General features: G+C 46.6%; 1 protein-coding gene across 1 annotated transcript; it reads right to left on the bottom strand.

Annotated features, from left to right (window-relative positions):
• Window positions 1-27,496: 27,496 nt before the first annotated feature.
• LOC148162117 (putative phospholipid-transporting ATPase IIB) lies at window positions 27,497-50,037 on the bottom strand. The gene is made up of 3 exons (XM_088020284.1): window positions 49,907-50,037; window positions 31,022-31,134; window positions 27,497-27,865 (listed from the first exon to the last, which is right to left on the bottom strand). The coding sequence occupies exons 1-3, from the start codon at window positions 50,028-50,030 to the stop codon at window positions 27,539-27,541; spliced, it is 564 nt and encodes a 187-aa protein (XP_087876410.1). The 5' UTR covers window positions 50,031-50,037; the 3' UTR covers window positions 27,497-27,538.
• Window positions 50,038-72,089: the final 22,052 nt, after the last annotated feature.

The raw sequence follows: 72,089 nt of genomic DNA, 5'->3' as shown, positions 1-72,089 counted from the left end.
ACAAATGGGCTTCAAGCAAACTTGTCTGTGCTTTGCTCTGTATGAAACAGACCTGCTTCAGAGAGACAGCGTCTCTATTTTCCAAGGCTGTTTGCTATCCAGACATCCTTAATAAGATAGTCCAGGGGCTCCTGGGTGGCTCAGTTGGTTAAGCATCCAATTTGATTTCGGCTCAGGTCATGATCTCAGGGTCATGGGATTGAGCCACTTGTTGGGCTCCACTTTCAGTGGTTTGTCAGCTTGGGATTCTCTTTCCCTCACCCTCTCCCCCTCCCCCCTGCATGCATGCATGCTCTCTCTCCAAAATAAATAAATCTTAAAAAAAAAAAAGTCCAGAACAAGGTCTATCCCTGCCTCTGAGATGCACAGAAATGAGAGAGGCCCATGGAGCATTAGCTCCCGAAGCAGAATAACATATTTGAAGAAATATACATTTAATTGCCAACAGATATTTCTTACCAAAATAACAGAGGAAGTGTGTAAATCTTATGGTAGATTGATTCCCCAACACTTAATATCATCGTAATGGTTATATACTTATTACGTTATTACAATTGTTTAATAATTATATTATTAAAACACTTTTTTGGGACAGTGGGTCTCAGATGGTTCCAAGGATCACTACTGTTTTGTATCAAACATGGTTGCAGTGTTTAGCTCATATGTCATAACACTTAAGACACATGTGTTAGGTGTTTTGGGAGCCCTTAGTATTCCTAAGTTCTGGTTGGAGGCAGGCAGGATTTGGGCTCCAGTCAGAGATAGGAAGAGACAAGCTGAAAGGGTGTTACACATTCTCATCAAAGCACCTGTTCTTTTTATCTGTTACAAGCTTTCCACATAATATTTGATGTGTAATAAGAAGATTCTTGCTTACAAAAAAAGACTATTGCTCAGAAAGAGAGAAGGAAGGAAAAAGAAATTACCATTAAAAGGTGGCTGTCTGGGCCACCTGGCTGGCTCACTTGGTAGAGCCTGTGACTCTTCATCTCAGGGTTGTGAGTTCAAGCCCCACACTGGGCGTGGAGCCTACTTAAAAAAGAAAAAAGGGGGGTGGTGGTCATGTTTTGGTATCCTAAGTGGTTTGAAAGTTGTGAAGTGCGGGTTTGGAGAGTTCTTTAGGAAAGCTGGAGTGTGTTTTTTAGTAGTATGTTTGGGGACTGTTCATATTTCATCTTACTTGAGTCATAACTACTGTTAGATCTGATGCGTTAAATAAAATACAAGCGTCATTTACTCTGGTCCACCGACCTCCCTACTGGAAACACTTAAGGTGTGCTGACTCCACACCTGGGGACATCTTTTAACCGGCCGAGGGCAGTCCTGTGTAAGACTGGGCTATAAGAGCAGGCCCCTCCAACTCTTTTATCGAGAGACATGGATTTACTTCTAATTTTGTTTGTTGTATTCCATGTACATTATAGTATAAAACAACAATGTGAATCTTTGAATTTAGGTATGGATTCAATCATTTGGTGACTTTTCAGGAATATAAGAAAGTTGTTTTTATTCGTTTGTTTGTTTGGCTTGTCCAATAGGTTTCAAGTTTAGGAGCCTGGCCTCTGGTTTGGCCCTGAGGTCAGAATGGTCAGAATTTGTTTTATATTTAAAACAAAATTGTGCAGAAAGATGGTTTATTATATTCCAGGCACATGAAGTAATGGCGGTTTTATCTAATGTGAAGAAAGAAGTGTAGTACATAATCGATAACCGTGCACTGCGCCTGGCCTTGGTTTCTGCTGCGGGCTTTGCTCAGGGAGTCCCTGGGCTGCTGGCGGGAGCAGGGGGGACACGGGCTTCGGGAGCCGGAGGTGGTCGCTGGCAGAAGTCGGGGAGGGGGCACTGGCCGCTGCAGGGCGGGGGGAGAGGGGAGGGGGGCGCTGGCGGGAGCGGGGGAGGGGGCGCTGGCCCTGTGGGCGTGGGGGAAGGGGGTGGGGACGCTGGCGGCTGCACCCGCGGCTGCGGGAGCGGTGCAGGTGGCTGGCGCCCGGGGACTGGGGGCTGTGTGTGCTCGCGGGGTCCGTCGCTCCCATGGCTGCTTGGCCCCGGACCGTGGTCGTCCTCGAGGCCCTTGCTTAGAGCCACAGACAAAAATTCATCAGTCTGTGTTTTAAAACCCGTTTTTGTTTTTTCTTTAAGATTTTATTTATCTGAGAGAGAGAGAGGCGGTGACAGAGATAGCAAGAGAGAGTACAAGCGGGAGGGAGAGGGAGAAGCAGGTCCCCACTGAGCAGGGAGCCCCGCGTGGGGCTGGATCCATGACCTGAGCGGCAGGCAGGCACTTGACGGGCTGAGCCTCCCAGGCGCCCCTTAAAACACTGCTCTGAAAAATGCTTTCGTGACGAATTTTTTTGGTTTTTTAAAGCTTGATGGTATTCTACATAATTTGGTAAAACAAAGGTAGTCTAAACATGACACTGTAAAGCTAGTGTTTTCTGTCTTCCTTATAAATAGAAATTTCTTCCCTTTCCAAAGAATTTTTGTGCTTTCTTACAGATAGAAGCCTAATTAATCATGAGATGAAATGAAATACAGTTAGATCTCCATTATCTTTTTCAGGGAATCCGAGCCCGAATTTTAGAAACTCTGGTCATGCTTGTCCTGCTTGCGCTCCTCATCCTGGGGATGGTGTGGGTGGCCTCCGCGCTCGTTGACAAGGACGCCGCGAGCATGGAGTCTTTGTACGGTCAGTCGGCTTCTCTCCGGGACCTCGAACCGGCCTATGACTACACGTTCGCTGTCGTGAACGTTGTATTGATTCTTTGTGTGGTCAGCCCTTGTTGTTAATTTACAGAGTTCACAAGTCTTTAGACAGGTTTAAGAACATAAATGAGTGTTCCTGTGTTTGCTGTATTCAGAACGAGCAAGCAGCTTTTTAAGATTTTTCTTTGTTTCTTAGTTGGTTTCTGTTCTTAAAATTCCATGGAGACTTTTTTTCTCCCTCCAAACAAGTTTTGCAAAAGGGGTATTTCCTTTTCTGTTTTAGATCTTTTTATTGTACAATTTAGAAATTATATGGTTTAGTAGACTCAAATAGACAATTATGATGTTTATCAAACATTATAGTCAACCTATATCTTAATGTACAATATTTTGGATTTACTAAAATATATTTGTGTTTCTTTACAGATCTCTGGGAGTTCTACCTACCCTATTTATATTCCTGTATATCTCGGACGGGATGTTTGTTACTTCTCTGTAAGTATTTTTCTGGCTTAATGTTGATGGGAAAATGGAGTTCTTTGTTCTAGAAAATTATACTAAGGTTTCCTGATGAAATTACTTAACAGCTTGGAGATGTTTTTAAAATTGGCCCTTAACTTTTTTTATGTTAAGATAAATTTTGATAAACTGAAGCCATGAAATAATACTCATGTGCTGTTCTGTAAGGAAAGCCTCTCTTGTGGAGAGACACACACACAGGCCCACACTCACTGAAGCATTAGATTCTACTTTTGAGTAGTAACATAGACCCTGTGTGGTGAATTTGTGGTTTAATTTAGTTAAAATGTACTCAGTTTTACCTGAGGCATTACAGCATATCTCAGGGATATTATAAGCAGATAAATGTAGTTAAAAGGAGTTAAGATAATAGTTGTTTGGTTCTCAACTCCTTCAGTACTTGAAATTTTAATCTGTTCTTTAGTTTTTTTTTTTAATTTCTTAAGTGAAAATACTATTATTCAATGCTAGAGTCTTGCACGTGCTAAGCCTTCTTCAGTCTTTGGGTATCTTTCATCTTTCACCTGTCATCCTCTCTAGCTTCTTTATTGATGAAGACTCCTCTGATAAAACACTGAGAGAATCTAAATTTGAGGCAAGACTTTTCTTACAACGATCGTCTTGGAGTCTGTTCTGTATTTTGCACTAGCCATTTATCAGCCTCCTCTCTGTGACCTCTCCTGCAGTGTGTACCCCTGTTGGCCTTTCCCGCATGTTCACAGTGATGGGTCAGTTGCTGGTGAAGCGAACAGTAAGGGTGTCATCTTGTTTGTTAAATGTGTTTACATTTGAACATCTTTTAGGTTGTGAATTAGCAATCAGAAACATTAGTGTATTTCTGTGGGCTTGTGACCTCCTTGTTATTGTTGCTTTTATTTTAATCTTTTTCATCTCTGGAAACAAATTTGTTTTTGCTTTTAAAATACTAACTATAGACACTCAGGTAGAAATTCTTCTAGCAAATTTTAAGACAAAATTTACAAATACTTACAGGTATTTTAGGTGTCTGTTGTATCAGTAGTAACTCTGTTATGTTTCAAAATTTACCACATACATTCCTTGATTTACAGAGCAGTTATGTCTCTGAGAAGTTGTCTGCATGTTACATTTTGATTATACTTTTCACTTGAATCTCAGAGTTGCCATATATTCATTTTTGATTTTCAGTTGGTAGTAATTCTTAGCTGCATTTAAGGAACTTGCCATTTACATTCTTTTCATGGGTCCTCACTGCCTACAGACTCAGGTCTGAATGACTCACAGCCTCTTCCCTCGTCCGCTGACCTCCAGCCTGTGCTCCTGCCCCCGCGGCTCGGACTGCACGGTCGCTGCTAATGGGCTGTGCTCCCAACGGGCCGCGTGCTTTCACTTAGCAGGCGTGTCCGGGGCTTTCTCCTATCAGTGCCCCCTGACTGCTCCAGCCGCCTGACCGCCTCCTCAAGGCCTGGCTCTGATGTTGCTGCACCCACTGCCTACTCTTGAACCTTGCCTCACCTCTTCTTTAAGTTGAGATAATCAAGCTCCTTTCTCTGCACTTTTCATATTCCCCTTTGTTAGTACCTATTAAATTATTTTGGTTATATGTTTGTCTTTCCTATTGAGGTGATTAATCAGAAAAAATTTGAGGAAATATTGTAGTAGACATTCCTTTAGTAATGCTTGCTTAATTTTGAAAGATTTAAAAAAATAAGTGACAAATAATTTTTTCCTGTCTTTTAAAAAAATAAAATTGGATTATTTAACTTGCTACATAAATGTATACACACTCAAAACATGCTATCAAATCTTGAAATTCACTTCCCTCTTGAAGAGGTTTCATGACACTGCATTCTTAATTTTTTCCTGATTCTCTGGCAGAGCTTTTCTTTTTGTTTTTTGGTCTCCTTTTCCGTTTTTATTTCCTAGCCCCCTAAGATAGGCAGATGTTCCAAGTTCTGTCCTTGGTCTAAAGTTGCTCTGCTCTGTTCTCCTTACCACCTCTGCCACTTTCATGACACTTCTAAATGTGTAGCTCTAGGGAGCAAAAGGCACCGAAAACAAACTACACCACATTGTAAATGCTATACCCGAATACTCAACGGAGCTGAAAGCTCAGCTTATAGAAAACCAAACTACTTATTTAGTGCCCTTCCCAAAGCTGATTTTTGTCCTAAACTTGTCTCTTTATTAACATTATTCTCGAAACTTTAATTATCTTCACCTCTTTTCTTGTTCCTAACATCCAATATTAATGATACTCAATTCAGTGTAGGCTCTATGTTTGTGATAAGTACTATATTTTACACACATTTCATTTAATTGTGTTAACAAACCCATAAGTTAGGTGGTGGTCTTATTTTATGGCTGAATTAACTGTAGTTCAGGGAGATTAAGTCACTTGTATGAGATTACAGATCAGTCATGATGGGGTGGGATTTGAACCCAGAGACTGGTTACAGACCCTGGGCTCTGGACCACTGTTTTGTTCTGCCATAAGCTCCAGAATACTCGAACCGCTTTATTGCTGAGTGTACTTCATACCTCTTCATCTCTGTGTTTTGCTTACAGTGTTTTCTGATCCAAATGCCTTTCCCCTTTTTAGTAAGCTAAGCTATCAGCTAAGAGGCTACTATTATCAAAAACACTCGCCAAAACTTTTTTCTTCCCACCTAGAATTTGGGGGTCTTTCTTCCTCTGAACTTTTGTAACATTTTATTTTTGCTTCAGTTATGACAGTTATTTTCACCCTATAATTACTTTTTTGAGTTCATTCTGTTTTTCCTGGACACTAGAACGTAAGCTGTTTGAGGTCAGGGACTGTGTTTGACTCATATTTAGGTCCCCATCAGCTCAGAGTGTTTAAGAGTATAGGCTTTAAAAGGAAGATAACTTTTCTTTGCCAAACCCTTGTTTCTTGGCATAGTATAAGATGGGGGTGATAACAGTCTGTTTTTCATTGGATTGTTGTAGAATCAAGGGGATGAGGCACACAAGCATTTAACATAAATATCGGTGTGCCATTCATTGTCACTCACTCACATGAAGACAGACCCATGGTGGTAAGTCACTGATGGATAGTTTGCATCGTAAGAGGAAATCTTTTTGTATGGGCTAGACCTTAAGAAAAGTAAAAACTGGATTGTGATCCAAATGGTAGAAATGGTGAGAATATTGATGGGAAAGAAGCTTGATATCATGACCCACAAAGATAGGGCCCCTGCCTACTGTAGGCTCAGAGCCTGTCTTGGATTAATTTAGCCCAGTCCGCTGCCTGTACCGGTGCTGTCCATCTGCCCAGTCTTTCCCATTTAGGACTCAAGGGTCATCTCCTGGGGGAGGCCCTCAGTGGTGGCCTGCTGAAGTGGGTCACCCCACCCTTTTCTCCTAGGTCGGTCAGCTTTTGTACTTATTTATTTGTGTGTTGGTATTTATTCTTATTTTACTATTTTATTTTGCTGTGAGTGTTAAACCTGTTGATAATAAGGGATTATCAATATTTGTTGAAATACTGGGAATTATTGGATTGCTCTAAATAAATTTTATAGAAATTAGGCAGATTTGATACCTGATAGGAGTTACATGCTTTGAGACTGCTTTTTATGAATGTACCTCATCAGGGAGCTGAAAGGATATACATATATAGGGTTTCTACCCTTTTGCTTTGTCCATCAACTTCTCACAATTGATTGTTTTGTTGGGAATAAGTAGTTTGGGTTTGAATGACATTAAATATATCAGCTCTGGGCTTCTTTCAGATTTTCCCCAGAGCTAGGAAGATATTTAGGATCATTTCAAGAAGGATACCTATGTTAACAAAGCTAGAATTAAACATATTTTAGCCTTTATCAGTTCTGAAGATAGTGCAGATCATATCCTATGTAATTGGTGATTGATTAGTGGTTCTTGTTTTTTACTAGTGTTGTACGGTATGGTAGTGGGTGGGGTATATACAAGCATAATATTTCTCTCGGGTTCTGTCTACAGAATGATTTTGATAATACCAGTATTATCGGGTCGGAGCTGGACGGGCTCTAGTCTGTGGGGGCACTGGCTCAGGCTCTCGAGCTGCTTCCACGGCTGGCTCGAGTCAGCACTGGGGCAGGTTCTAGTGCGTCAGATGGTTCTAGATCTTAGCTGCCACCAGGGCGGGCCCAGCCCCATGCCTCCTGCAAGGTCTGGTGCTAGAGATGCTCTAGCTCTGTATCGCCCCCTTGCGGACTGTAGGTGAGATGCTGACCTACGGGTTGGGCTGGGAGCTCCGAGGGCAGGGAGGGTGTCTGGGGGTCCCCTCTGAATTCCAGCAAACAGACACAGGTGGGGATGCTGCACGAGTGGATGAAAGAGTGAACACAAGTCTGTGGCCCAGATCTCTCTTCTGTAAGCAACATCCCCCACATCAAGGGGCTGCTGGGGGATCCCTGTGATTCACTACAATGTGAACTGATACCACTACCAGGCACTGTTCTGGGGTTGGGGACCCAGCGGTGAGGAAGCACGGTCCCTGCTCGCGTGGGGCTGGCCGGAGCAGAGGTCAAACGACGACTTCACGTCCCTGGCGAGAGTCTCTGATCAGGTGGGATCAGGTGCCGGGAGCAGCGGTTCAGGCCCTTCCCCCTTTCGGGCAGCTCAGGACCGACCTGTATGAGGCACGAGGTGAAGGTCATGCAGGATCCTTGGGCTGAATCCCCCCGTAGCCATTACCCCCAGGTAGCCGGTCCCGTCACCGCCCCGAGTTTTGTCATCCATGAAATGGGCAGGGGAGGAAAGCCGTTCGTGGGTTCAAGAGCCTTATCCAAGTGCGGAACCGGATCTAGATCATCTCTGGAGGGGGATTCAGCTCTAGCACCTGCCCCAGAGCTCGAGGCAGGTCCAACAGCGATGCGAGCCGCAGCTCCCGAGACTGGGGCAGCTGCAGCTTCAGCTCTCGCGCCAGCTCTGGGATCAGAGCCCGGTGTGCAGCCTGAGCAGCTCCGACACCAGCTACGGAACTCGCCAGCCAAGGGCCAGCACCTTCATCATCACACCCTCGCCATCGTGCGCGAGGTCAGGAGAGGGGCTGGGGACCGAGAGGGTCCCTCCTGGGCAGGTCACCCCGTGTGCTTTGGTCACTCCATTCAGAGCTCCCCCTCCCCACCCCTCCCACAGGTCACAGCCCCGGGCGTCCCCACCCCTGCTTCCCAAACAAGGCTCAAGGTGGACAAGCAGACCATGGATGTTGGAATTCGAGACTTGTACCTTAAACACTGTATACGTGTTGACCCACAAACTCCCCTTTATGGATTCTGTTGCAAATAGGGGATTATGGACACGGGTCTTCCCTTCAACAAGCTGGGATTGAGCTGCCCGCAGTAGGTGATGGGTGCACCTGCAGGCTGGGATGGGTGCTGCGCACTGTCCTCCCAGACAGGGGTGCCGTCACCCTTTCCTCCAGGGGACCTCCGCTTCCTCACGTTCTCCCCAGGGCTGCTGGTCCCCAGACCAGACACCTGCCGGTCTGAGGGTGACCAGCGCTGCCTCCATAGAGTTTTTTTTTTTGCCAGAGTCCTTCCCTGGTAGCTCCGCTTCTCTGACTCCCCCCGTGCCTGTCCCCACTTGGACTTGCATGCGTGTGGTCTCTCCCTGTGGAACCCAGTGACTTGGAGCGTGGTTTGGACCAGAGTCCGCTGAAACCTTTCTCTGGCCTTGGGTTGTGAGCAATGCATTGCCCTTTGGGGTGTGTCTTCCAGCTTTCTGCATTTCCCTGGTTTCTGTGTGGGCCACAGGAGGAACCAGCCCTGTCCTGTCTGGGGTCAGGCTGAGGTGTCCCAGCAGGAACAGGGGTCTCGGCCCCAAGATTGTGCCCATAATTCCTAAAGTGGCCTCTCTGATTACGTCTGATCTGTAACCCCCAGGCATTTCAATATCGAATAAGGGAAATTCTGTGTCCAATAAATACAGAAGGAAACGAGTTCCCTTTGAAAATAGGGGGGCAGACGCAAAAGCCCCTATTGCGTGATTCCACGTACAGGAAACACCCAGGAAAGGAACAGAGAGAGAAAGCAGCTTAGGGGTCGCCAGGGGCTGGGCTCGGGGAGAAATGGGCAGGGAGGCCTTCTGGTTCAGGGTGTCCTTTGCGGAAGCAGATATTGTGCAGCAATGTTCTGGGGTGCGGTGGCACAGCATTGGGAATATAATTAATGCTCCAGACTTGTCCAACAGAAAACAATTAATTTTATTTAAAATAAATAATAAACAGCGTAGAGGATAAGGAAAGATAATATAACAGTTAATATGTACCAGAGAGAAAGAACACAGGGGGAGGGGATGAAACAATCTGGCGGGGCATCAGGGTCAGGTGATGGAAATAAGGGGAATTGTACAAGGGGCTCTCCCCACGAGGATGTGGGCTCTGGCTGTGGTTCTGGGAGCCCTGCAGGAACAGGAGGAGGGGCAGGGCCAGATGCAAGAGCAGGGACAGGGGCCGGATGCACAGTAGGAGCTGGGTCATGGGCAAGTACAGGAGCACAGGCAGGGCCAAGGGAAGGGCCCGCGGCCCTGGAAAGCAGGGGAAGGGGCATCGGCAGGAACAGGGACCCAGGCAGGGGAAGGGGCATCGGCTCTGGCAGGGGCAGGGGCAGGAGCAGGGACCCAGGCAGGGGAAAGGGCATTGGCTCTGGCAGGGGCACGGACAGGGACACAGGTAGAGGAACGGACAGGTGCAGGGGCAGGAGGTGGGTCATGGGCAGGAATGGGTGCACATGCAGGGGCAGGGAAACGGGTAGGGAAAGGGGAAGGAGCTGGGTCAGAGGCAAGCACCGGAGCAGAGGGAGGGGCAGGGCAATGGACAGTTGCAGGGGCAGAAGCCGGGACAGGGGCAAGAACAGGAATAGAGCCAGGGGCAGGGGAAGGGGCAGGATCCAGGCCAGGGGCTGGGTCAGGATCCGGAGCAGGGGCAAGAACAGGTGCACAGGCAGGTGCTGGGGAAGTGGCAGCTGCAGGGGCACGGGCAGGGGCAGGGACATGAGTGGGAGCAAGATTTGGGTCAGAGGCGAAAACAGGGACACAGGCATGGGCAGGGGAAGGGGCAGGACTTGGGTCAGGGGCCAGAACAGGAGCACAAGCAGGGGAAGGGGAAGGGGCAGGTGCAAGGGGAGGGACAGGGTCTGCAGCAATGGCACATAGAGGAACCAAGGCAGTATCTGGGTCAGGGGCAGGGACAGGGGCACTGGCAGGGGTAGGGACGGGTCAGGATCCAGGGCAGGAGCGGGGTCTGGGCAAGGAGCAGGGCCACAGTTCGGGGCAGGCACAGGGGCCCTGGCTCCGGCAGGATCAGTGGCAGGAACAGGGGCAGGCTCTCCGGGCACAGGTTCTCGAGCAGGCCCTTCCTGGTCGGTGTCAGGCTCTCCGTGGGCAGGTGCTGGGTCAACTGCCGGCTCCTGGGCTCCTGCTGAAGTCTCTGCAGGCACCACCCCTCCCTGCAGAGCTGCTGATGGAGTTGGAGCCGGCTCTAGCTCCTTAGGTCGTGGAACATCTGTGAGAGGAGGAAAGCTCACCCCCGTGCCTGCTCTCCGTGGGTATTTGCAAGACAGAGCCCAGCCCAGAGCCTCCCAGAGAAGCCGCAGCCAGGAAGGTGCCCTCCCCGGGACGTCTCCCCGACTGCAGTCCACCCGCTGGGTGCTCTGCACACAGTCTTTGCTCCTGGCCCCACACCAGCCTCTCGGGGCTCCTCCCTGTGGGGCCGGCCCCGACCCGTGCCCACACACCCACAGGCACCCCGCCCCAGGCTTCTCAGCCTCGAGCTCGGTCTCCGTGGGCTCCATTCCTGGAGCACAATCCAGTCAATGACCACCAGGGACAGTGGTCTGGGTGGTGTCGGAGGCCTTCCCCCGCAATCCCCAGCACCTGCTCCTGGGGACCCCTGTGGGGTCACGCCCCAGGTCGCGGAAACGTCACGGCTGTCCGCCAGCCTCCTCCCGATTTCATCCGTGGTCTGCAAAGACAGGGACGGGTAGCCGGCCCAGAGGCATCACAGCCCTGCCCAGCCAGCCTCCCTGTCCCCCTGCCCAGTCCCCCTCCTGCTCCCAGATCAGACACACCTGTGCGTGCCCAGCCCTGCACGCGGTACAGTGACCCCCGCTCCAGGGCAATTGGGATAAACCCAGGGCAGAAGCTCGCATCCGCACACAGCCCATCCCACCCAGCCACACTTGACCTTGAACAAGACCTGCCCACTGGGTATCTGACCCCTCATCAGCCTGCTCTTGAATGGGGTTGGCCCACCCTACATGACCCCTCTTCACACACACACACACACACACACACACACACACACACACACACACACACACACGGGTGGGGACCTGGGGCTGCACAGGTGGATTAGACCCTGTGGGGCTGGGTGGCCGGCTCTGGGGCTCCTGGTGTCACCTTGTGGTCTTTCCGACCAAACGGCCAGAGGCGGTGGGGAGCCCTGAAAGGACATCTTGAGACAGCATTTGCTGGGCGCGCTTTCTTCCGTCGGCAACCTCCGGATCTGGGAACACAGCACGCGAACATGTTGGTTTGACTATCTCTAAAGTAATGAGCTGGGCCGGGGGCTGTCTCTGGAATGTGGGTTCCTGGTTACCTGGGTTCCAAATTCTGATGGGCTCTGTTGTCAGGGAAGTGAGGTCACCATGGCCGGGGTCCCCTCACCCAACTTCCTCCTCAGGCAAGAGCCCCAGCCGCGAGGGCCCCTCCCCCAGCTGTTCAATGCTGACCCCCCCCATGACCCATCTATACAGTGACACCCTCCCACCCCACCCCACCCACACCCCACGCAAGGCCTGGGTGCAGCCCTTGTGTGAGGACACAGAGCTGGGTGCAGCCTGGGCTCCTGCGCGTGCCCAGGGCTGTGACCCTCGACAGACCCTGTGCAGGCCCTTCTGCACTTGGGGTTCGGCCCCTTGACATGCTTCACTTAGCCGCTGAGGCAGAAATGCAGTCCTGTGCTGAGCCCTTCCTCCCAGCCTGCTGTGTCCTCGCCTGCTGTGGCCTCGGCGTGGCCGTGAGACGAGCAGGACGTGGCCGCCCTCGGTGGGAGGGGGACAATGGCAGCAGAGCCGGCGCGAACCAGTCACGGACAGCCACCCCCCAAGGCGGGCGCAAGCTGCGGAGACCCCCGCCGCCCAGCAGGGCCGGCCTGCGCCACCTGACCCCACGCCGCCCAGACGGGAAAGCTAAGTACATTCGTGTCGGTTCATAGCACAGAGATCCTGTGGGTGGTCCTTACGTGGCAGTAGCTGACTGATGCCATTCTACTGGGTTCTCCTCAGGTGGCCCTAACCGCACCAGCGAATTGCATCGCCAACTACATACTGGTGACTCCACGAGTCCGGCTCCCACATCTCTCTGTCCTCTGAACTCCAGCCCCCCACGTGGCATCTCCGTTTGGGGGTCCTGGGCTCCAAGCTCAGGCCCCGAGCCTGCCCGGGGCTCCCTGTCCTCGGACTGAACCTCCCTCCACGGCCTGTGCTCTCCCCCCCTCACCCTTCCCTCTGCTTCCAGCACTCTGGGGTTTTTCACAAGTGGTCTCCTCTTCCGCGGAAGCCCACCCAACTTCCCTAACTACCTCTGTGCTTCAGCTCTCTTCCGAATGTCCCTTCCTCCGAGAAGCCCTCCCTGACCCCTCCTGCTCCACCCGGCGTGAGTCAGACCTGCCGTCGTTTTGCACTCTCTCCAGACACTCTTCCCCGATCTTGTGTGTTGTGTTCTGGGATCTCTCACCTGCTCAGGAAGGGCCAGACGGGCACACAGGGAGGATGGCCTGCAGAGATGGGGGCAGTTTTGGGGGACGCACCAGCCCTCGAGGAGCACCCATGGCCACCAGCAAACCCCCAGGTGCTGGGGCAGAGGAAGCGGCAGTCTCCATCCCAGCCTCAGAAGAACCAGCCCTGGCTCGTGAGCCTTCGGGTGGACGGGAGCGGCACTCCTGTGGCCGCCTCCGGCAGCCACTGGGCACCGCTGTTCAGCTCAGCACAATTCTGATGAAAACTCCATTGTTTATTCCTCGTGCAATGAGACTTTGGGGCCTTTTTTTCCAGGTCTGGGATCACTCTTGGGTGTCGTCCAGATATTTTAGCGTCTCGTCTAGGATCCCTCATTGTAGTGGACTCTTCTTAAATCCTCGTCGGAGACACGGGTGCGGAATGCCCTTTAATTCCCTCTGAGGTGTCCACGCTGAGCGAGCTCTTCAGCAGTCTTCTCGAGCCTGGGCTGGTGTGTGCAAGGCGGCCATCCGTCTTGGAGCACAGTGTCCTCAGCTTCTGCTTGCCACCACACCCTGCAGATGACCAGCGACCCTGTCCCACTGTGTCTGAGTCATGTTGGTGTCCCAGCTTCCCTCGTGAGCCCCCGCTGGAGGGCTGCATTTGTATTTCCCCTTCTCACCTCGGAGCCTGGGAAGGTGGGGTGGGGCTGAGGACACAGCGCAGATCAGCTGAGGCTGTGTGCAGGTGTCTCTACAGAATCTGAGCGCTTTAGTGATGTGCCACCCTGAGGTCAGCGGGGCCAAAGCCAGGGGAAATGTCATCATCTGCCTGGAGACGGGAAGGGGTGAGGGGCTGATGGAGGACCCTAAGAGTGAGCAAGAGGAGCATCGAGCCGAGGATACTGGGCTTCTGGGGGACACTGCTCCCTGATGGAGCGGAGGGGAGGTGACATTCTGAGCGGAAAGAACCTGGGTGAACTGAGTGGGGGGGGGGGGAGTAAGGAATAGGAATTCCAGGACTGAGCGAGGCAGGAGGGCAGGTGAGTCCACCCTCAGGGGTGCTTCCCTCCCTGAGTCTCAGCTTCCTCACCCGTGGAAGGAGGAGCACCCTAGCACCTACCGCAGGTGCCCTGACTAGAAAGAAACCTCTGCCACGTGGCCGGCCATGTACTAGCTGGAGAGGAGGGGGCGATCGCGGGCATCCCGCCGGCCCTCAGAATGTCCCTTCCAGCCGCCCTGGCGGGGACGCAGTGTGGCGGCCCAGCCATCCTAGGGCACAGCCCTGGTGGCACCAAGGAGCGCTCAGCCAGCTTCCAGCAGGGGGCGAAGGGACCCCGGGGCCAAGGCGGTGAATGAGGTGTTCCACCTTGGGCGGGATGGCCAGGCTGCCAGGGCCTCCTGCTGCTCCGGGCGGGGCGCGCGGATCTGTCCGGGCCCGGGTTCCGTCCGGACGTTGGGCTGGCCGAGCAGGGGACCCGGCTTGGGGCGCAGGACTGGGGACCCAGGCTGGTGCTCACAGGCAGGTCCTGGAAACCCCGTCTCTCCACCCGGCGGGGTCCTCAGGCACCCAGAGATTTCCTCTCTGGACCCTACATCATTCTGGGCCCTGCTGGCAAATACTATCACGGGACACCGGAAACGGTGTCTGGCCCGACTGCCCACGCCTGGCCCCCCGCCTGTTGCTGGGCACAAGTCTGCTTGGTGAGGTAGGAACAGCTATGTGCAGTGTGCCAATTTCTGCTCCCCAATTTTCCCTTTAAAGATACAAGTTTCATTTAAGTTAATAAAATCATACTATTAGCTAACTATAAATTCAAGACAGCAAAATGTTACATATTAGATTGCCAACCAGTAAGATCTAATGGTGCAGAATTCTCATTTTGCTGTGAGCAACGCCATGCAATCAGCTCTGGCATCTAGGAGAGTGCCGTCCACACGCGCTGGGCCAGGTCCGCCCACGAGGGCATCTGCACAGACACCCCCAGTCAGGGGGTGTTCCCACGGTCTCACTGAAGGGAAAATTCTGACATTGGGCCTTTTCTGCTGTGTCCACCTTGACCTTCTGTGTGCCTGGAGCAGCCTGGACACTACCAGGTGTCCTTAGATAGGAGGTACCTGCCTAGTACCCAAAACCACTGACCAGAGACAATGTGCTCAAAAGGCTGGAAGACTGAGTTTAAAGAGCTAAGGCAAAACTCGAAACAAGAATAAGCCCAAAGCCCTGAATCTGTACAATATTCGGGATGGTCAGACCATGTCTGACATGCTGGATTTCCTCTGCTGCATTTCGGGAGCCCGCTGTTCTAGGAACACCCAGCACCTTACCTTTATAAATGTGAAGCCCCACTCTCAATGTGTAATTGATGCCTCTCCCCTATTTCTGGGAAATAAAGGAAATGAGCAAACTTTTACTTTTATCTATTTTAATTAACTGTTTCAGTAAGATCTCTGTTCTCCTTTTTCCATTAGATAAATTAGACAACTAGTAACAACTTGAATGTTTATGTTTGTCAAATACTGTGAGAAACTGCTGTCTAGAAATGTTTTGCCGGAAAACAGTGAAGGCCCAAAGCTGCCTCAGATGGGGTCACAGAGTCAGGAGAGCACGCTGTGACCCCTGACCTCTGCCGGGGAGCGAATGCAAGGTCAGAACGCTCCCCTGCGTAGGGGTGACTGCCTGACTCTATGGCCTGCTGGGCCTGTGTTTCTGGGGGTGACCTCCACGCCGCGGGAACGAGCCCTGGGAACGGGGGGCCAGCTACACGTGGTCGGCACCATCCTTGTGCTTTATGGAGGGGCGCCAGTCTCGTGGTGTCCCCTTGACCTGCAGGGGCTGGAAACGAAGGTCAGCCATGTGGGGGTCACCCGCACCTACACGAATGACCCCCAGTGAAAACCCTGGACGCCAAGGCTCAGGTGGGCTTCCTGGGTGGGCAGCGCTCCGTGCATGGTGTCACGCATCGTTGCTTTGATGAGTGAGCGCTGTCCACAGGAGCCCCGGGGAGGGACCCCCGGCCTGGGCACCCCTTACACTGCTCCCACTCGTCCTCTTCTGGTCACCGCCAGGAAGTGAGTCTGACGGCTGCGCAGTCCTGCTGGGGAACCCAGGCCGGCAGAAGGTCTCGCGGACCCCAAACTGCAGCGCGTGTCTGACCACAAGCAGAATACGTGTGTACCGAGCACCAGCGACGCGCCCCCCCCACCCCCCCGCCAGCTGAGCCTCCCCAGGACCACCCGACCGGGTCAGGAGAGGGAACTCCCAGGTTGGGCAGAGAACTGAAAAGCCGCATGGAGATGCCAGGATTTTTCACTGCTTTTTAAAATTAAGGAAAGCCATCCAGAAAGGCAACATCTCTGGTCCTAGAAAGGATCTGCGTGTCTGAATCGGGGTGACCAGGGCCACAAGTGGAGACTGTGCGTTAGATGTGGCAGAACTGAAGGCAGGCAGGTCTTCCCACGGCAGTGAGGACGTAGGGGCCTGAGTGTTCACATGTTCTCAGGTCCCCACTCAGCACCAGACGATGGGACAGCCCCGCAGGGGTGGACACGCCCCCCGCAGGCTGCTGAGCGAAGGGTGGTCTCCGTGGCTGACTGTACTGCCTGGGGTGGGGCATCCGTGGCGGCCTCCCAGGGTGCACACGCTCCGCAGGCTGGGTGAGCCCCCGACTCCAGACCCACGCACCAGGAGTGCTCTCAAGTGGCTCTTTTCTACTCCTCCCCACCGGCCACCCCCCAGGATCCATGCTGGGTGGTTGGTTTGCAGGAACAGTAACACGTGGGGGCTGTCTTGCTCCTGAGCTGAGCGGCTGGGTCAGATATGAGTCCAGCATCCCTAGTCCAGCCTGGGGGGGCTCCTGTCCTGGCCCCCTCCCACTCTCCCCTTCATCCACCTGTTCCCTCCGCTGTGGCACTCACTACAACACACACACGTCGACGGGTCTGCTTGCGTGTCACCTTCCACACCCAAACCCGCAGTGGTTTGAGGACCTCCATGCCTGAGGCCCCCGAGCTCTACCGGGCTCACTCTCCCCCAGCTCACTGGTCGGGGCCAGCACAAACATTCCTTCAATAAGAGAGAACTAACAACCTCTTATCTGGAATGGAGGGCTGACGGGCGCCTATGACACACGCCTAAGCGTAAACGGGACAGTCCTGAGCACCTGCTCGTGAGCGGCATGCCCCCGGGTGCCCAGTGTCACTGGCCTGGGGTCTAAGCAATGTCTCTCTTCCCCTCAAGTTGCCAGTCTACCTTTCAGCCAATTCTTGCCCACAAAACGCCAGTCACTTGACAGATGCACGAAGCCTCACTATTCCTATGGTTTTATATGGTCAATATCTCTTTTTGGCGGTGCCGTTCGATCTCTTGCCAACGCTTGAATTGTGTGGGGGGAGTTCTCTCATTAGCGGGTTCTGAGAAGTCTTCATGTATCTTGGTTTCCACTCATTGATCAGGTATGTATTTCACAAACATATTCTGCAGATCTGTGGCTTGTCCTTGTCTTAATGGTGTCTCTGAACAATGTGATGTTTACCATCAAGTCCAATTCATCAACTTCTTTTACAAACTGTGCTGTTTGTGTCCCGTGAAATCACTGTCTGACTCAAGCCTATAGACTTTTTTTCGAGAAATTTTATACTTTTAGGTTTTTCATATGTCTGTGACCAATTTGAGTTAATTCTTTTAAAGATTTTATTTGAGAGAGAGTGACAGAGAGAGTGAGCACGAGCGGGAGGAGAGGGAGAAGCAGGCTCCCCTCTGAGCAGGGAGCCTGACTCGGGGTTCGATCCCAGGACCCCAGGATGATGACCTGAGCCGAAGGCAGACGCTCAACTGACTGCGCCAGCCAGGTGCCCCTTGACTTAATTTTTGTACATGGGGAGAGATACTAGTTGAGGCTTTGCGTATGACAGTCCCGTTGTTCTGGGCACCACTTCTTCAAGCATCACCCCCTCTGCACTGCACCTCCTTGGCAGGAAATCAGTCGGCACCTCGGCAACAGGTCTTCCGGTCCGTGAGCACGATGCGCCCTCACACACAGGCCCTCTTCAACTCTCCACTGTCTCGGTGCTGACAGTACACAGATCTATGCATGTTTGGTTAGATCCATCCTTAAGTATTTCATGTGCTTTTGGTGCATTTTAAATGGTACATTAAAAAAATCTCAATTTGTAATTGCTCACTGCTAGTATATAAAAATACAAGTAATTTTTGTATATGGGCGTTATGATGTGCTATCTTGGTAAATTCACTTCTTAAACATTACTATTTTTTTTTTTTAGTAGAGCCTTTGGGATTTTCTATGAAGATACTCATATCCTCCACCAAAAAAGACAGTTTTATTTCTTCTTCTCCAGCTTGTATGCCTTTTATTTCTCTTTTCTTGTGTTAGTGCCCTGGCTAGTTCTGCGTGGAAAGAGAGGACACCTCCTCTGCCTGCTCCAAACATTAGAAGGAACTTACTCATTGTTTCCTATGAAGTATCATGTTAACAGCAGGATTTTTCAAAGATGTCCTTACTAGGCTGCACAAACTCTTTTACTCCTAGTTTACTGAGAGATTTTATCAGAAACAGACGCTGGATTTTTGCCAAGTGTTTTTCCCCATGAAGCTCCTGCAATGATCATAGGGATTTCCCCCTATAGTCTGCAGGAAATTACATCGATCGATTTACAACTGTCAAACCAACCTTCCATTCCTGGGGTAAGCGTCACTTAATCGGGATGTGTTATCTTTTTCACCTCCTGTTGGGCTTTACCTGCCCCCACTCTGTGGGATTTCTGCACCTATGCTCATAGTGATTTGGTTTGTAGCTCTCCCGTGATGCCTTTGTCTGATACTGGTGTCAGTTTAGCACAGACAAGTGTTTCTTCCCTACTGTATTTGGGAAGAGTTTCTATAGAATTGGTATTATTTCCCCTTAAATGTTTGGTTGAATTCACCTGAAGCCACTTGGGCCTGGATGTGGGAAGGTATGCAATTGCAATCACATTCAATTAGATATAAGGCCCGAGACTGCTTTGGGTATTCCAGTAACTGTGAGGGAGCTGGGGGGAGGGAGAGGTGGGGTATCACCGGTACAGGCATAAATAGACAGCCCTGCTCTCCTTTGATGGGTAACGGAGGCCTAACAGGGGTGAGGGGTTTCTAGGACTCAAGACTACAGACTCCCGGCACAGTGCTTTTCACAGGAGGTTCTTCCATGCTGGTAAAACGTAGATTTGCGGAACAGTCTAATATGAACATGTGTACCTACTTAACTAATTAAGCAACGTACACCGCAACCCTCACATTTACTGAAATTAACTGTTTTTAAAACACATCAATCAGGAATAATATAAGGAACTGCTGAAGAATGTTTCATTCTGCAGATTTAGTTTCAGTAGGTTTGGAAGAAATCTAGACATTGGAGGGTTTAAAACTCCTCAGGTGTTTCTGAACGGGAGCCAGGGCTGACAATTACCTGAACAATCAATGAGGACACCTCTTTCAGAATCTGTTAGAAGACTGATGTAGGTAAAGCATTAATAACAGTGCTTTGAAGCACAGCTTTAAAATTAGCTGGTTTTTTTTCCCCATAGGACGTATTTCTACTTAAGTTCATGATTAAATATTTTTATTGTTGTAGCTTTGTGAATGGGCCATCATCTTCAATGCAGCAGGTGGTTGTTGATATATAAGAAACTATGAGTTTGTGTATTTTTATTGGGGTCTCCTGAATGATGATTCTTCGGTTGCCTAGATATACAGTCATGTCATGTCTAAGCGGTAATTTTATTTCCTTGTAATAACGATAATGATTTTTTTCTGACACACTGTCTGGATAGAACATCCGGGACAGTATGAAATGGTACTGCAGTTAGCAGACATCCTTGTTTTATTCTTCACTTGGGACGGTTGTAGAGTTTATCTGGTGTGATGGTGAGTATTGATTTAAGACTGGTATCATGAATCATGCTAGGAAAGGACCTCTCTATTTTGCATTGACTATTACTAGATGTGGAGAGGGGCCTAGTTTGTTTGTTTTGATCCAGGAATGGGTACTGAATTTTAACTTAAATGCCTTTTTTAAGGCACTCACTAATGGAAGTGAGATTATCAAGTGATTTCTGACTCCGACAGAGCCATGCTAATGTATGTCCTGTATCATTCTCATATTCCTAGGAAAAATGCTCCTGGGTCATGGTCTTTCAACATACTGTAGGTTTGTGGGTACTACAGGATTTCTGTCTCTATGGTCATAAGATTCATCTGTAAATCTCTTTCTTACTGTGTGTATATTTATGTTATCTTGATCAGATTTTAGAATTTAGAATTAAGTTGGCTTCATGAAATGATTTCGAAACCTTTGGAATATCCTTCCTTGTTCCAGAAAAGTTTTGTGTTGGGTTAATTTTGCACTTAGTTTGCACTCACTGGTTTGTATTAGTTTTGTTTTGATTTTTGCCAACAATTTCTGAATTTATTGGCTTCTCAATCATGACTTTTTGTTCTCCTTACCTTTTCTTTCTCCTACTTTCCTCTGGTTTTGTTTTATCCTTCTGAATGTTTTAGTTGATGCGACTTCACTTACTGTTCTTCTTATTGGGGAGCATTCTCGTCTGGTCTGCAAGGTGCTCCCGGGTACGTCCTCCAAGGGGAACGCAGGTCCGTCTGCCGTGCCCCCCACCATGCTGCTGGCCGTGCCCTGGGAGCTGGAGCGCGAGCGGGAGTTGTTCAGTGTTTGCACGGACGTCGCTTTGGATCTCTGGCCTCTCCTGACCAGGGCTTCTCTTTGGTTGTCTTCTCTGTACTAACAGGACATACATACAAAGCTGCTGAGGGCTGGGTAGAAACGGTCAGGTCTTTGGCTCAGAATTATCTCAGGAGCAGGGAACACACAGCCACCTGCCTTCTCCATCAGTGAGGCCCTCTAACTCAGGCAGAGGGCAGAGGTGGGGTGCACGTCTTTTCTTGCTCCCGGGGGATGCTCTCTGTGATGGTGGGCCATCTAGCACCCCTCGCCCTGTATCCGTGGCCCACAGAACACAAAATTGTCCTGGTGCTCAGGTATGGGTTCTTTAGTAAGGAAGTTTCCAGTGCTACTGCTTGATTTGATCTGTTTTGGCAGTTTTGTCAGTACTGGAATAAAACGTGGGGAAAGTGGTTTATCAAATCCTCCTTGTGTGCTGCCATGTTCCTCCGGAAGCTGCTGCCTGACGTTCTAACAGCATGTAATGCTGAGAGATCATTCTCTGAAATGTAAAGATAACTCTAAACTTAAAGGCTTAATACATTTCAAAATGACTATTTCCATGACTACTGAGCTTTTAGAAATTTCTAACAATGTAACTACTGACAATAACACAGAGGTAAAATTAGTTAAAATGTGAATATGAAAAATATATGTAAGAGGGAGCCTGGGCTAAATCTCATCCACAGGCCACTTAGTAACACACAATCTTTGTCACAGGCAACTTATGTACACATCACACTTTTCCACGCTAAGTAACCAGTATAGGAAGGTGTTCCCAAGGGTCCTTCCGTAGGAGAGAAAATATGAGGCAAGATCTTAACGTTAGTCTTTCTCTACAATTCCATTATTCAGAAGCTTCTGTGCCATTACTGAAAAGCTTGGGAGAACTTTCTTTGATCATATTAGCAATGACATACACATACCTGCCAGGTATAAGCCAGGGATGCCTGTCTCACCAGGCATTTGATAGATCATAACCTGATCACAGACTTGTCTTCATTCTTGAGTGTGGTATTACCATCATTGTTATAACTTGGCAGATTATGAACATGAAATGCAGTCTGATCACCTGGAAAACTTTCCGATCAGCAGTCACGGTCGGCTGTGCACACACTGTCCGCTGCTCCTGGGAGGGGGCATCCGTCAGCCGGGGGCCCGCCCCCACATGCACTAATGCAACACCACAGTTAGCCCCACGCCACTGAGTGTGCACAATACAGCGAGTATACAACGGGACACACCCCACGCACGACAGCTTGCTTTGGGAAACCCCAAAGCAAGGCCATTAAGGACGGTATAGACTTCCATACTTAAATAATCCACTTGCGGTTTGGCATAAATTTTAGCTGATTCTTGCAAATAAATGTCCAAGTGAGGAGCTGATATCTATACCTGAAAATAACATGTAAACACAGAATGTTCTTGCCACAGTGCGGAGAAGAATATTACCAGTAAACAGCTAGTTTTCAGAAGGAAGCGGTCATTAAAAATCATGGCCAATCAGTCTTTTTGGGCCCAAAGAGGCCAGAGGCCTTTAGGGTTTGTGTCACCGTGTGCCCTGATCCCTGGAGCTAGGGACTGTGAGCACCAAGGCTCTGCCCACGGAGCGCATATCCGCTCTGACGGCTCACAACATTCGGGGTCTCGCACGGGACACACCACAACTGAAGGAGGATGGGTCTTAATTCTGTCTAGGAATTTCCAGGGAACATCTAATGTTTACTAAGCTGCAGTTTGCTATGCTCAGGCTCTAGAGATAAAGCGACAGGCAAGTGAAACTTTCTACTCTCTCAGAGAAAATGAAATATTGATCACTTATCATAAGAAACAGGGACAGGGCATCAGTGGGCTCCACGTGGTGAATACAAGATGAGTTACTGACACTCGACTATTACCACCGCTTGCTACACCTTAAAGTATCACCGCTGTTCCCCGATGACACGTCCCAGCAAGTATTTCATGACTGTACCTCACAGAGCCTTTAAGGATTTAACATTAACTCCCCCAGAATTTCATTATTTGTATAAAACATTCCTTTGTGCACATCTGTAGGTAAGGTAAGAGATCCTTTCTGTTTTCAGGAAAATGAAAATGAAGGCCACTTATGTTGTGAAGAATTGCAACTGTGATACCAGGGACTCAGAAACAAGAACATTCTACTTAAATTACATTCTTTCTAAAGACGAAGAGAACACAAGAGCCATAAACACGTAGGGATTGTAAGAGCAGAGTGTTGATGCAGAATGGACAAAACCAGTGACATCTCTGAAATGATAATGTTGCTTATTAACCATCCATGTTGTGATAGGTCAAAGCTGAGGTCAAACAGAAAACATCAACTGAGCCATTTCCCTGAATAAAGCTCCAGGGTGCAATATTCTAAACACTTTATTCAATAAAAAATGCTTTTAAAACGGTGCTTTGGTGATGGGGAAGCATTGCCATCATCCGTCAACCTAACTGCAGCAAAGTTCAATAAGCTAAATAATGAACCATTTAGATTATTTTCCTTGGGCCTTAGGGATTTGCAAACGTTGCATCAATAGAGCTCTTTAAAAATTATGATGAACTCTATTTTCTTCATTTTCAGATTTAGACTATGTGTTAGGGATTTTTTTTAAGGTTATTTAAAAGGGCTGCTACTTTTAATCATTGTCCAATCTCCAAAGTAGAAAGAATTTTTAAACAAGGAACAAATTCAATTATAAGATTGGCAGTTTCTATTTGATTCCGGTAATCTTGGAATTGATGAGACCCCTCTCTATTGTGCATACCTAAGATTTAAAAAGTGTTATCAATTATATAAAAACCTAAAGATGAAAAATTCCATGTATTTTCAATAAAATTTATATTTACTTTTGGCAGGTAACAAGGTAAACATGGAATATAGTATTTTTACAACTTCTAATAAGATTTTTCTTGAGAAACATCTGTGGTCTCAGTTTCCTATGCTTAAGACTGGGAAATAGTCCTTTTTCAATATATAATCACATGCAATTTTTGAGAATTTCTAGACTGTTATATAATACAGAAAAAAATGTGTTCAATCCTTTCTTTGTATGAAAAGGAACATGGCCCCTTTCCTTTAAAGGGCCGTGACCAGGGGCCCACATCTGTTTCAAAGCATATAATGGAATGCTAAGATGGCAATTTATACATCATCTGAATCTTAGCTCTTCCTCTTAGCAGTTTCTCCTAGATTTCCTATTACCAAATAAACATATGTGCTATATACACGATTCCCAAAGCCGCATGCAGTTTGGCCACAACAGATGTCTCCATATTTAGTGGTCAACACAATCTACAGAGTGTACCAGTGGTGCTAATGAAGTCCCATCCCCTGACCAGCAGACTCCAGACCAAGCACACCGAGGAGGAGAGCGGGAGAGATGGCGGAACTGGGCCTCCCCACGTGCCCCAAGCCCGCCTCCCCGTGATGAGCCGGCTGCGCTGCGCAGTTCCTCAACCACCTGCCACACCGCGGCCAGTCCCCGTGTTCACAGGCCGTGCCGGTGATCCTGAGAAGAGCTGGGTGACGCTGGCACTCCACAGTGATGGGGGTTCGCCATCACAAGGTCATCAGGCAGCAGAACGGGGAAAGACCTTTTACTGCGAGACTTGAGACTCGGCCTGGCTATGGACTCCAGGGCTCTGGCTCCTGCTTGAACATCAAGGCCTGATACTCCCAGGAAACTGGTTTCTAGATAAATACCACGGACAGCTCCCTCCTTTCTACCCTAGGCAGGGCAATCCCAGCACCTCCCTGCAGCCTGGGCCTCAAGGGTCCCGCTGAGACCTGCACACACGCGCCGGGGGGTGGGGGGGTGGGGTGGCGGAGGGCGGTGGCTGAGACCCGGACACCCGTGTGGGGGGTGGTCCGGGTGAGACCAGCTCACCTGCGGGGAGGGGGGGGCGGTGGCTGAGACCTGCACACCGTGTGGGGGGCGGTCCGGGTGAGACCCTCACAGGGCACAAAAGAAGACAAGAGTCTGAGGAGGTTGAGAAAGAGCACTACCCCTCCCCTCAAACACCTGTGGCACCACACCACACCCAAAACGTGCCAGGTCGACCCACACAAGCTGCTATGAAGGTGATGGTTCAGGATCAAACAGGCTTTGAGATCCTTCTTTGTCTTCAGCCTCTTTCATTCTTTTCAGTTTAATTTAAAAACTAATTATAGGAATAATAAAGTTACTGTAAAAATGTCTAATAGGAATACAACAGTGTTTAAGAGTGGAAGTTCCCTTTACCCCAGCCCTGACGAGCCCACTGTCAGCTGGTTGTGAACCAACAAGAGCATCCTGGGTGGGGTGCAGGCAGAGGCATGGGGAGAAGTTGGGGTGCATGGGAATGATTTGAGCACAGCTCCCTGAACGCTTCATGTCTGGGAGGCACTCTGAGCCCCACGCAAGCTGTGTGACCCGCAGTGTGCCTGGGACACTGGGGGTGCATCAGCAGGTCTGCTCCAGCTAAATCACCCCTGAGCTGACCCTCCGCAGTGGAGGGGGCCCAGGGCCGCAGGGGTGTGGCAGGCAGCTGCGGGGGCTGGGGGGGGGGAGACAGGGAGGTGTCTCCATGTGAGCGAGCACTGAGGGGAGGCTGGAGCTAGTGAAACCGGTCTCAGCTTTCCACGTTTAAAGAAAAACTGAACTTTCATCTTTTTGGCTGTTTTTCCCCTGAGTAATGACATGTCATAATTTCTAAAGTAGCTTGTTTTGGTTACCGTGGGATAATTTCCTGACTAAATAAATAAGGCAGTGCCTATGTAACTACCTCTTCAAAAATAAATTTGGTTTTCAAATCATACAGCGGTGCATAAAGCTTAGTAAAACACCAAGCGTTTGCTGGTGCACTTCGGGTTTCTTGCTACTGTTCTTCGTCATTATGAAGTCAGAACAAGGTAAAGGGGTCCCAAGTGTCTGTCTCCACCGTGCGGCCTGTGGGGGGCACTGTGGAGGGACCACGCACACCGGCACTCCCCACCTGCTCCGCCGAGGTGCTTCCCGCACACCATAGGGAGCGCCCAGGAAGACTCACGAGACTCAGTGGTTCTCAGCTATGGGGGCCACTTAGTGCGTCCCTAGAATGGAGAAGCACTGGCTCCACACCAGGCCCAGCAATCAGCACTTCTGGAACCATGCACAGGTACAGAAAAAGGCAGATACACAAAAAAGACTGAAGAAAACAAAATTGTCAGTCCCCGTGCCACGCAGACAGGATGAAGGGTGCCGGTGTGTCCCCTGTGGCTCCCAGGAGACGGCAGACATGGACTGAGGGCGCCTCTGGGAACGAAACCCATCAGGATGGTCGCAAGCAGCTTTCGAGGAATAAACAGGCAGGACTGGCTGCTCCCAGCTGCAGGGAAGCAGGACACGAGCCCCTGCAAGCCGGCACCCACAACACACAACTACACAGTCCTCTCTGGCCCAGGTCCCAAGCCGGCTCTAGCTATGACTCACAGAACGCCTTTCCTAACACGGGAAACTCACAGATTTATCTTCTGACCTCTTAATTAATTTTATTCAGCACAACAGGGACGCTCTTGTCAGCGCTGCAAACTCTGCAGTACACGTTACACCCCAGCACCTTGGCGCTCTTGGTTTCATGCTGTGGTTCCCAGCGGCAGCCTAAGGCCCCAGCCCTTCAGCCTCCCCAACACAGATATCTCAGGGGAAAGCGGCGCGCAAGTTCCTTGCTGTGATGTCATTACAGAAGGACCTCGCTCTTCTGAAATACTCGTTTACGAGAATCACTGGGCTCCTCTCTTTAAAACATTAGATCAGGGGCGCCTGGGTGGCTCAGTTGGTTAAGTGACTGCCTTCGGCTCAGGTCATGATCCTGGAGTCCCGGGATCGAGTCCCGCATCGGGCTCCCTGCTCAGCAGGGAGTCTGCTTCTCCCTCTGACCCTCCCTCCTCTCATATGCTCTCTCTCTCTCTCATTCTCTCAAATAAATAAATAAAATCTTTAAAAAAAAAAAAACATTAGATCAGATTTTTCTTTTTTAAACTGTGATGGATGGTACTTTTTGGGAGTTATTACACGATCCAATTTCCTACAGTATTTAAAAAAAAAAAAAAGAAGGTTGTTTGCTTATATTGCTTCCATGGTTGGTTTGATTACAGAATCATCTCAAGAACCTTGACTAAAAGGGAGGGCATAAGAAAACGTTATTTAAAATATACTGGCTGAACAGGAATTGGGCAAATTAATTTAACAATGACTTTTATCAATCTAAAAATAAAAAAAATGGGGGCGTCTGGGTGGCTCAGTCGGTTAAGTGTCTGACTTTGGCTCAGATCATGATCCCAGGGTCCTGGGATCGAGCTCTCCGCTCAGCAGGGAGTCTGCTTCTCCTCTCTGCTGCTCCCCCTGCTTGTGCTCTGTCTCTCTCTGACAAAAACAAATAAATAAAATCTTTAAAAAAAAAAAGTAAAAAAATGATGTAAGGTCAGAAATGACTAATTTGCCACATTGAAGATTTTACTGTTTCTGTCTTCTGAAGATTTTTGAAATGATTTATAGCCCAATTCTCTTTTGAAATAGATATGCTATAGCTAAATTCTGCCCAAACAAACGAACAAACCTGGAAATTTAACACGTAAGCCTGACAATTCATGTGGAAGTAAGAAGATGGGATGATGAGGGAGGAACAGTCTAGGCGCCAGCAGCTTTATTAAGATCTGACTCGGTCACAAATCAGTTTACAAATCAGTAAAACTCTGATTTTTCTCATGTGTTTTCCAGTAACTCAACTCTTAGGCTTTCTGGGGTAAGTGGACACACCAGGACCAAATGCACGAATCCCAGAGAGCCATGTGGCCTTCAGGCCTGGAGCTAAGGCACCATTAGACACGATAATAAAGCTCCCCTTGCATTCATGCCCCTGGAAGAACGAATTCTTGTGCCTCTGAGGCAGGTTTGTATCTGAGATCCTCTAAGAGGCCCCAACTGACCTTGTCAGGGCTGGCGGCCTGGTAGGTGCGGTTCCCGTCGCTGAAGTCCTGGTCCGCCTCTGCGTACTCGGCCTCCGCGATCACGCCGGCTCGAGGCTCATACACGGGGGTCACGTTGTGGCACAGCGCAATGGCCTTCACAGCTTCGTGGACTCGACTGCTAACACTTTTTCTCACTTTGGGAGCTGAGGACTGGGCCTTTCTTGGTGGTGTTGAACTGGTAGCATTCCCGCTAGCTTGAGACTGCATCTGATAAAATACGAACGTCACAAAATTAAAGAGACAACGTAGTTGATACTGGAGTTACCAGCACGTGTGATTTTTATGAGTGCATCAGTGAGGGATGAGACAAGCAGCTCTTAGGGAACGGGCTCGCTCACGTGACGTGTCCGTGCTAGCGCCGTAAGCACTCGCGTCTCCTGGTCGGCACGGCTACCAAACTGTTGCAGTACTTAGAGTCGGAGGGTTTTCCTTTTCTACATTCACTTGATCCATAGCATTGGCTTGCTAAGTCCGTAATAAGTCATGTTTGTTCTCCTTGTAAAGATGGGGTGAGTTAAAGAGCAAACCAGAGCCATATGCTCCTAACTGCTTTCATGTTTCGTTAAAAAGTGCTGTACCTGAAGTGGACTAAAGCTAAAAGCAGGAAAAAATACTTACGAATCTTCCTTTAATACAATAAAGGAATCCAGCCTGTCACAGCCTCTGTATTAAGAGCTAGTTTTGTGCATGACAGTAACCCCGGCATCTGACGAAAACTGATCCTCACCTCCTATTTCAGACTCTTGCGCTCCAGACGTGACTCCCCGCTCCCTCCATTTGGCTCCCCCTGCACCAGGCTGCATTCGAGGGCGCTCGCCTCCGTCAGTGGAGTGGCCATTCCCCCCCGCTCCAGGGGGAGGTGGAGCAGGACCACAGAGGCTCCTCGGTTACCTTCATGGCCACTTGTGACGGCCCTCCTGAGAAAGCCAGGCTCTCGCTTTTGGACGGGGCATGCAGAGCCACCGAGCCGTGACTTCTCTGCCCGTGAAGTCACAGTGCTGTCTAATGAAGGGTTTGCTCGTGCAGCTCAGCAGCTGGCACTGCCTCTCCCCTGCGCTCGCCTCCCACCCGCCTGCTGCTTGCACGGCAAAGGGAGAGCGGCACGCAACACGGCTGACTCCCCTTAGGACTCTGTTTATCGATGGCTGTAGAATTTCATTTCACACAAATGCCATTAAAGATTATGCCCTCCATCACCAAATGCTTCCAGAGGGGAAATATAATCAGATTATGAAAGATTCATGTTACATTGCAGTGGACCTGGTAGACTATTATCATCTTAATAAAAAGACAGAATCTCAGTAATAAAATCAATTTTACAAAAGAGTACTATCTAACCAGCCAACCAACAGACAGCTTCGAAAAAAGATTTTTAAAAGACCTCCTCCGTGGAAATAAGTATTAAATATCTGCTATTTTTATACACTGACTCATCCTTTCTGTTTCTAAATTTTCTAGAAAACAGCTTATTTGGAGCTATTAAAATCATATTCATGCATAATGTAAATTTATTTTTTAAAAACAGATTTTACCTGGTACTGTTTCGACCTAGACCTAGATTACCAGGAGAAGGGAAGACCTATTCCTTCTCCTTTTTAGATTTTCCTTCTGTTAATAAATGTTCTAGGTTACAAAATGCTCTGTATTGCACTGAGTGACATCCAACTGAAGAAAGGGCTTGGTTTTAAGTATATGTGTGCTTGTGTAAGTGATCATTACATCCAATAAACACATATGCATTAGATACTTTTCTTTTGACAGCGTCTTGAAAAGTAAAGTATACGCCGTTCTGGTAAACATTACAGAAGAAAGAGGTTTTCACAAACTGAATGTAAGGCAGACAGTACACCTGAATTCGGTCAGAGCAGAAACTGTTCAGGGCGTGTGTGGCTCAGCCCCGTCTGTGGAAGTCAAGTCAGAAGTATGACCATCAATACACAGGGCCTACAGCCTCTGGGGGCGCCGCTGCCAGACGGCCCGTGGGAGCCTCGAGGCGGCAGTGGTCTGTGTACATGCGAGGCCCCGCTTCCCTGGGGGGCGGGTGATGGCACGTTTGCACCTGATATATGCTGGCCTGTTACAACGGGGGTGCCCGAACCTCACAATAGGCCAGCAGAGAGGCAGAAAAGCAGCCTAGGGAAGTGATGGCTGGCACTGGGTTCAAACCACAGCCTTGTGTGTGCAGCATCTTAGACACCCTGGGCTTGCAAGGTTTGGTTACCCAGAATCAGTGAATTCAAATGAGTGCAACACGAACGCTACCTGAGAACAGGCTAGGGGACCTCTGCGGCCTAAACTGACCTTTGCAGAGTGGCCTGTGTCTGCCTGCCCCACACCCTGTCATCTGTGGGAACACGTGGCCCTGTGGGCCCCATGTCAGGATCTGGCGTGTCAGGACCTTCCCGGGCCACAGACGCACTTGCAGAGCGCACGGCCTACCAAGTCTCTGGCAAACACTGTGGCTACTAGGCTGTGTATTTCCTGTCCCTGCAACTTCAGAGAGCTCCTGAAGCTCCAGGGAAAGGCCAAGACTTAGGATATACGCCCCCTGCCTCCACCCAAGGAGTCCTTATCTGATCCAGACACAGACGATGTATTTGCAGATGAAATAACATGACATTTGAGTTTCACTTCACAGTGATATGGTGAAGGAGGAGAGGGCTACGGAGGGAACCAGGTCTGCGGTGCATGGACAGCTGCTGAGGCCGAATGACAGGGACACGGGGCTCACGATCCCGTGTGTCTACTTCTGTTTATGGAAAAGGCAAGAAAATATGAGAAAGTCTTACTAATTATGAAGAAACCCAGAGGAACTGGTAAGAAACACCTGTGATGCAGTATTCTACTTAATAGTCTTAAAAATACTACCTATCCTGAGTAATCTTTTGGAATATTTCACTAAGAAAATTATTTAATATGAATAAATGGTTTAAGGTCATTATATCCTTTCTATTATTTTACAATATAGAAATGCTTATTCAAAATTGTTCAGTGGCTCAGTCGGTTAAGTGGCTGCCTTTGGCTCAGGTCATGATCCCAGGGTCCTGGGAGCGAGCCCTACATCGGGCTCCTTCCTCGGCGGGGAGCCTGCTTCTCCCTCCCCCTGCTTGTGCTCTCCCTCTATCTCTATCAAATAAATAAATAAATAAATAAATAAATAAATAAAATCTTTATAAAAAATAAAAAAAATAAAATAAAATTGGTTCAAAAACTGCCTCTTGATTTATAAATTAGAACTGAGTGTTTTAGGACATTCAAAGATGTTTGCCGATTTCCAGATCAGCGGATACAGTGGGTTCAGGCTGGTTCGACAGAGCCAGGCACTTTTGCAGGCAGCTCCCGTGCGGATGCCAATGAGCTTACCTGTGAGTATGGATTCCTGAGGTGGCTCTGGATCTCCTCCATCGTGTCTGCTCCATAAGACACAGTCCCCAGGTGCAGCCTCTTAAACACCATCTCGTTCTGGGTGAGGGTTCCTGCAACAAAGACCAGGTCACAGAGGAAAGCTCATCAACGGGACCAGGACTCCCCATCCCGTACGTGGACCTCCACGGGCCGAGCTCTCATAGCGGGGCGCCCCTCGGCAGTGAGAATGCTCTGCTCTGTAATTCCAGCAGCTAGGAATGTCCTTCCCCACTGAGGACAAGTGTCCCTCCCAGATCCCTCCGGAAGAGCGCGATAACGTGAAGGGCTCTAACTACCTGAAGAAAGTGTGGCCTCTGTCTTTCAGTTCAGATGCATTGTTTGGTACAAATATAACTTCTGCCTGTTCTGAAAGAGACAGGCGTGAAACTGGAAAACAGAGTCACTACCTTTGTAATTATACTCTAGAACACTGCCTGAGAAAGACATCAACTAGTCCCAAATAAGCGTGCCTACCAGTTTTTTAAAAAAAACACCCAATTTTGAAAAATTAAGTATTTTTAATTGAACAGAAACAGATGCATTTAACCCTTAGCACCACTTGCATCATGTGGAGCAACAGAAAGGTCAGTAAGCAGGGAGGCACGTTCTCTTTAGCTGGGCTTCTGCCCGGTGAGCTGCCTGGAGGTGCTCACGTCCCTCCAGATGGCCAGGGCTCACTCCTGGGGACAGCCAGTCCATGTAGGCCAGGCACTCACGTGTGCTTGAGCATGAGGAAGTGCTTCACCCCTGGTGTGTAAGGAAGTCAGTTAAGAGAGGAGCACGCACAGGTCAATTTTATGAGATGTCTTGGGTCTGCCAAATACAGTGAAGTAACATCACGAAAGGCAGCAAGACGTTAACATTATTTCAAAAACGGTGAATTTTCATTAAAAGTGACACATAAATTCACAATGTTACACATCTTCATGACTCTGAAAACCCTAAACATTGTGTATGTGTATCACTTAATATAAAAATGCACACACAATACGCACATAGGATTTTTGCTTACTGGGTTTTCTAGAAGTAAAGCAACCTGGGGAAGTGTGAACACCTGTGAGCATGGGCGTCAGGTACGGTAACGAAAAGTGCGGTCATGTAGGCCCCCGGGCTTTTCTGCACTTACCTCACAGCTCACAGAAGGATCACCCACTGACTGATGTAATTATCAATGTGGGTATGAACAATCCTATCCCCAGTCAGTTAGAAGCTGGGCTTTCCACACGGTTACAAGGCACCCATAAAATATTAACTAACTTCTGTTTTCTTTGGCACATGTGATGTGGAAGATATAATAAAAAGTGTTTTCACATCTATCCATGACTCCATACACATTGGTGTTCAAAACAAAATAGCTCAGAACTCCCACTACAGGACAGGAAGGCTACGTTAACATAAAGGAAAATCCGTATTTCATAACACTGTTTCAGAGACTGTTTTGAATAACCTTCTTACAAGAATGGATAGAATACATACATTAGGGTCTCATAAATTTCAAAGAGCAGCTCTTCTCAGGGATGCTGATCAGTTTTAGAAATTTTGCTTTTTCAAAATTCTATTTAGCCCGTTTAGTACCTCAATTAAATGGCACCTAAGTTTCCTGAAATCAAAATTATGTGAGAAGTACAGTTTAAAAGGGTTTCCTGGTTATGTCATCCTCATTAAGTAAAGCAGAATTAATTAAAATAGTTTAAAGAATGTAATTAAAAACAATTCAGCTTCCAAATGAAATAAGGAAGTTCTAGAAATTATTTACATCAAAGATTTGAGATGAAGACGATAGTTACCTATCATCAAAAGCTAATGAAATTGTACATTAATTCCTGTTAGAATAAGCACCAAGCTCACCTCTGTTACGTGTGCCCAAATGAGCAGTTCCCTGAAAATTTATTATTTAAAAAAAAATATCTTACTTATCAGATTGACATCATTAAAGAATTTCCTGTAGACACTTTTTCCTCTGACATACACTGAATGTGAGGCTTCTAATCTATGGTGGGCTGTGGTATGAGGCAGTTTATAAATACGATGACAATAAATAATGCTTTTCAACCTTTTTATTACTAACAATTTTACACGTATGGCAAAAATAAGAATACTACGCCTGCACAGTTCCTACCAAGAATAAACTACTATTTCTTTAGGTTTGTAAACCACTGAACGCAAGTGGCAAAAGACCCTAAGCGAAGGGTGCTCTGCCCTGCTCACTGGCTCACACCGCGGGATCCGCGGGGATGGAACGGGGATGCGCCCAGTTCACCCAGTGCGAAGACCCACCGTCTCACAGTGCTGTTGCTGGAACTGGGTGGATCACTTCCGTGTTTCTTTTTTGTGAAAACTGAAGGCTGACATACACTATCTGTTTCAGGTGTACACGGCAGCGGTTCGCTATTTTTATACAAAATGCTCCCCGTCTGAGTGCGGTCGCCATCGGTCACCGCACGGCCCTAGTACAGTATCACCAGCCACACTCCCCATGCGGTACTGTACATCCCCGGGACTCATTTGATAACCGGAGGTTTGCGGCTCTCCCCCCTCCTCCGCCCCCTCCCCTCTGGCAACCACCCATTTGTCTCCATGTCTTTGAGTCTGTTTCTCTTGTGTTTGGTTATTTGGATTCTGCAACTTTGGCTTTCTCGGACTCATTTCACTGAGCATCATACCCTCTAGGTCCATTCTTTTTGTCAAAAATGGCAAGATTTCATTTTTATGGCTGAGTAACATAGGTCTCTACCACCTCTCCCGTATCCATTCATCTACGGATGGATGCTTGGGATGTTTCCAGATCTCAGATGTTGTAAATAATGCTGCAAACATAGGGGTGGTGTGTATCTTTGTGAATTAGTGTTCATTTTGTTTGGATAAACACCCAGAAGTGCGATTGCTGGATCACATGGTGATTCCTTTTAATGTCTTGAGGAACCTCCACACCGTTTTCCAGAGGGGCTGCGCCCGCTTGCGTTCCCACCAGCCGTGCACGGCGGTTCCCCTTTCTCTGCATCCTTGCCGACACCTGTTGATTTTAGCCACTGTGACCTGTGTGAAGGAGATGTATCATCGTAGTTTTGATTTGTATTTCTCCCACGATTAGTGATGTTGTGCATCTTTTCATGTGTCTACAGGTATTCTTTGAAAAAATGTCCTTTCAGATACTCTGCCTATTTTTAAACTGGGGCGTTTTAATTGTTTGATACTAAGTTGTCTAAGTTCTTCATATGTTTTTGGATATTAACCCCTTACAGGATGGATGACTTGAAAATATCTGCTCCCATTCAATAGGTTCCTTTTTCATTTTGTTGATGGGTTTCCTTGGCTCTGAAGAGGCTTTGTAGTCTGATGAAATCCCATTTGATGGAATCCTGTCTGTTTATTTTAGCTTTTGTTGCCCTTCCCTGGAGAGACAGTTCCAAATAAATGTTGATAAGGCCGATGTCAAAGAGATTACTGCCCGTGTTCTCCTCTGGAACCTCTGGTTTCTGGTCTTCAGTCCTGGGTTCATCTTGTGTGGTGCGGGACAAAGGGCCGGTTTCCTTCTTCCGCACGCTGCTGTCCAGCTCTTGTGGCACCACGTGCGAGGACACTGTCCGCTCTTGCCCTCCTCGTCCTGCCTTAGTTGCCCATTTACGGGTGCGGTTTTTTCTGTTCCCCTGGTCTGTGTGTGTGTCGTGCTGGGGCCACACTGTTAGGATTCTCTGGCTTTGCAGACATTCTAGGGTCTAAGGTGTCACCATTCCCAGATCTCATGGTGCCCAGCTCCACCCACTCTTCCTCTAGGATGGTTGTTCTACCCTGTGGACGCACAGCCTTGGCCTCCCCTTCCGCCACCTGGCCCGCACGCCCCCTGACCAGCAGCACCCGCCCCTGCCGGAGCGCCCCCTGAGCGCCTGACTGCGGGCACTGCCGCCCCCCTGCCGCCCACCCCCTCACCGTGAAACACCGGCTGAGGCTGGCGAGGGGGTCCACAGGCACGCAGGCGGAGGCGGGTGACGGAGCTGCCCCACACGCCGCCCTCATCATGCTCCGTCCTTTCTGCCAACCCTCAGACCTCCTCACACCAGCCGCACAGGTGTGGTGCGGGGGCTCTGCCGCGGCTACATGTACTCTGGGGCCCTCACCGCTCATCCCGACTTGCGAGACTCGGGAATGGCTTCTGACCTCCTGACTGGTGCCACCTTCCTAGAATAAGGACCCTTCATTCTCCTCCCTCCCTCAAACACAACCAGCAATGTCCACCGTCTACATGAAATGTCAGCTGGGCAGCGCACTTCACGGCTGCTGGGACCTGCCAGGCCCCTGAAATGCTAGACGATTACAGAATTAGAGCTCTCCAGTTTAGAAAATAGCAACTACCAGGAATCTCAATGAAATGATAGGAAAAAATAAGAAACATATGCATTTCATAAGAAACTACTCTAGTTTAAAGAAAAAACTGCTACCTCACAAGGAAATGTGTGATTCCTCCCCCTGGGTGGCATGCCTACCATAGGCCTTTCTCGTGTCCGCCAGCCTCCTGAGTAAGGGCTGCTGGCCTCTCTTCTGACTTCTCCTGCAGCAATTCTGGATTCCACAGCGGCACAGGGGGCTGCCCGCATCCCCTGCCTGGCACCCCACTGGCCGTCCCTATGTCGAGTAGCGCAGTATCAGACCAGTGCCCGGCACCGCGCAGCATATCAGCTTCACGTCACCGTCATGTGTGGATCTGCACGGCCAGCATGGCCATCAAGATGCAGAGGCGTCCCATCTGCACCAACATGGTCCTCACCTGCATCCGTGGCCACATCCACGCCCTCGCCCACCCCTAGTCTGGCACGACCCATCAGTTCTTCACCGCGCTGATTCTGTTTGTGACAATGGCCGTCCAGGCTGCCCGCCCAGCAGACATGAAAGTCCGACCCTTGGCCTTCTTAGACTCCATGCTGGCCTGGGAGCTGGGTCATCTGGACAGCCAGGAGAGGTTGGAAGTCTAGGGTCCCCACTTGGTCTTCGGAGACAGAGGGTGGGGCCTTTGCTGAGCACAAATGGACAGGGAACACTGTGCAAGCTGCTGCTGCACCATGCGCTGACTGGACACACTTACATGTGGCCATGGGATGGCCACCGCCGTGGTAACTCCTCCGTCCATCACATCATCATGGGGCCACCTGTGCTGTGCTTTCTCCAACGGCTGGAATGGAAGCATGAGTGTTCCCGTCTTGCCAGGCTGCTCCTTCGGTCACAGAGAGCAGCTCTTCTCAGCCTGTCTGTGCCCACTGGCATTTCTGCATCGCTGGCTTCTCCAGGCCCCAGTCTGGGCACGAAGCGGAACACCAGGGAACTGACTGCTGGTCCTCCTGATGGGGCGAGCCTGCCTTCCTCCCTCCCCGCTCACGGTCTTCTTGTGTGCGCTGCACGTAGCACGTCAGGTGCGTGGTGTGCTCAGCAGGACAGACAGGGAGAAGAACATCCACTCCATCGTTCTGGAATTGGAGGCCTTCATTTATATTAAAAGTTGTAAATACTTGTTGTACCCTCTCACACCCTGGGATCACCTAGTTTAGGTATATAACCTCTTCCAACTTTTCCACTGGTAGAGACAAGTATGCATTTATAAACTATTTTTTCACATGACTACACACAGGGGTATTCCACGTTATTTTTAGGGGGTATACCATAAACCCAGTATGGTACACAAGGTTCTGCTGGATCTTCCTCCCAAACACGGATACTCAGATGGTTTAAAATTTTTTGTTATCACCAAAAAATGCAGCTACAAAACCATTATTTATGTGGGGTAGATTCTTAAAGATGAGATTTCGGAGAGTACAGTTTGAATTTACATATAGGGCCATGCCAGTGACCCACACGTTATACTGACCAGGATGCCTTCCGCCCACATTGGGTGCTCAGCAAGGCCGTCGACTGGCATCAGCTCAGAATCACAGAACTGTTCAGAGGCACTTGCCCTAAATTATGTTAAGATTTGACAGTTACACATTTACTTACCTAGTGATAAATTTACATTTATACTGGTCTCCTTATGTAAATTCTACTATCCATATATACCTTTTTTTTAAAAAAGATTTACTTATTTATTTTGAGAGAGTGAGAATGAGAGAGAGAGAGAGTACAGGAGAGCGGGGAGGGTCAGAGGGAGAAGCAGTCCCCTCGCCGAGCAGGGAGCCCGATGCGGGACTCGATCCCGGGACTCCAGGATCATGACCCGAGCCGAAGGCAGTCGCTTAACCAACTGAGCCACCCAGGTGCCCCTATCCATATATACCTTGCAAATGCTCACGTTCTTAAGAAGTCTTGAGACTACACACTGTTATAATAAAACATTTTGGTTTTAAATGAATAGTTTTTCTTTGAAGATTGCATGTATTTTACATCAAGGCAGCAGAGTGGGTAGGACCTCCAAGGTGCCCATGAGATTAGGTCTCCTGCTCCACGGCCTCAGATCAACAGGGTGGGGATGCTGCGTTCAGGCTGGGCAGTGGCTCTGTGTCTGACTGTGTGCATCCCAGCAGACCCTGAGCACTGCTGCCCACTCACCACCTGGGGGATTTTAAATCCTGATACCCAAGTCACAGCCCCTTATCACCTGGACCAGAGTGCCCGGGGAGAGAGCTGGTCTCTACACAAGGCAATGGTGGTTCCACGCAATATCTGGAGTGTGGGAAAAGGAAGGATCAGCTTCAGAGAATTAAGAGGAACGTAAACCCCACACTCCTGTGCCTCGGTGTTAAGACACCACGCTTCCAGCAATCGGTCCCCCTCACGTTGATTCTTTCCCTTCACCATTGAGTATGCTGTCAACTGGATCAGGGCCAAGACACCGAAGAGACAAAGCTCAGTGATGGCTGCTTGACCTCGCTCCCTTTCAAACGCACTTCCATGATCACCTCAACTGTACCGTGTGTATGAGAACTATGTTTATTTCACGCTTGGTATCAGCGTGTCCTCCTCCCACACTCTCCACTCATCATGGAAAACGGAATTGAAACACACGATTGCCTCCATTGCCAAGGCGGTGACATGATACTGCTGTCCAACAAGCACGTCCCCATGACCCAGCGTGAGCGAGCCGTCCCAAGTCACAGCCAGCCTGTCTGGGAGAGGGTGTGGGCATGCCCAACTCACAAACCCAGACAGCATGTGAACAAAGGCGGGGGCGAACACACGCTTACCACGAGTTCACAGTCCGCACGACGTAAGGAATACAAAAGTGCATCGAAGTAAAAAGTATGACAAAGAAACCCAGACCCCTTGGCTGCATCAGTACCGCACGCAGCAGACAACCAGCCACTGGAAGAAACCTGCTACGACACTTCACCGAAGACACAGGAATGAACAGGACGTGCGCAGAGGGCACAGGTCGGACTGCGTTCTCCTGCGTCTTCTCCAGGACCCGGGGTCACACTGGCCTCTCCAGCACCAAAGATTCTCCTAAAGCAGTACTGCAGGAGACCTCCTCCTCACGCCGGAGGAGACATTGATACGTGGAGCACGGCAGCACGCATGGCCTCTGGCGTCTGTAAGCTCGGGCACCTGACACTGGGGATGCCTCTGCTCTTCATGCACGTGCTGACTCTGTCAGGTCATGAACCTCTGCTTCCCAACGGCAAGATTAGGAAGTAATTCTAAGGTTCATGGAATTAAATATAGTACTAAGTATAATGATTGAATGACACTTTAGTTTTATCAAGGCAAAATATGCCTAAGCACCTGATTTAGCTACATCTCGTCCTTCATTAAGCTAAGTGTAATATCACATATTTTAACGTCCCAAATGTTGGCAAGGATGTGGAGAAAGGGGAACCCTCCTACACTGTTGGTGAGAATGCAAAGCTGGGGCAGTCACTCTGGAAAACAGTATGGAGGTTCAAGATGTTGAAAATAGAGCTACCTTACAACCCAGCAATTGGGTATTTACCCAATTACTAAATACCCCAAATACTTTGGGGTATTTACCCCAAAGATACAGATGTAGTGAAAAGAAGGGGCACCTGACCCTCAATGTTTATAGCAGCAATGTCCACAATAGCCAAACTGTAGACAGAGCCCAAATGTCCATCGACAGACGAATGGATAAAGAAGACGTGGTCCATATACACAATGGAATATGACTCAGCCATCAGAAAGGATGAATACTGAACATTTACATCAATGTGGTTGGAACTAGAGGGCATTATACTGAGCGAAATAAGTCAATCAGAGAAAGACAGTTATCATATGATCTCACTGAAACGAGGAACTTAAGAAACAAGGCAGAGAATCATAGGGGAAGAGAGGGAAAAAAATCAAACAAGATGAAACCAGAGAGGGAGACAAACCATAAGACAAACCTCTTACCTCTAGGAAACAAGTTGAGGGTTGCTGGAGGGGAGACGGGTAAGTGGGGGATGGGGTAACTGGGTGATGGGCAGTAAGGAGGGCACGTGATGTAACGTGCACTGGGTGTAATATGAGACTGACAGATCACTGACCTGTACTTCTGAAACTAATATGTTATATGCTAACTGATTTTAATTATAAATGAATAAATAAAGAGGAAGGGGAGGTTTGGCAGAAAGATACAGGATGCTGACACCAAAGGACAGAAACGGAAACAATTACATTACTGTTTCTCAACCAGATGAAAAAGTTTTCTAGCTAGAGCCCAAGGCTGGAAAGCACTGAACAAAAAAGCAGAAGACGCTTTGTTACGTAATACCCTCCTGTCCTGAAAACTGGATCTGTTGGAAAAACTGTTTTTTTTTCTTTTTTTAATTTCCTGACTTTGCAGACTATTGTTACTTGTGGTACTTAACACGGATTTAGGAATACGCGAATATTTTTAAAAGCAGATGACAATATGTTTAGAGAAAAACCACGTGTCCCCCTGAACTGGTTTTTGGAGCCACGCACGGAGTTATTAACGGCTGGCGGTCAACGCCACGAGGCAGCCTCGGAGTGCGAGCAGGAAGCCGCGCTGCGGCGGGAAGCGCACCTGAGACACGACGGGGTTGTGTGTGGGAGGTGTGGCTGACGGTTCTTCAGACACGTACCTCATCCTGCCCTCAGGTGTGAGCCCCTCTGCACCTCTGCCTCGGTGGGCCGGAGAGAAGCAAGGGGAACCTGGGCGGGTTTGTGGAGAGGAAGGTCTACAGACTTCCATGCTCATGCGGCTTCCCTGGAGGGGCTGACGAGGAGCTGGTCCCGCCGGGAGGTCCCGAGGACAACCAGGCGCCGGCACACGGATGCTGCTCTAGTATGGGAGCTGACCTCAGGAGAACAACGCTGACTTAGAATGTCTTATGGCCAGACGCCCGACTGTGTGCAAACGCACCCGGGACACCCTCGGGGCGCGTGCTGGAGCATCGCTCTCACAGTGCTGTGTGTGCGTACGTGTGCATGTGCACATGCGTGTACACAGGTGTACCGACTGCGGGGATAAAGCAGAACATGCAAGAAATTTCAACTACAAATGTGAGAACAAGAAGTGCCAGGAACTGACTTCCGGCAATGTGTTTTCTGTCCCAACCCGTCTGCGTTTCTTAAGGGAAATGTCCAACGTACCCCAAAGCGGACAGAATGGCATCATGTAAAGTGGCGAATGGAGGCCTCACATCAGCAAGGACCACCTCAGGGCCACGCTCCTGGGACCTGCCACTTCCTGCCTGAGCGTGTCAGCTATTAACAACAGAAGGGGCTGCTACAATAAATGTAACCCCCATGTTATCACAGCAACAAACAGCAGGAGCTCCTCAGCATCAAATACCAAGGCCAGGCCTGGTTCCCGTTGTGTTTCTACACTGTTTGCTTGAGTGTGGGTCCAGGTGAAGCCTCCTGAGCCCAAGGCCACAGTCTTCTCTGCTCTCTCGTTCTTCCTTGTAAATGAACTTGCTCCAGTGTGTTCCCTACGGTCTGGACTTGGGTGCTGATGGGCCTCTGGGCTCTGCAGACACTCTGTGCAGAGGCAGAGCCCCTCTGTCAGAGGCACATCCGCCCGCCTCTTCCTGTGCCAACGATCAGGTCCTATGCCCATTAACCCACCACAGCTTGAGGGTGGCATCTCTCTGAGTCACATGGTAGATGGTTTACTCAGAGCATCTTGCTCCCGAGACTACTGAAGACGAGCATTCTGGCATTCCCAAATGCAATACTCCATGTGGACAGCAAGTATTTTCCAAAACCAAAGGCACATCATGATTACTGCTCCGATCACAGACTGTTTCTAGACAGCAAATCTGGAGCTGTAGAGTGACTGCTATTTTATTTTATTTTTTATTTATTTATTTTTAAAGATTTATTTATTTGAGAGAGCAAGAATGAGAGAGAGAGAGTACATGAGGGGGGGAGGGTTAGAGGGAGAAGCAGGCTCCTCGCTGAGCAGGGAGCCCGATGCGGGACTCGATCCCAGGACTCCAGGATCATGACCTGAGCCGAAGGCAGTCGCTTAACCAACTGAGCCACCCAGGTGCCCCGAGTGACTGCTACCTTAATACACTGCTTTAGCTCACTGTCCTCAGTCAGCCTGGTGATAGCATTTTAAGTTCTGAGATGAAAACTCCAACTACGCAGTTACGTTTGCTTCCTGCTGCCGTTTGGAGAACTCTCTAGAGTAATGCACAAAGACCCCTTGAAATTATGGGAGGCCACAGAGTTCCCATAGACACATACAAGCACATGCTAAAATAGTAAATACACTGTTGCATTTAAAAATTTAGTTTAAAATAATTAAAAGATAACATATCCAGATTTAAACTATTTCTTTCTTCTTTTGGGCTTTGTTTACATTTATTTTTTATTTTTTGGGTTATGTTTATAAAGATTTTTATTTTATTTTTTTATAAAGATTATTTATTTATTTATTTATTTATTGAGAGCGAATGGTAGAGAGAGAGCACGAGAGGAAGGAAGGTCAGAGGGAGAAGCAGACTCCCCGCTGAGCAGGGAGCCCGATGTGGGACTCGATCCCGGGACTCCAGGATCATGACCTGAGCTGAAGGCAGTCGCTTAACCAACTGAGCCACCCAGGTGCCCTATAAAGCTTTCTATTAAGATAGATACCTAGAAGTTCTTTATTCTGGTGCTTCATGGAGCCAAAGAGAATGAAACAAAAGACAAGTTTAGAGTAGTTTCTGAAAACTCAGCAGTTTAAAAAAAATGATCATTTTAGGTCTTCAATGTAGGTCTGTGATCCATCTGGAGCTAGTTTTTGTGTGTGGTGTGAGGTAGGGGTCCCCCTTCATTCTTCTGTATGTGGACGTCCTGCTCTCCCTGCCTGTCAGTTGAAGGGGCTGGTCCTCCCCAGTGAGGATGGCGGCACCCGTGCTGGAATCCAGTCGACCGGCAGCGTCAGGCTTTAGTTCCTCCCGGCACACCGTCCTGGCAGCCTTATTGGAAGTCGTCTGAGTGTCCAGCTAGGGACTGATGTCCGGACTGTGGATGCCACCCCCTCGATCTCAAGGTCTGTCCTCACACCAGCACCATCCTGTCTTGATCCCTGCAGCCTGGTGGCAGGCTCTGGGATGAGGAACTGTGGAGTCCTTCCATTTGCTCTTGTCCCAAGATTGTTTACACCACTCTGGGCGCCCAACCTCCCTGCATTTCCACAGGAATTCTAGGATCAGCTTGTCAATTTCTCCAAAGAAGGCAGCTGGGATGTTGAGAGGAATCGTGTAGAATCTGTAAATCAATTTGGGGAATCCTATTGCCATCTTAACACTATAAAATACTGATTTCATTTTTTTGATGCCATCATAAACAGAATTGTGTTCTTAATTCTATTTTTGGATAGTTCGTTGCTAGCGTATAGAAATACAATTCATTTTTGTATATTCATCTTGTATCTCAAACCTTACTAAATTCATTTATTGCTTCTAACAGATTTTAGGGGATTCCTTATGATTTTCTTTTTTTAAAGATTTTATTTATTTGACAGAGAGAGACACAGTGAGAGAGGTAACACAAGCAGGGGGAGTGGGAGAGGGAGAAGCAGGCTTCCTGGGGAGCAGGGGCTTGATCCCAGGACCCCGGGACCATGACCTGAGCCAAAGGCAGACATTTAACGACTGAGTCACCCAGGCACCCCTCCTTATGATTTTCTGTTTGAAGACCATGTCACACACAACTAGCTTCACTCCCCTTTATAGCATGGATGCCTTTCTCTTCTTGCCTACCCGCCCTGGCTAGAACCTTGCTCATAGCAGCATTCTTCCAAACAGAAACAGGAAAACCTACACTAATGTCCCTCAACTGAGATGGAAATGAAATGTGGTCTATCCACATGACGGAGTATCGCCTGCAATAGAAAGCAGTCAGGTACTGAGACACGCGACAGTGCGGGTGAACCTGGAAAGAGTCTGCTGAGCAAATGAAGCCAGACACAGAAGGCCACACGGTGTGAGCTTCCACTCCTGGGAGAAGTCCAGCACAGGCAGACCGGCTGAGGCATACGGTCGACCAGGGGTCACCGAGGGCTGAGCGAGGGCAGGGAAGCAAGGGGGCTGCTGCTGTGCACCAGGTGGCCTTGTGAGGGAGCTCGGACCGCACTGACAGCACACGGTGGTTGTGCCCAACGCTGGCGCGACCTGCCCCAGTGGCCTGCCGTCCGAGTCAAATGCTGCATCTGGTACCCTCGTCCTAGTTGCTGATAAATCACGTTTTATGGAGGTTATAACAGACATATTCAAACAAATGACTATCATTTCATCAAATAAACGATGAAATTTTTGGCTCAGTTATTTTGCCATTTGGATGAATGCATCTGCATCTCGCTGGGTGAGAGACTGGGTTATGGATGCAGACGCTCCTTTATGTAGGGGCGCGTATCTTCCAACATACTAAGGTGAATCCTGGAAGGATCTTTTTAACTTTCAATGATGTTTCTATTTCACAGCAGACCCTGTAAAACGCTGAGCAGGAAAGTCAGGGCGAGTTTGAGACTTTCTACACCCTCTTGTACAGCAGGGGCGTCTAAGGTTAAGCCAGTTACTAAAAGAGTCAGTAATGCAAAACCGCTTTTCAAATCTTAAACAATTTTCATGATTTCAATCAATTGATAGGTCATACAATTTTTGTCATCTTAATTCAACTGTTAGTATGTCCCAAGTCTGAAGCTTCATGATAGGGATGGGCAGACGCCACCAGAAGGCTTCCCCGCGACCTGGCCGTTAGGAGAGCGCCAGGGACGGAAAATGTCTTTGGACAAAAGGCGTGTTTTGTGATTCCTGAAGAAGGAAAATGCTGTAGCTCCTTAATAAGGCAGAGGGCTCTGGAGGACGAGCAGCAAAGCAGGTAGAGGGGAACTCAATTTCTAAGGACAAAGTCCTGCAGGAACACGTCTCAGGGCAGCGACGGAGACGATTCACAGGCAGGCAGAGGACACGTTGCTGGAGACGCAGCTGCAAAGTGTTCTGACCCAGTGTTTGGCGGGTGGCGCGGCCACACCGCAGCTCGTGCGTGGGACAGCCAGGGCGTGGCAACCACACAGAAACAAAGGGAAGTCTGCCCGCGGCACACTGGGGACAGGCCACCCACCCAACCCCATGGACTTCCAGCGCAGGCTCCAGGCCGTGAGCAATGATCACGTGAGATCAACACAAAGCTACTCAGACTTTACCACGAAGCAATGAGGGATGGAAACACAACTTCTAATACCCTGCAGACTGTGGCCATATTCTTTGTTAATCTGTATTTGCTGTAAATGAGGCTTTCTCAGAAGACCGCGGTTCCCAGTACAATAGGCCTCTGTTCAACCACTGCCTGCATCAAGTGCCTCACCTGGGGTGAACAGCCCAGCACACACACAAGTGCGCGCTCCGGTCATGCACAGTGCCAGACCCTGCAGGTGTGTTGGCGCCAGAGGCCCCAGCTGTCGTCTGCAGGCCAGAGAGCCTGTGCCTGGCCCCAGCTTACAGGGCCCCTGGCTTACGGGACATAACCCCCAGCTCCAGGTCTCCCCGGCGAGGCACGCACGCCATGGTCCGCTGCCCCTGCCACTGTGGACACGGCGCTTCCCGCTGCAGAGGATGCGGCCTTGGGAGCTGACACGAGCCGGGTGCAAACCGCACGGCCAAGCCAGGTAACGGGTGCTATCGACACGGTGCGCATCCTAAATGACCTGTCTCAGGGCGTGGTTTGGGAATGCTCTGTCATACAGGAGCATAAAGATTCCCAACAAAGGAATTCGCGGCTCGCTCTAACAGGCTGCAGCCGGAGCGAAGTTTTAGGATTTCCGAGCCCTCCGCAGCACCGCTCTCAGGAGCAGCCGGCGTAGAGATGGGGGCTCCCCAGCGGACTCGGTGCAGACGACCTGCCCTAGCATGCCAGCGCCGTCTGCTCAGTTATCACGGCACGTCCACCATTTCTGGGCAGTGTCAACATGCTCTGCACCCTGGCAGCTAACAGATGTCTGCTCTTGTCGAATGAACTGCTTCATGTTTCACGCACTGCTGGCCACACGCGTCACTATGGCAACATCATTCATTTCAGATCTTACCGGAAACGTGCACCCCAATCAAACCTAATTACACCACACCGCTTTCTTGACCACAAGAAGGAAACTGTAATGCAATTGCGGGACACTTCGTTCTCTGTTCTGCTGGGGCAAACGAGAGGCCGCGTGATGGACGCTTCTTGTCAGAAAGCGTATTGATGAGGCACAAGCCCGATCACGATCACACCGAGGACCGCCTTATGGGCAGGTCAGCAGCGAAAGGCTCCTCACACAGCAGCTCATTCGATTAAGCAGATGATGTCTGCATACGGTCTTACACCCCAAGTTCTCTACCCTCTGCCAAACCACCACCCCCGTCAGACCCTCTGCGATGGTGGAGCCCACCATAGTGACCACTGGGCCCCGGCCAACTGCAGAGGACCTGAATCAGTCACACGACGAGACTACTACAACACAGAGCACAGTTACTTCAGTCCCTGCCGGACGACGCTTCCCAGTAACAACAGATACACAGCTGCGCCGGACCCCCCGGCAGGGCAGGTGAGCGCAAGTTCGAGCCATGCAGCCCTCCCGGCAGACAACGCATGGCTCTGCTCGGAGGCTTGGGGGTCCCCGGAGGCCGCCCGCTGCCCAGAGGTGAGGGCCCAACCCCCGTGTGCCGGCGGCCTCCATCTGTGTGAGAAGCTGGTTTCTAGACTAGTCCTACTACGTGCTGGCAGTGTGGTGACAATTACACAACTCGTCCTCGATGTCCTTCTCCTGCGATTTGGTCCGTGTGGCCTTTAGAAGCAGCCAAGGCAACACTCCCTCCTGAGTGCCCTCAGGGAGGAGGACCCGTGAAGGGCAAGTGCCCGCGGCCCCATGGCCCCAGGGCGAGGACAGGCACAGGGCTGGCACAGCGTGTGGCTCGCCTGATGTGCCGTGGGTGGCGTTCACCTTCCGATTACGGAGAAAGGGTCTGAAAAAGCTCAAGACCAAAAATTTTTAAAAACACTAAAAATGTTTAAAACTCCATGTGGCTCCAACACTAGGAAGTGGTGACAGAGGGTCCCTTCAGTGACTTCTGGAACAAAAAGGCCTTTTGGAAAATGAAATGTGTAAAATTCTCTCACTCACATATTTTATATAATGTTCTGTAATTCTTTTTAAATCTCAGAAGCCCAGATTATTTATTTTTGCTTTGTGAAAGCAGCAGAGTGAGACATGAGGAAAATGGGGTTTTACTTTATGACTCTGGGCAAAACCACTCTTCCTTATCCTGGATGGAACTCAGAATTCAAAGACAAATGGAGGAGCTATGATGAAACAAAGGAGAATGATGACCCCATCACCATTTAAAATGCATACTAAAAAGTTAGCATTTTAAGAAGAAATGATGTCACAAAATCCTTCTTCCCTTGCTGATATCACACATCCAGAGACACGGGAAGAGGAGAGAGAACCAGTCACTCTCAAGCATACTGTGTGCTGACATATGCTTCTCGTTTGCGAACCGACGTGAAATCACAGGCACCACACTTAGCTGTGTTACATGCAGATTTCAGTGGCCACGAGAGCAGGTGGGCTGCAGACAGGACAGCCCAGCCCGCACCTGCTCCCCGGATAAGCACGCCGCGCACCTCACACACAGGGCAGGAGGGGAGCACAGAATTCCGAGAGGGGAAGGCCCCAGACCTTTCTGGGTTCAACATTAAACCGTGACACCGTCATTGCTAGTTAGCATTCAACTGCAAACACTCCACAATTTATGCATTGTACTGATAACCGCTTTTGTTATGTTCAGTCTGGTTTTGTTGTCCAAGATGATGCCATGGACATCCCTGGGCTTGTCTCCTGCTGCGCGTGCGCACGTGTCTCCTTGGGGAGCAGGAGCCAGAGGGGCACCGCGGTGCGCAGGCTGTCGGGGCTCGTCCGTTCGGACAGAGCGGTGGCCACCAGGTAACGCTCCCACCAATGGTGCAGACAAGGTCCTGGGGCAGTGTGCGCCTCAGACAGGTCGGACTTTTCCACACGGGGTGTGGCACTGAGATGCCCACCCTCTCGCTTAGCTCCTGCTCAGGTCTTCAAACTTATATCCATGCAGGCTTTACACAAGTTCTGCTTGGATTTATTTCTAATTACTTTATACATTTTGCTGCTATTCTAATTGGCCTTTTTGGAATTAAGTGCCCCCACTGTTGCTGGTATGTGGAAATGTAGTTTAATTCTGACACTGAATTTGCAGGTGTGACTAAGTCCTTCTGTCATGCGGCACCCTTGCCTCAGGGCTCCGTTGGGCTTCTCTGTGAACACGCACAGATCTGTGCACTTGGGGCACAGCGTGCCTGTTTGTGCGGGACTCCGAGTGCATGCTGCTGTTCCTGGTTTCCGATTGTATTTATGCACAAGGTCCAGGCTGCTGAGTGCAGGGCTGAGCATAGCTGGGCTTTTCCTGCCGCCGGTGGGCAGCCTGACAGCCTCCCGTGCCGCCCCCCACAGACCTGTGTGCTGTAAACTCACAGATTCCCCAGGACGCTCTTCTGTGGGGTCACTTCAGGAATCTTTTTGAGTTTGGGTTTGCTTCACTCCAGCTTCTCCATCAAAATAGTCCCACCTGTCTCCCAGAAATAACTCAACCTCTGCGGAGGCACGCCTGCGTGTCTCCCACACTTTATTCTCTGGATCTTTTCCTGTCGGCTCAGTGAGGATGGGAAGGGAGAAATCTGATGGCATTTTCGCAGCCTACCTTCTTGAGTCTGAGCTCCTCGTTACTTTGGAGTTCTTCGGACTTACGAGCATCACCTGACGGGACAGCCCCCGACGTGCCATAATGACCAACCCTGACCACAACCAAATGCCGCTGGGGTGCCCGGCTGGCTCAGTCAGTGGAGTGTGTGACGCCTGATCTCAGGGTTGTGGGTTTGAGCCCCACGCTGGGGATAGAGATTACTTAAATAAAAACAAAAAAACCCACTCTAAATTAAAAAACAAAACAAAACCACGTGCCACAGGCAACTGGATTTTGACTGGAACTGCAGTAAACCTATCACTTCATCGTGAAGGCAGGCTCTACGCAATCCCGTATCTTCGCGCTGGGGACCTTGCGCTGGAGACTGCAGTCTGTCCCTTCACTGGTTTACGTCTTCCTTCACGTTTCTCTGTAAGGTCTGATCATCCTCACACACGCCCTTCACTCCCCTCACGTCGGTATGCCCACGTGTTTCACACGTGCTTGCGCTACCACGAGTGGGGCCTTCCCTCTTCCGTCCACTTGACACGCAGGGAGCTACTTTATTATTCTGACCTGTGACCTGACACTTCATTGGTTCGTACTCTTAGCAGTTGATTCCCTTGGTTCATTATTTCATCTACAAATATTTGCTCCATCTTTCAGGCAGAGAGCTTATTTCTAGTTCTTGTCTTACTGCAACGGCCAGAATGAAACATGTTAATAGGGCGGTTAGATTTCTCTCTTTCCAGACTAAGCTTTTTCTAGTATTTTATTAAAAATAATGTTGAATTTTACTTGAGACACATTTTATCATATTATACAAGTATCCTTAGTTCTAGTTCACTAAGAATTACTATGAGATATTTTTTAAGACTTATTTATTTTAAAGAGAGAGCATATGTGACTGAGGAGAGAGGCGGAGGGAGGGAGAATCTCAAGCAGATTCCCCCACTGAGCACAGAGCCCAACACGGGGCTTGATCTCACGACCCTAAGACCATGACCGGAGCTGAGATCAAGAGTCAATGGGCAAGGGACTGAGCCACCAGGTGCCCCAAGAGTTACCAGGAATTTAAACTATGAATGAAGAAATCAGGAAGGGATTTCACCTGTTGCTAGGATTTTCACTGGATTCAGTTTATGTTTTATTTATTATGTTAAGGATTGACAAGGATTCTTTGATGGAATAAGGGCAAATAAAATTTGGGGCAGGGACCTGAGGGTGGGATAGTCACTTGGAAGGCTCTTCAGGAGAACATTACTGTCAAAAGACCAAACCCACACACATCGTGTTACATTCTTCCAACAGCTCACAAGTATCATCCTGTAATAAACAGGCAAGCAGTATTTCCTCTCCAGAAGCCGCACTAATAAAACAAAGAACGCTATGGCAGCAGAGAATCAAAAATATATAAACATGTCATTTAAATCTCTAAGGATTTAACATTTTGCTAATTCTAATGATACTGTGTTTATTCAAAGGTGAAGGTTAGTTGTGTGCCAGTGTTCAGCGGAGTCTGGAAAATCCTAAATTTGAATGACTTCAATACGCCGCTACACATGCACGCACGCACACATGCATGCACACACAGACGCGCCAGGGTCACCCTGCACTGGATGCCGGTGAGCGCACACAGGCACATGCACACCATCGTCACCCTGCCCTGGACGCCGGCGAGCACGCAAAGGCAAACATGAACCAGGAGCAGTACCTGTTTTGTCCGTGAGCAAGTACACCAGGCGCCCCAGCTCCTCTGGGATGGTGCTGGTCCGCACAACCGTGCCGGGGATGCTCTCGTCCTTCATGATCTTCCATCCATATGCGGCTTTGCCCATGTCCAAGTTCACACGCAAACTGCCAAACAAAACCGGTTCATTACAATCGTTAGCAGGGTCCAAACCTACACGATATGTTCAAACTCACGTTTTCCATACAGGCGTATTATCTTTAACCTCACGGGAACTAAATAGGTAATACTGTATTTCAGACTTTAAAATAAATGAATTTGTTGACACTTAAGCCAACAAACCTTTTGAGGCCCCTTATCATGTTTGTAGGCGACAGTAAACAGGCTCCTCATCCTGGTCCTCCAGTGGGGCGTGCGGAGGCAGATGTGGGAGGAGAAGGTGGATGTGCGTTAAGTACCCCCGCTCAGACACAAAGGAGAGGGTGCGTGTGTAAGGGGTTTAGGCAGCATCCCACTCGGAACAGATATTCAAAATGCATCATGACCTTGATCCGCTCATTTTACAAGAACAAACAGGATGCTCTCCTGGGACGATGAATGCCGGACCGAACACATCCTGGGAAGACTAGGCCCCTCACAATACCAGGCTCCCGAGCAGGGACCTCCCTGAGGACTGGGGCGGTGGTGTGGCCTGAGCAGAAGCACAGCGGGGGAGAGTGGCAGGAGGTGGGATCAGACGTGGCAGGGGCCAGACCATGGTGCAGAATGTGGGTTTCACAGTCAGGGCAACGGATGAAGGGCTCCTCTGTGACCCCAGCGGCACTCAGCTCCCTGCGGGGCTTACGGACGTGCTCACTCTGCTCCCAACTTCACACACAACCAGCTTTGCTCTCGTTCACATTCAGACTCAAGACCATTCAGATATGCTTCCAATTCTAGAAAAAAATCTGTGCCTGATTGGATTTTGTCAAGAAAAGAGCAGATGTGGTATGTGATATACCTACACAATGCAGGGAAGCTGTTGACAGTCACTCATTATGACCAACACGGCAATTCATACAGATCTACCTACTAAGAAACGCACCCTTGAGAAGCAACGTGGAGGACTCAGAGTCAGTGGAGAGAGTCCAATTTGTAGGTAAGTTAAAGAAAATTAAAATAATCATAATGAGCTATTTGTCCATAAAGCTCACATCTTAAAAATCCTAAGAACTCTGAGGGTCAGAAAGAAGAGTTTTAATTGACAAGTACACAGACTTCCACAGGCAGGCAGGAAGTTTTCAAGAGTTCACAGGGTGCTGCTGGGCTTGGGGCGGAGTGGAAACCCAAGGAGCACCTTCTGGGTTCATCTGCGGTGCTCTCTTCAAATCATGAACGGTTAGGGCTTAATAAAACCACTGCTATTGTCACATAGCTGTAAGAATTTGTTATTTCACGAAATACTGAGTCACAAATAAACGTCAGTGGACTATTTTTGGCTGACGGCACACACCCTCAAGGCCAGTGAACAGAGAATGCGGATAATCTTCAAGGAAAAATAAAACACAAGTTCACTTTACAGGTGAAAACTATCATAGAAAATGTATCTTCAACTAAGACTGAAATACCACACAGGAAGCAGAAGCTTGAGTTTACACACATTGTATATTTTGGTCAAATGTTCATATAGTTTGCTTTTTAATGTTAAAAATCTCTAGAAGCTCAAACCTCAAACACTAAGTTGACAGAGTAAGTATAATTATCATCACTATACTTAGTAATGTGCTAATTTATAGAATTTTAAAATTTAGACCTCCGCACGTCTAGTAAAGTACTTTACAGTAACATGACCTATGAACAAGAAAACATTAAGCCTACCATTTTGAGAATTACAGAGATAGATCAAAAGGTAATGGATACCAGTTCTCTTAAGCTCATTTTATTGCTAACTGACCAACTGTGATTTTGTGATCAAGAGATCCATTTCAAATGAAGTGGAAAAGCTGTCTGCCATTTTAGACAGTCACGTGAACAAGAAGGCCACGGTGGCCCTCGCTGTCACACACACCGAAACGGAGCCCCTGGACTCTGCGCAGCGTCAGGAGTGTCAAGAAGGGGCGCCGCAGCCGAGCACAAGGCTGACCGGGGAGCAGGCGCCTCCTGGGGGCTCCTTCCTGACCAAACAGTCCCACCTGGCCTCACCTCACCGCCGGGAAATGTCGGAGGAGGGAACCCGAGCCCTGGAGAAACAGGAGGCCTATTTCCCTCAGTGCCACGGTGGGGCCAGGACCCCACTCAGCCCACCCGCTGCCTGCTGCATTCAGACTGTCCTGTGATACGACGGTGCAGTGGCGCTGGGCGGCACTCGGGCTCCCGGCTGAGCCAGGCCCTGCGCCTGCAGCGCTCCCCAGGGAACGCAGCCGCCCAAAAGGGCTCACACACTCCTGCCTGACTGAGGCGTATGTGTAGATCTTAATCTGAGCAAAAGAAAAGTCATTTTAATGAGAAGTTCTATCAAAAGTAATCAAAGCTTTTTCCTGTAAATTGTCATCTGTGGGAAATGGCACAGATACCGTTTTATCTGAATCTCCCCGCAAATTTTTCATTTTGGGACATCTTTAACCTCTTTTTTGGGGTGCGGAGCCCAATGTGGGGTCTAAACCCATGACCCCAAAATCAAGACCCGAGCTGAGACAAAGAGTCGGATGCCCACTGAGGAAGCCATCCAGGCGCCCCATCCACCTCTTCCTGACACACCGTGGATGGCAAGGGATGGCACCAAGATCCTCACTGGCTGCACTCTCCCAACGCTGGGCACGTGGAGGGGAACATTCAAGTCTCTTCTAGGAATCTGGACCTCTGTCCTGGGCTTGAGACCAGTGTATTCTGTTGCCTGCAGACGATCCTACCTCAGACTCATCACAGATCCCCTCTACATGAATATATACAAGGGAGGGTAACATTCCCCCTTCCTCGTCTTCCGGTGCCAGACAAAACAAAACAGAGAAATCTACTCTTTCTCAAGGAGGAGGAAACACTCCTTGGGACCACCTGTCACCTGAGCCAGAACTGCTGAAGGACTCCAGGTTCCTTTTCCCTTTCATTTCCCTTATCTCAATAATCAACTCTGGCCCACTCAACCTCCCCAATTCTCCGAACCCTCTTTCTATGCTCCATCAGGAAGAGGCATGGCCAACTGAATTTTACAGGGTTAAGGCTAGGTACGACTTGTACTGATTTTTTAATTTCCAAATTTACCAGTTCTATGATCTTGGACAAATGACACACTTGATCTTTCTGAGCCTGTCATAGTACCTCTAAAATACCATCTACAGGGAAGGTCACTGTCGGTATCGGCACTAATGCATAAAAGCAGGTTACTGAATTATGTTACTGGAGCAGAATATCACTGTCTCAACAGTCGGGAGAAGGTTTTATAGAAAAGATGAGCCCTGAGCTAAAATGGAACGGACCCGGGCGGGCAGCATGTTGCGCACCACTAGGGGAAGGCGGGTCGTCAGCAAACCTCCTGAGCTTGGAAGGTACCGATGGCACGTAAGTGGAACAAAGGTGGGTACACACCTAAATCCACCGAGAGTCCACCTGAACCGCATCAACTACACACACAGACACAAAGAACGTACAGCCTTCAGCCCTAAGAAACAAAAAATCTGGTAAGGTATGAAAGTAGTTTAAATTGGCATATGCAAATTCTACATCACATTATTAAGTTGTTGAATGGGTGTGGGAAGATTAGAGATTGGAAATGAAATAGGAGAAATAAACGGAGCATCGAGGTTCCAGATCAAGTGAAGCAAAAAATGCCAGAGCCACAAGGAGAGTCAGAAGCTGCACACGAGGCAGCGGGATGCCCGGGAGTGTGCCAGGACCTGGGGCCCCCCGGAGGGCTCCGAGAACACACCCTTGCTCCGTGCCACACTTAGGGAGACGGGGGCACAGTAAGGACAGTCTTCAGGGAGACTCGCCTTTTCGCCTTCTGTTCAGAGTGATGTCAGCCCCAGCTCCTCAACATCCCCCACAATCAAATATTAATCATAGGCTCAGATTATCAGGGTGAATGGCAACAGGTAATTTAGCCTTCCCAACCATTCAGAGTTGTTTCAGTGTTTACGTGGGGGGACCACATGAACTACACTATGCGCCAGCTGGAGCCGAGAGAGGGTGTGTGTGTGTGTGTGTGTGTGTGTGTGTGTGTGTGTGTGTGTGTGTGTGTGTGTGTGTGTGTGTACTGACAGGTAAAACACACCATACAGCAACAGCATAAAGATATTTCTGCAGGAGTGAGGCCAAATATTTTGTGTCAATACGTGAAAGAGATAAATATTCCTATTAAAGGGCCAGCACTTCCTGTAGTTCATAAATAAGAGTACTAATTAAATGCAATTTGATACACCTTAAAATGAAATGTCTCTGGTAGTCTAAGAATAAAGGAATGGCAAAGGTGTATAAGACCCCAAATTAAGCATGTAGCGGTTGTGTCAAAATATTCATAAGAAAGCTATAACCAGGCTAAAAAAGACCAGATGAACAGGTGGAAGGCAGGGATGCCTGGGTGGCTCAGTAGGTTAAGCGCCTGCCTTCAGCTCAGGTCATGATCCCAGGGTCCTGGGATCGAGTCCTACATTGGGCTCCCTGCTCAGCGGGGAGCCTGCTGCTCCCTCTCCCACTGCCCCTCCCCCTGCTTATGCTCGCTCTGTCAAATAATTTAAATAAAACCTTAAAAACAAAAGCGGGGGGGGGGAAGCTACATCAACATAATACAAGCCATACATGAGAAGCCCACAGTGAGCACCATACCAGATGGTGAAAGACTGAAACCTTTTTTTTGGTCAGGATGCCCACTTTGACTATGTCTATTCAGCTTAGAACATAGTACTGGAAGTTCTAGCTACAGCAATTATGAAAGAAAAAGAAATAAAAGCCACGTTATTGGGAAGGAATAAGTAAAATTACTTGTTTGCAGATATGATCTTGTATGTAAAAAACACTGAAGATTCCACAAGAAGATTGACCTAACAAATGAATTCAGCAAAGCAGCAGGCCACACAGTCAACATACAAATATCAGCTGCATTTCAGGGGCGCCTAGGTGGGGTAGTTAAGCATCAGTTAAGTGTCCAACTCTTGGTTTCAGCTCAGGTCATGATCTCAGGACAGTGTTAAATGACGCTGGCTTTTTAGAGCTAGTGGCGGCAGTAAAGGACACTAGGACTATTGGCAGAGTTTGCAGCCCCGCCGCGATGGCGCTTAGGCGCCAGCAGTTGTACCCTCTATTGCTTTGTGTCATCAGCTCAAATGTCAACACAATGAGAAAGGAAATAATGGCTCAGTACCCTTATGAAAACAGTTTTGACCTCACCAACCCCCTCAAAGGGCTTCCAAGCATCTCGAAGGCCCACAGAACAGAGCTCTCAGGGGCATCCCATAGTGCTCCAGAGCTACATGGATAACACATTCCTGAGCTGGAGTCCCAGGCAGGCCTTCAGGGGCAAAGCAATGCATCTACCACACCTGGCCCTGAGCCTGACCATTCTGGGGCTTCATCACCAAGAGCCCCAGGCCTACTCATCAGAGAGTCCTGCCCTTTCAGGGCAAAATTCAATCCTCTGTTCAGCAGGGACTGTGACTCCCTCACAGCTGGACATTCCAACTGATGTTCTGTCTAGAGGGTGCTGCAGGAACAGTGCAGAGCAGGGGCCTGTCTGAGGGGGTATGCCCACCTGAATCCGATCTGACACTGGGCAGACAGGCCCCACCGAGCACCTCAGCCCCAGCATCAGAGAGGAGGTGGGGGGAATTCTGAGGCACCACAGTGCCTGCCCACTGACCGGACCCCACATCCCACTCCTCCCACACACTTACTTCTGAGCCTAAAGGAAGGGAGGCCTGAGAGCCAGGCTAGCCTCACAAAATCCAGTAAAGCATAGAGCCTCGCCTCAACCATGCTCTGTTGTCAACATGGGAGAATCTCTTGGGACCCTGCACAGAGCACCAGGCAGTAGGGACACTCTACCAACTCTAGGGCATCACTGTTGGCCTAGGAGAAGCTGGCCCACAAATACATGTCCAGAGGAGGAGAAATAAATGATGGGTGCCATGTGGGACGTGTCTAAGAGCAAGAGGCCCCTGGGGATCCACCTGTGTCAGGGGAAAGGGGGAGTGCCATATGGGGGCTGGAGCCCAGGTTTGGGAGCTTCAGGAGGTAGGGAAGGGAGGTGGCCAAAACAAGGTCACAGATGCTCACATGGACGCTCATTCCTAGGCCCTGAGATGAAAAGCAGCTTTACACACCTTCTCTCAATATCAGCCTCCATGCTAACCCACATGGATTAACACCCACATTTGAAAAGACCATTACCGAAACTTTCAGATTCCTAAGTGGACCTAGAGAAGTGTGGCTACCTCAAGATTAACAATTTTTTAATTAGCAAAACAATCTGCTTCAGTATTATCTGTGTAATTAATGAGGTAATAAAGTCTAGAAAATGCAGCAACAGTTTAATCAAAAGGAGTTATGAAAGACATTGGTAAGAAACATAGTTCTGTTATAAAATCTCCTATTTTTTTAATATCCTATGTTTAAAATTCCATGAAAACTCAAACAACTGTCTGGGACACTAAATACTATTGACCCTTTCCTTGAACATGGATTTGAATTGCGCAGGTCCACTTACACATAATTTTTCTCTATAAATACAATATAGTACTGTAAATGTATTTTCTCTTCTTTATGATCTTTTTCCTTATGATTTTCTTAATCTTATAATTTTTTTCCTCTACATTACCTTACTGTAAGAATGCAGTATATAATACATATAACACACAAAATATGTGTTAATCAACTGCTATGTTGGGAGTGCCTGGGTGGCTCAGTCAGTTAAGTATCTGCCTTTGGCTCAGGTCATGATCCCAGTGTCCTGGGATCGAGTCCCATATTGGGCTCCTTGTTCAGCAGGGAGCCTGCTTCTCCTTCTGCCTCTGCCCCTCTCCCTGCTTGTGTGCTCTCTCTCTGACAAATAAATAAATAAAATCTTTTTAAAAAAATCGACTGCAATGTTATTGGTCAGGCTTCCAGCCACCAGTGAGCTATTAGGAGTTAAGTTTTGGGGGAGTCAAAAGTTATACAGAGATTTTCAACTGCTAGGGAGGTCAGTCAGCGCCCCTAACTCCCATGCTGTTCAGAGTTAATTGTATTATGGATGATTATTACCTGTGTCATACTACAGATAACTATAAACTGCACTCTCTATGAAGTATGGCACCTTTGGACTGTTTCTTAATCACTTAAGGATAATTATGAAGAGCTCAGAACTCTCTGGAAAAACCCAACTCAGTAAAAATCACACAGCAACATGCTCACTGACCCTCTTCTCTCTGCAATGCTGTAAATTTTCAAGGTTGGCTTAGGTACGTTATATTAGGAGCACTTGGCCTCAAAGGATGAACTTAGTGTGCTACATAAATTATTAATCCCATCAAAGTACTTCAGAATGAAATAATAATGCCTTATCCACCCAGAGAGTTTTACTATTAAATGTGCCTGCATGTCAATCATCTCATTTCACTTCCACAGTGGCCCCAAGAAAAATAAATATAGGCCAGGTCCTCACATCCCCCTTCTTTCAAAGCAAAAACAGACTCAGAGCAAGAGGAGGGCCCCAGGGTGCCAGCTACCACATGGCAAAGAGCGGTGCCCTTGTGAGTCTTCCACATCATTGCAACTTGGATTCAAAATCATTCCTTCATCAATTTTATTTACCTTATTTATATACCACCTTATTCCCCCCAAAATTGAAATGTCCTATTTTTCCATCTTGTAAGAAATCAGAAAAGTCTTGATTTTCCAACGTGAATACAGTTAAACATGGGAAAGATGGACCACCACACTATGCCCTTGTGAGGATGTCGGCCTAGAAAGCTGCCAAAAGTGTACAGCTTTATTTCCAAGCGGTCAAGAAACAGAGAAATAGAAAAGGGGTCAAATAATTCCCAAACTAAGAGTTTAGATCAGAAATCTTCCTCTTTTAAATTCTCTATCATTAAATACATATTTCAACAGAAATGAATTAAGACCAAAATGGGTTCTCTTAAGAGGGGTGATACCATAATAAAAACCATTGTCAGGCAGCTGGTAACAAAGAAGCCCTGTTTCATGGATTGCAGAGCATTTCCTATGATCACCTGAAAGCAGATCGCAGCTCAGGGAGAAGAAAAAAGAGGGTGCCAGCAGTTGGAGTGACTGTTACCCACTTTACGGGTAACATAATGTCATAATGTCACATTGGAGAAAGAGATGACCATAGGCAAAAACTGGCCAACTTGAGAGAGACAGGAAAGCATCTAGAGACAGTCCAAAAACATGGGGTCACTTAGTGGGAAAAGCCACCCTTTCTGCACCCCAAGTGTAAGATAAAACGTGGAAAATGTCCTGAAAATCAAAGGCCCACAAAGACTCCTCAATTAAGAGAGGACTCAGCTGTATACACAGATCAGATTACAGGGCTTCTTTCCCACCCACAGCCATGCCTTCAAGACAACCCTAAGTAGAAAGAGACACAGGTACAAGAAAACAAACATATGAAATAGGCTGGAGGATCAAGACTTGAACAGAACTCTGGATCTAGTTATTAACACATGGAACTCTCAGAAGCACAGAAGAGAATTTGGGGGGAATTGTACTGCCAAAGAAAATTGAGCCTAAAATAAAGTCAATGACTGTCAAACCTCAGGTCTCCAAACTTCCACAAGCAGAAAGCAAGCTATGATTACTGTGCAGCCCCCAACCCCCAAGTTAGACATTCTCCCCAAGGCCCCAGCAGATGTGTCCGTGGAGGACAAATACAAGGACACAACAGCCAGAAGTTCTTCCTGCCACACTCCCAGAGCGGAAGTGAGTGAATCTGACACAGAACATAGTGGGACCAAGATGGATCATGACAAGACCTTGCCATCATCACATTAGAACACAGACGAAGCATGAACGTTGTCCAAGCCGAAAAACACCAGGCATGGCCCTCTCTTGGCTAGTGTGAGTGACAGCTGCTTTCTTACCAATCACAATTATCCTCATTCTAGCCCAACCTCCCTAGATAAGAGTCACTGAGATACTCATAAAATGCTCCCACTTACTGACCTTTCTTGGCCCTTCCCTCAAATCACTCAATCAAAACCCAAAGTCCGTAACAGGTTCTTTCTAGCACTGTCTAACCTCAAAGCCCCATGGTTCCCCGTGGTGTGTGGTCCCAACCTGCCCCATCATAGGCTCAAGGTGAGTTCCTGGTGGCCTTTGATTACCAGTCACTGACAAGCACTTTCTTTCTTCCTTTCTTTCTTTCTTTCCTTTCTTCCTTTCTTCCTTTCTTTCTTTTTAAGATTTTATTTATTTGAGATAGCGAGAGAGAGAGAGAAAGAGAGAGAGAGAGAGCACAAGCTGCAGGGAGGAGCAGAGGGAGAGGGAGAAGCAGACTCCCGCTGAGCAGGGAGCCCGACGCAGGGCTCACTCCTAGGACCCTGAGATCACAACCTGAGCCAAAAGCAGATGCTTAACTGACTAAAGCCACCCAGGTGTCCCATGACAGACACTTTCATAATACTTGCTCACGGGGTGTCACTCTTGCTCTGGACTAAGGACTAATTTATCTTCTATTCCCTCCCTGTCAAAATGGAAGGTTGTTTTAATTGCACTTGTTCCAGCTCAGCTCCACTACTGTACAGGGTTAGCAGCAGGTAATATGTGTGTTAGTTCAGTCACCAAACCTCATGAGTCACATCTGGACTTGACTGTCTCCCTGGGAGAGTGTATCATGGTTACAAAAGTAGGATGTGCATGGGTATTTTCGTGGCCAAGGAGAAGACTGAGACAAAAATGACTGTCCACCAAACAGCTGCCAGCCATTGACTACACTTGCCAATTTCACACTTGCATTTAGGTGGGGCCATGTGACCAGATCTCACCAGTGGAATATACACAGTTATGATACATATCATGTCCAGGCTAACATGGGTAAGAACTGTGTGTCTCCTCCACGCTGTACTCCCCATCTGCCAGCTGGACAAAGGAAGTTCAGGCCCTAGAGGATGCTACCAACCTAGCGGATGGCAGAACCAGAACTATATGGAGCCAGAGCCGAATCATCATGCAGAGGAAAGCTGATCACTGATGAGGAACATCCACAATGGGCTGCTACTTTAAAGAGAAATAAATTTTCTGTGCAAAGTCCCAACATTTGGGAGATGCTGAAATTACCCTTAATAATCCAGAAATTGGGGGCTAGAGGCACAGAGTAAAAGCATGAATTGGACTCTCAGAAACCAGCCCTCAACTTGTGTTAGAACCACAAAGATCTAAACCCTAATGGTAAGATGTCCTGAAAAGCAAACCAGCCCTCCCAAGAACCACAGACTGATCTAAGGTTGGCCTTAGAATTAAGATGGCTCCTTTAAGACTGAAGAACCCTAGAGGTAACAAGTTAAAAGCTCCCCAAAAATGATACAATCATCCTAGGTCTCAAATTATCCCTCAAAATAACTCTGCAAATACAATGTCTAGCACACGCAAAGAAGTAAGACACCACAAGTAAGGAATAAAAGAAGTCACAGAAAAAATAAAAAAAGAAAAAACAGATCCACAAAGACATGAGAAGTTAGAATTACCTAATATAGACTATTAAAAAAACTACACCTGCAATAACACAAAAACAAACAACCCCTTTAAAAATGGGCAAAAGACGTTAATAGATGTTTCTCTCAAGAAAATATATCAATGGACAATAAGTACATACAGAGATGCTCAACATTACTAATCATAAAGGAAATGCTAATCCAAACGATAATGAATATCACTTCATACCCATTAGGATGGCTGGTATCAAAGAAACAGAAATTAGCAAGTGCTGACCAAGGGTGTAGAGAAAGTTGGTTCCTTTGTGCACTGTTGATGGGTAAGTAAAATGGTGCCACTACCGTAGACAACACCATGGTGGTTCCTCAAAAAATTAAACATAGGATTACCATATCATCCAGCAATTCTGCTTCTGGTTATAACTCAAAAGATTTAAAAACAGGGTCTCAAAGAGATATTTGTACACCCATATTTATAACAGCATTATTTCAAAATGGCTAAAGCATGGAAGCAACCCAAGTGTCCACTGACAGATGAATGAATAAGAAAATTGTGGTATACACATAAATGGAATATTATTCAGAATTAAAAAGGGAAGAAATTCTAACACATGTTATGACATGTATGAACCTTGATGACATTATACTAAATGAAATAAGCCAGTCACAAAAAGACAAATATTATATGATTTCACTTATATGAAGTACTCAGTCAAAATCATAGGGACAGAAAGTAGAATGGTGGGTGCCAAGGGGGAGGAGAGAATGGGGAGTTAGTCTTTAATAGGAATAGAATTTGAGTTTTACAAGAAGAAAAGAGATAGATGGTGGTGATGGATGAACATTATGAATATATGTAATACCATTGCCACTAAACTGTACATTCAAAAATGGTTAAGATGTTAAATTTTGTTATGCATATTTTACTACAATTAAAAAATTGGAAAAAACAACAAATAAGCAAAAAAAATGACACTTACTATGGCCAAAAACATAAATGAGAGCTAAGAAGCTATAAAAAGTAACACAGTTTTAAATTTGTTAAGGAAAATCTAGAACTAAAAAGTAAAAAATTCCCGAATGGGTTTTTTAGCAGAGTAGGTGCTACTGAAGGGAGAACTGATGAACTGGAAACTAGGTCAGAAGAAAATACTCAAACTAAAGCATGGAGAGATCAAAATCTGGGAAACACAAAAGAGAGGGCATGAGAATACATCATGAAAAATCTAATAAACATTTCATTAGAGTCCTAGCAGGAAAGAATAGAGAAGATGAGCGGAAATAATTATCTGAAGAGAATGACAGTGAATTTTCTAGACTTATGAAAGACCTCATACCACAGATACAAGAAGCCAACATACCATAGGCAGGAATATATGGAACTCAGTGAAACTACAGAAACCTAAGGTCTGTAAGAAAATCCTAAAGAAGCAATAGGAAATGCACAGATTACCTCCAGAGGCACAGCAGTTATAATGACTACTGACATCTGAACAGAAAAAACAAAAGCTAGACACTCCAACAGGCTGAAAGAAAATAACGCCAACAGGAAATTCAATATACAGGAATTAGTCTTTCAAGAATAAAGGTGAGAGGGTGATGTCAGTGACAACAGCAAAGTAAGGACCTCCAAAAATCCCCTCTTCCATAAAAGCAATGAAAAAAAATAGCAAAAATTGTCAGATTCAACTTTGTCAGAAATCTGGGAATTTAACCAAAGGCTTACAGCAATCTGGGGAGCATTTGTTAAAGGAAAACGGTTGAATCTCCATAAGAACAGCACATTTATAGTGTTTTAACTTTCCCTATTCTCATTTTCCCCCAATGCCACCTCAGTTCTATAGCTGTCTTAAAACCCAACAGCTTGCAATGATAGTGAAAACCAGCAGTCTGGCAGTCACAGAAAGGGCCGGAACAGGATTAGAACTCTTTCAAAAGCCTTATTCCTGGAGAACTGTCATTACTTGACATGGCTATTAAGTTCCACTTGCAAGGACGTCTTTATTTGACCTGAATCAGAGTAAGACCAGTGTGAAAAGCATTTTCCTCAGAGGTGTATGTTAAAACAATTAGAATCAATTGTTTCATTTTATAACTACCTGAGACAGTAGACAACAGGTGCGGCAAATAATACATAAACCCAGAGCATAATAGAAAAAGGTGGAAAATGAGATGTCTATAGGGAATTTGAAGAACTCCAACATATTCCTGGAAATCTAGAAGGTCACATGTATACGTAGAGCTGTGCACATACTCAAGGTTATATGAATGCCCAGGAAAGACCTGAGACAACTATAAGCACACACACTGGGCTGACTTTGAGGCTCTGTACAAGTGGGAAGTAAAAGACTCAGGCAGAGCTGTAAAGTGCCTGATTAAATGTTGAAGCATACCCCAATATACACACAGAGCTCCTTGGGAAAGTCCAGGAGACTTACTGATTCCTGGCATTTAAGGAAATCTCTGTCCAATCCTTAGCTGATCACAAATGAGTGGAAATACATGTCACAGAATACAGACTTTGCAGAGTTAGTTCAGGAAAGTCACTAAACAAAACAACAAAAACTACTACAACAAGCAGAGGCACCAAAAATCCCAGGGGAGAAAGGAGAATCAAATTTTCAGAGTTGCCACATGTATTATTTAAAATGTTTAGTTTTTGACAAGTCATTATGAGACACACAAGACAGAGAGAGACAGACAGAGACAGAGAGACAGAGAAAGAGACAGGCAATATGGCCCATAAACAGGGAAAAAGCAATCAATTGAAACTGCCCCTAAGGAAGCACTGACATTGGACTTACAAGAGAAAGACTATATATAACCTATTTTAAATATGTTCAAAGAATTAAAGGAAACCACATCTGAAAGATTAAGTATGACAATGGTGTCTCATCAAGTAGAGACTACTAATAAAGAGACAGGATATAAAAAGGAGCTAAATAAAAATTCCAAACTAAAAAGTATAGTAACTGAAATGACAAATTCACTGGAAATATTAAACAGCATATTTGAGCAGTCAAGAACAAACTGGAGAACTTGAAGATAGGTCAACTGAAATTTTCCAGTCTAAGGAACAGAAAGTAAAAAGTAAGAAGAAAAATGAACAGAGCAGGTATTGAGCCCAATATCTCTCCCCTATAATACAGCCCATTGTATAAAGTGAATAAAGTCTTCCTTACAAAAAGGAGAAAAGAACAGAGCCTCAGAGACCTGTGGGACACCATCAAGCATACTAAATTTGTATAACAAAAGTTTCAGAAGGAGAAAAAAGAGAGAAAGGGGTATAAATTTCAGAAGGAGAAAAGAGAGAGAAGGAGATATATTTGAAGAGATAACAGCTAAAAAAAAATTCCCAGATTTTGGGGGGAAAAAAAATTACACATCAAGAAACTCAATGAACTCTAAGAATAAACTCCAAGATGACCATACCTAGACACATCATAATCAAGCTATTCAAACACAGAGACAAAGAGAGAATCTTGACAGCAGCAAGAAAAGCAGCTCATCATCTGAAAGAAATCCTCAATAAAAGTAATAGCTGATTTCTCATCAGAAACTGTGGTAACTAGAAGGTTGTGGGATGACATATTCAAAATTATAAAAGACAAAGACTGTCAAACAAGAATTCTACATCCAGCAAAATTACCCTTCAAGAGCAAAGGAGAAATTAAGACATCTTCAGACAACAAAAACTGACAGAATAAGCTTCTAGAAAATCTGCCCTACAGGAAATACTAAATGGACTCCAGGCTAACATGACAGGATCCTAGACAGTACCTCAAATCCAGGTGAAGAAATAAAGAACACCAGTAAAGGTAAATACAGAAGTAAGTAGAAAAGACAGCATAAATATAATATTTGTAAGTTTTCTCCTATCTTAAACAAAAGAAAACTACACAGGGCAATAATTATAAATCTGTGTTGATGTGCACAGAATGTATAAAGATATACTTTGTATGACAACACAAATATAGCACAAAGTGGGGGAGGAATGGAGATATACAGAAGCAAAGTTTTGATGTACCACTGATATTAAATCAGTATGAATCCAAACTAAACTGTTACAAGTTGCTAATACTAAGAAGCCCCATGTAACCCCAAAGAAAATAACTAACAAAAAATAGCAAAATAAATAACAAATTAAAATTGCACACTAAAAAATATCTATTTAATACAAAAAGTAGTAATGAAGGACAGAAAACAAAGAGACATGACATATAGAAAAAAATAGCAAAATGGCAGGAATAAATCCTATCAGAATTGCATTAAATGTAAATGGATTAAACATTCCAACTTAAAGGCAGAAATTGTGTTGATGGGTTTTTTTAAGTTTTTATTTGAATTCCAGTTAGTCAACATATAGTATAATATTAGTTTCAGGTGTACAATGTAGTGATTCAACACTTCCTTACAATACCCGGAATTCATCACAAGTACCCTCCTTAATCCCCATCACCTATTTCTCCCATACCCCCACCCCTCTCCCCTCCGGTCACCATCAGTTTATTCTCTATAGTTAAGAGTCCATTTCTTGGTTTGCTCATTTGTTTTGTTTATTAAATTCCACATATGAGTGAAATCATAGAGTATTTGTCTTTCCTGACTGAGTTATTTCATTAGCATAATACTCTCTAGCTCCATCCATATTGTTGCAAATGCCAGATGTCATTCTTTTTTTTTTAATTTCTTTTTTTTTTAGATTTTATTTATTTATTTGACAGAGAGAGAGCACAAGCAGGGGGAGTGGCAGAGGGAGAAGCAGGCTCCCCACTGAGCAGGGAGCCCAATGCGGGGCTCTATCCCAGGACCCTGAGACCATGACCTGAGCCAAAGGCAGAAGCTTAAACGACTGAGCCACCCAGGTGCCCCAATGTCATTCTTTTTTATGGCTGAGTAATATTCCATTGTATATATATATATATCACATCTTCTTTATTTATTCATCAGTCAATGGTCACTTGAGATGTTTCCCATACTTTGGCTATTATGCTGCTTAAAACAAAAACAAAAACATGATCCAGTTATACATAGGCAGTATACAAGAGACACTCTTAAATTCAAAGACACAAACAAGTTAAAAGTGAAAGGATGAAAACATGTATACCATCTAAACAATAACCAAAAGAGAGATGGGGTGACTATACTAACATCAGACAAAATGGTCTTTAAGACAAAAATTGTGACTAGAGACAAAGGACATTTTATAATGACAAAAGGGTTGATTTATCAAGAAGTATAACAATTATATATACATATATGTATCTAAAAACTGAGCCCCAGAATGTATGCAACAAAAAATTAATAGAAACTGAAGGAGAATTATACAATTCACAATAATGGTTGGAGATTTCAATATCCCATGTTCAATACAGGATGGAACAACAAGACAGAAGATTAGCAAGGAAAGAGAAGATTTTAACAGCACTATAAAACAATTAGATCTAACAGATAGCTATAAGGCACTCCATTAAAAAACCAGAAGATACATTATTTTAAACTACACATGGAACATCATTTAGGACAGATCAGATGTTTAATCACATCAAAATTTAAAAGAATTGAAATCTATATAAGTATGTTGTCTGACAGCAAGGAAAAGAAATTAGAAGCCAATAGTAGAAACTTAAGAAATTCACGAATTTGTGGAAATTAAAGAACATACTTCTAAATAAGCAAGGAATCAAAGAAGAAATCACAAGGGAAATGGGAAATACATTGAGTTGACTGAAAATTAAAACAACATATTCAAAACTTATGAGAGGCAGTAAAAGCAATGATTAGGAATGTATAGCCATGAACACCTATGTTAAAAAGGAAGATCTCAAATCAATAACTTAACCTTCCACCTTAAGGAATTAGAGCAAACTAAACCCAAAGCAAACAGAAGAAAGGAAAAAACAAAGATTAGAACAAAAAGAAATGAAATAGAAAATACAAAGCAATGGAGAAAAAATAATGAAACCAAAAGATGATTCTTCAAAAAGATCAATGAAACTGACAAATCTTTATCTGAATTAAGGAAAAGAAAGAGAAGACTTAAATTAGTAAAAATCAGAAATGAAACTACCAACCTTACAGAAATAAAAATGGATTACAGAGAAATATTATGAATAATTATTTGCTATCAAATTAGATAACCCAGGTAAAGTGGACAAATTCCTGAAAAGACACAAACTATCAAAACTGACTCAACAAGAAACAGAAAATCTGAATAGACCTAAACAAGTAAAGACGTTGAGTTAGTAATTGGGAACTTCCCATAAAGAAAAGTGCAGGACCAGATGGTTCCAATAGTGAATTCTACCAAACATTTAAGAAGAATTAACACCAATCCCTCACAGACTCTTCCAAAAAATAGAAAAGAACATTTCTCAATGCATTCTATAAGGTCATTATTACCCTGATATCAAAACCACAGAAATCACAAGAGAAAAAAAAAAACAAACAAAAAACATAGACCAATATGCCTTAAGAATACAAATGCCTTCTTTGGAAAAATGTCTATTCATGTCTTCTGCCCATTTTTTAGATTATTTAATTTTGGGGTGTTGAGTTTTATAAGTTCTTCACATATTTTGGATACTAACCCTTTATCAGATATATCATTTGCAAATATCTTCTCCCATTCCACAGGTTGCTTTTCAGTTTTATTGATTCCTTCACTGTGCAGAAACTTTTTATTTTGTTGTAGTCCCAGTAGTTTATTTTTGCTTTTGTTTCCCTTGCCTTAAGAGACATACCTAGAAAGAAGTTGCTACAGCTGATGTAAGAGACATTACTGCTTGTGCTTTTTTTCCAGGATTTTTATGGTTTCAGGTCTCACGTTTAGATCTTTAACCCATCTTGAATTTATTTTTGTGTTTAGTGCAAGAAAGTGGTCCAGTTTCATTCTTTTGCCTGTTGTTGTCCAGTTTTCCCAACACCACTTGTTTAAGAAACTTTTTCCCATTGGATATTCTTTCCTGCTTTGTCAAAGATTAATTGACCATATAATCGTGGGTTCGTTTCTGGGTTTTCTATTCTGTTCCACTGATCTATGTACATGTCTATTTTTGTGTCAGTCCCATACTGTTTTGATTAGTACAGCTTTGTAATATAAGTTGAAGTATGAAATTGTGATGCCTCCAGCTTTGCTTTGCTTTTTCAAGATTGCTTTGGCTATTCAAGGTCTTCTGTGGTTGGGGTTTTTGTTTTGTTTTGTTTTACATTTTATTTTATTTTTTTATTTGTTGATAAAAACTAATTTGGTATTTATCAGACTCATAATAAGAATAAATTTTCAAAAATTCACCTAGTAAAATTCCTTAACAAGCTTTCCCATAAAGAATTAAAATCATCTGTGGTGATGACTCACCATAGGCCTTTATTTTTTTTTTCTTGATGTAGTGATCCATGACTCATTATTTGCATATAACACCCAGTGCTCACTGCAATACGTGCCCTCATTAATACCCATCCCCGGGCTACCCTATCCCCCCACCCCCCTCCCCTCTGAAACCCTCAGTTTGTTCCTCAGAGTCCATAGTCTCTCATGGTTCGTCTCCCCCTCCGATTCCCCCCCTTCATTTTTCCCTTCCTTCTCCCAATGTCCTCCATGCTGTTCCTTACGTTCCACAAATAAGTGAAACCATATGATAATTGACTTTCTCTGCTTATTTCACTTGGCATAATCTCCTCCAGTCCCATCCATGTGGATGTACAAGTTGGGTATTCATCCTTTCTGATGGCTGAGTAATATTCCATTGTATATATGGACCACATCTTCCTTATCCATTCATCTGTTGAAGGGCATCTCGGCTCTTTCCACAGTTTGGCTATTGTGGACGTTGCTGCTATGAACACTGGGGTGCAGGTGTCCCTTCTTTTCACTACCTCTGTATCTTTGGGGTAAATACCCAGTAATACAATTGCTGGGTCATAGGGTAGCTCTATTTTTAACTTTTTGAGGAACCTCCATACTGTTTTCCAAAGTGGCTGTACAAACTTGCATTCCCACCAACAGTGTAAGAGGGTTCCCCTTTCTCCACAACCTCTCCAACATTTGTTGTTTCCTGCCTTGTTAATTTTTGCCATTTTAACTGGTATAAGGTTCTATCTCAATGTGGTTTTGATTTGAATTTCCCTGACAGCTAATGATGTTGAACATTTTTTCATGTGTCTGTTAGCCATTCGCATGTCTTCTTTGGAGAAGTGTCTGTTCTTCTGTGGGTTCTATACAAATTTTAGGATTGTTTGTTCTAGCTCTGTAAAAATGCTGTTGGTATTTTTATAGGGATTGCATTAAATGTGTAAACTGCTTTGGGTAAAGAAGACATACAGACGGCCAACAGACACATCAAAAAATGATCAACATCACTCATCATAAGGGAAATGCAAATCAAAACTACAATGAGATATCACCTCACACCTGTCAGAATGCATAAAATCAACAACACAAGAAACAGGTGTTGGCAAGATGTGGCGAAAGGGGAACCCTGTTACACTGTTGATGAGAATGAAAATGTGCAGCCACTGTGGAAAACACAGTATGATGGAAGTTCCTCAAAAAGTTAAAAATAGAACTACCTTATGATCCAGCAATAGCACTACTAGGTATTTACCCAAAGAATAAAAAAAAAATACTAATTCAAAGGGGTAGATGCACACCAATGTTTACAGCAGCATTATCTACAATAGACAAATTATGGAAACTGCTCACGTGGCCACTGACTGATGATGCATAAAGAAGATGTGATATATATACAATGCAATATTACTCAGCCATAAAAAAGAATGAAATCTTGCCATTTGCAATGACACAGATGGAGCTAAAGAGTATAATACTAAGCAAAATAAGTCAGAGAAAAACAAATACCATATGACTTCACTCATGTGGAATTTAAGAAACAAAACAAGCAAAGGGACAAAAAAAGAGAGAGAGAGGCAAACCAAGAAACAAGACTCTTAACTATAGAGAACAAACTGATAGTGACCAGAGGGGAGGTGGGTGGGTGATGGAGATTAGGAGTGCACTTGTGGTGGTGACTACCAGGTGAGGTATGGAAGTATTGAATTGCCACACAGTACACCTGAAACTGATATTATACTGTATGTAAGGTAACCAGAATTTAAATAAAAACTTCTTTAAAAATTTTAAATGTAAAAATCCTCAACAAAATACTAACAAACTGAATCCAGCAATATATAAAAAGGATTATCTACCATGACCAACTGGAATTTATCCAGGAAATGCAAGGTTGGTTCAACATACAAATATCAATTGGTATAATGCACAAAATTAAGAAAATGAAGGACAAAAAAAGTATGATCATCTTAGATGCAGAAAAAGCATCTGACAACAATACCACTCTTTTATGACAAAAACACTTAACAGAATAAAAATAGAAGGAAACCTCCCAAACTAACAAGGGACATCTCAAAAGCCCACAGCTGACAACATACTGAATGGTGAAATACTGAAAGCTCTCCCCCTAAGATCAGGAACAAGATTAAGATGTTCACCCTCCGCAGGACAATGAAACACTGTACTATAACCAAGGCAATTATAAAAGAAACAGAAATAGAAGGCATCCAGATTAGAAAGGAAGAAGTAAAATTATCTATATATGCATATTATATAATCTCATATATAGAAACTCCTCAGGAATCCACTAAAAAACTATTATAGCTAATAAATTCCATACTTATGTGTCGGGAGCCATGAGCAACAAAGGGGTTAATCGGGTAGAGCAAAGGCTCCCTGATCCCTTTGAACTATGGCCACCTGACTGCCCCCATACAAAAACATGTTGTACTGGCTAGCTTGAGTTGTATATAGGCCAAGAAAACCACAGTGTTATTGATAAGCCCTGAAAAATAGCGCACCAGGCCCTTTGAAGGCATGGGAAGAAACTATGTCCTTGAGGAACCTGGCCTTGGACCAAAAACTTGGGACGGAGCCAGGAGAGGGCAGGGAGAAAACTGTGGAACTTGTTTATGTCCTACTGTTATGTAACCTGAACTTATATAAAGTGTGTAAGTAAGAATAAAGTTGCTGCTCGCGGCATCCCCGTGGGCAACCCTCCTGTTCCCATACTTTTATGTTTCATTCTCTTACCCTCACCCCTGTTCGACCTTGCACGCGGGCCGTGGCACTTATGGACTGGAAGACTTATATTGTTAAGATGGCAATACTCTCAAATTTTTCTACACATTCAATGCAATCCCTATAAAAATTCTAGCTGCCTTTCATGCAGAAATTGACAAGCTAATCCTAAAAATCATATGGAAATGCAAGGAACCAGGAACAGCTAAAACAACAGAAGAACAAAGTTGGAGGACTCACACTTCCCAATTTCAAAACTTACAATTCAACAATAAGACAAACAATCCAATAAAAAAATGGTCAAAAGATTTGAACAGACATTTCTCCAAAGAAGACATGCAAACAGCCAGTAAGCACACAAAAAGGTTACCAACAGCATCAGTTATTAAGGAAATGCTAATCAATACCACAATGAGATACCACTTCACGCCCACTAGGATGGCTATAATCAAAAAACTGGAAAATGACAAGTGTTAGTGAAGGTGTGAAGAAATTGGGACCCTCATACATTGCTGGTGAGAATATAAAAAGGTGCAACATCTTTGGAAAACAGCTTGGCAATTACTCAAAAAGTTAAACATACAATTACTATATGACCCAGCAATTCCACTCCTAAGTATATACACAAAGGAACTGAAAATATGTATGTATACAAAAACTTACACGTGACTTTTCATAGCACATTATTCCTAACAGCCAAAAAAGTAGAAACAACCCAAATGTCTACCTGTACGGTACTGATGAATGGAGAACTAAAATGGGATATATCCATACAATGTGATACCATTCAGCCATAAAAATGAAGTACTGATACACAATAGAACATGGATGAACCTTGAAAATAGTATACTAAGTAAAAGAAACCAGACATGAAAGGCCACATATTTATGATTCCATTTATATGACATGTTCCTAATAGGCAAATCCTTAGAGACAGAAAGTAGATTAATGGTTGCCAGGGACTGGGACAGGGAAGAATGGGGAGTTACTGTTAATAGGTATGAGGTTTCTTTTTAAGGTGATGAAAATGTTCTGGAATTATGTAGCACTAGTGGTTGCACAACCTTGTAAATATACCAAAATCCAATGAATCAGAAACTTTATATTTTTTTAAGATTTTATTTATTTATTTGACAGAGAGAGAGAGGGAGAGCACACAAGCAGGAGGAGCAGCAGAGGGAGAGGGAGAAGCAGGCTCCCCGCAGAGCAGGGGGAGCCAGATGTGGGACTTGATCCCAGGAACCCGGGATCATGACCCAAGCTGAAGGCAGTTGTTTAACCAACTGAGCCACCCAGGCACCCGAATCAGAAACTTTAAAAGGGTGAATTTTATAGCATGCAAATTATATCCCCCCCACAAAAAAATAAATTAAAAAAATTTTTTAAATAAAAGTGAAATCAAAATAGTTTTAGAAAGAAAAAAACAGGGAGCGTATCTACTACCAGCTGACCTGCAATAAAGAAATTTCTAAAGAAGGCTCACTCTTCAGGCAGAAGGGAA

This window comes from Eumetopias jubatus, unplaced genomic scaffold, assembly GCF_037043125.1.
Source record: "Eumetopias jubatus isolate StellerSeaLion01/CBP00866 unplaced genomic scaffold, mEumJub1_p1.0 scaffold_20, whole genome shotgun sequence".
Lineage (NCBI taxonomy): Eukaryota > Metazoa > Chordata > Mammalia > Carnivora > Otariidae > Eumetopias > Eumetopias jubatus.
The sequence above is the reverse complement of the archived record's forward strand: the minus strand, read 5'-3'. Positions and strand labels throughout refer to the sequence as shown.

Excerpts from the sequence above, each read along its gene's own strand:
- LOC148162117 (XM_088020284.1), bottom strand. The coding sequence starts at position 50,030 with ATGGGCAAAGCCGCATATGGATGGAAGATCATGAAGGACGAGAGCATC. Across the intron at positions 31,135-49,906 it reads CTTGCTCACGGACAAAACAG|GAACCCTCACCCAGAACGAG; the intron begins GTACTGCTCCTG and ends TCTTTGTTGCAG. Across the intron at positions 27,866-31,021 it reads TCAGGAATCCATACTCACAG|ATGCAGTCTCAAGCTAGCGG; the intron begins GTAAGCTCATTG and ends GTATTTTATCAG.